The sequence below is a fragment of the Artemia sp. Qi Xiang Cuo genome, chromosome 1, assembly GCF_049724085.1.
Source record: "Artemia sp. Qi Xiang Cuo chromosome 1, ASM4972408v1, whole genome shotgun sequence".
Taxonomy (NCBI): Eukaryota; Metazoa; Arthropoda; class Branchiopoda; order Anostraca; family Artemiidae; genus Artemia; species Artemia sp. Qi Xiang Cuo.
This window is the reverse complement of record NC_142794.1, coordinates 57,280,769-57,352,857: the sequence shown is the minus strand read 5'-3', so window position 1 is coordinate 57,352,857 and position 72,089 is coordinate 57,280,769. Positions and strand designations below refer to the sequence as shown.

The 72,089-nt window shown below is 36.6% G+C and overlaps 1 protein-coding gene and 1 long non-coding RNA gene across 2 annotated transcripts in view; one reads left to right on the top strand and one right to left on the bottom strand.

Annotated features, from left to right (window-relative positions):
- The window catches only part of LOC148956513 (uncharacterized), a 45,048-nt gene extending 12,229 nt beyond the window's left edge, over positions 1-32,819 (top strand). The window contains exons 2-3 of the long non-coding RNA XR_016142351.1: positions 2,555-2,747; positions 32,683-32,819. This is a non-coding gene — a long non-coding RNA (uncharacterized LOC148956513). The remainder of the gene's footprint in view (positions 1-2,554; positions 2,748-32,682) is intronic.
- A 6,305-nt stretch (positions 32,820-39,124) lies between these two features.
- On the bottom strand, positions 39,125-63,738 carry Reck (Reversion-inducing-cysteine-rich protein with kazal motifs). Its single transcript, XM_089108434.1, has 6 exons — positions 63,355-63,738; positions 55,556-55,838; positions 53,189-53,381; positions 47,417-47,577; positions 43,874-44,004; positions 39,125-39,817 (listed from the first exon to the last, which is right to left on the bottom strand). Exons 1-6 carry the CDS (start codon positions 63,730-63,732, stop codon positions 39,209-39,211), a joined length of 1,755 nt encoding a protein of 584 aa, XP_088964560.1. The 5' UTR covers positions 63,733-63,738; the 3' UTR covers positions 39,125-39,208.
- Between the last annotated feature and the right edge of the window lie 8,351 nt (positions 63,739-72,089).

Here is a 72,089-nt window from a genome sequence, read left to right as displayed (position 1 = left end):
TTATAGACACTGAAAACGATACAACCACTACTGAAGCATGTATGAAGTAAGTATGCTTTGCGAATGTGTTCATAAAAGTGACTTATCTTCACTCACATGGACCTTTTTATTTCCAAAATTAAGGCTTTTAACGATTTCTTTCAAACTTCTGACCTATATAAATCGTTTTTTAAGGCCTGAAAACCCCAGGATGCCAATTTTCCCCAAAAACATGGAGCCGTTTTTGAAAAAAATACAGACATACATACATAAATGCACAATTATTGCTCGTTTAAAGACATAGTATATATGCGATCTAGATAGGTCACGAGTTTGAGAAAAAAATTTTTAGAGCCTTAATTTTAGAAACACTTTTCATTCAAATGATGTCCCATGCATATACGTATTTAAAGAACAACAGTGAAATGTGTCGCAGTATTGTAATGACGTCATGCACTAATATAAAAGGCAGCATATATGTCACCGCCATAAAGGACGTAGTATTAAAAGTCACATCATAATATTTCAATGATCACACATTTTATAAAACTCGTCGGTGTCTTGAATAATTCATCAGTCTTTTTATGGACAGTGTTCTAAACAATAATAAGAAAACTGAAGATCGAAAATACTTGTTGAAAATGATGTGTCGTTTGAACAAACTTCTGAAGGAGTTGTTACTGGGGTTCCATTCTTAGAACCTTTGATTATCGTATTTGAAGATTATAGCGATCATGATTGCGCTTGGAATTTCGACATGGATGAGATTATCAATGCTTGCCATGCCTCTGTTAGAAAAATAAAGGTTTGGCGACATGTATTTCATAATGACAAAAGACAAGCTGAGGCAAGTTAAAGGTCCAATCGAATAAAAAGAAGTAAATAAAGACGTTTAACATTTTATAGAAGCTCCAGGCAATGAAATAGCTGTAAATAGAGACATTGAAGTTTATAAGGAGGTTAATGAAGAACCTTATAATGCGTCATCTTCCGTTAAAAAAAAAAAAAAAAAAGGTTCTGCGATATGTTTTAATAATTATAAATTCGAGCCGAGGCAAAATTCAAATGTAAAATTTAATAAAAAGCAGTAAATAAAAACGTTCATCATTTTATGAACGCTTCATGCGATGACATAGCTATAAATATAGATATTGTACCTTATAAGGACGTTAACGAAGAACCTGATACTGCATCATATGCTGCTGAACTTTATAATAATGTTTAGTGAAAGAAAAGTAATAGCTAACGACGTTGGTAATTCTAAGGAAGTTGACACAGGATGTAATTATATAGACAAGTCTGAAGCAAGCTGGTAAAATCACATCTGGCGCCAAAAGACTTAGAGGCCGGGCCAACAGTAACTGAAACACTAAGAAAACGAAGTTGTAATATTACAAAGGGGCTATTTATAGTTTGAGGACTATTTCCTTAAACAAAGTACAAACAACATGACATGGTTTAAATCAAAACGGTTGAAAATGATACGTCATTTGAACAGTAAGAAGAAATTTTTGTCCAACAGCCTGGGCCATCAAATGTGACAAGACCTATCCATACAGCTAAAGTAAAGGGCATGCAAAAATGCTTAATGTAATGTTTAACGAAAAAAAGCACAAATATATAAATATGATAAGAAAAAACAAGCGAACGCGAGAATCGCAAATTCTAAAGTAAGAGCCATGGAATAAACGACAGCGAGAATCATATTGAATTGCAAATGAAAAATTTGCCCAGCAGTCTGTCGTAGAAGCTGGAAAAGACGTTTTTTGGTACATATGAAATGGCTATAAATATAGACATTGGAGTTTATTAGAATGTTAATGAAGAACCTTATATTGCATCAGTATAGGAAAAAATGTCTGAAGTAATGGTGAATGAGAAACGAAATCTACTGCTAGAAGACAAGTGACAGCGGTGTTCGCATCGAATCTTAAGTGAAATCTGAGGTTAGAAGAGAAGTAACGGTGGGAATCACAACGAATCTCAGGAGAATACAGATCAAACCAAGTATATGACTCAGCGAAGTTTTAACAGGAAGAAGAAATTGAATGCAGGCAAATAACATGCAAATCCAGATTATAAATCCTATAAAATATATAACTTTGTGAAATATTAACAGGAAGAAGGAATGAAGAATTTCTTAATTCAATTGAAATTGCTGATTTGACAGCTCATGACTTAAAACCAAGGAATAACGCGATGATTCAGCTAATGCGTAGTTAGAGAATTAAAGATGCACAAGCATGCCGCGTGTCGAGTGCCCTGGTCCGGGCGAAGCCGGGGCTCCGGCATTTTTTGAGGCCACCCGGTAGTTTTGAGACCAAAAAAGGGAGAGAAAGAAAAATTAAGTTTTAGAATTATGTGACAAGAAAATACAAATTTACTAAGTTCGTAAGCTGAGGACCAAGTGCACAGTTTATTTTTCTCTCAGATGTTTATTCAAACTGTGCAATTTTATTACGTTTTTGCAGAACTTCTAGAATTTAATGTCTAGACTATTTTTGGTATGCTTAATGTTTGCATGTCATAAATGGTATTTTCCTTAGTGTTCTTTAATATGCACTTTTCTTTACAGAAAAAGAACTTTATCATTGTGAAAATTGCGGGAAATTGCTTTCCAGTAGTGAATGCGTAATGTGTAATGATTGTTTTTTGCTAAATTCAAAAGTTGAGGGATCCAGTCAATCGAAAAGAACCACCAAATCAAAGAGGACTCATCATGTACGCCCCCAAATTGAAAAGTCGAAATCTGGTTTTATCTCCAACAGGTAAGACAAACTAGCTTTACACTTGTAGAAATACACCTTGAATACAAGTTTAAGGTGTGTTACTTCGCCTCAAAACATAACCTATGCTAAACGATCTCAACCTATGCTGATATTTCTAAAAATGTAGAATACACAAGCTAGGGCTACTTTGCCTTGCCTCAAAACTTAAGACCTAATATGTATCGACTTATGAGGTGGCGAGAACAATTTGATTTTCTGTCTATCACCGAGATCTTGCAGAAAGTTTTAACTAATTATTATGAAGCTACATCAATCTTTGTTATTTTGTAATGTTAATACTAATATTACCGGACTTTAAAGCCTACTTAACCCTCTGAAAATCCGGGCCCTTCTTCTCCTTGGCTTAAATTACGTGCCGTTTAAGCATCTTGCAGATTTAAGCATTTTTGTGCGAGGGATGAAGAAGGGATTTAGGTTTTTTAAGGAATTTCCAGAACTACTGCAGACTGGACCGGTGCATATCGTGCTAAGTCCAAGCTGTAAAATTTTGCAGCATCCCTATGGACCGACTCATTGCAAAAAAATAGCTAAGCCTGGCTCAATGCAAAATCAAAGCTTGTCTGACTTGGTGCAAAAAAACTAAATTCTGAACCTCCGCAAAAACAACGAAGTCTAAGTTTTAGAATTTAGCAACATTGCTGCAGACTAACTCATTAGAAATTAAAAGGTAAGCTCAACCTTGGAAATTTCACAATATGGATTGTCTGCCATGGGATAACAGAACATTTCTTTTCTATAATTGTTGATACATGTTGAGCTAGAAATTTTAAAAGTTCGAAGAATAAGAAGAAAACTCATATTTCCGTGTTTAGGAAATAACCGTGGACGGATTCAATATTTCACTGTTTTTATTGCAATTTTACTCTTTTCCTGAAATTTGAAATGCTGTTTAAGTCTTGATTTACGTATAAGTGTCCCATTTTATTGTCCAATAGACTTTTTTTTTTACAGATTAGTGTTTATAATTTTTGGATATGTTAACTATTTTGTTTACTTCAGTTAACAATCTTGTTTGTTCGGGCTTACAGAAAATTGTTAAGTCACAGTCTGTGTGTCATGACGACAGTTTACTACCGTGTTCAAAGGTGTTTAATTGTAAGTAGGGCTATGTATTCAGTCAAGATTACCCTCTGCTACATTAGTTTAGCTGAAATTTAGCGAAAAAAGTTGACTAATAAAGCTCAAGAGCCTCAAGTTTTTATAATTAGATATTTGTTGTCATTATGTATTCATTTACATAACAGAAAGATGACTACCGGCTGTGAAGTTTTATTTTGTAGGCTCTTCATCTAGATAAACCAAAAATACCGGACAGTAATCCGATTCAAACCTATGGAACTGGCTCTGCCAACCGAAATTTAACGAAAGTTCAAATGGCAATGCGCGATGTCAGTCAGTTATAAATAAATATATTATTAAATATAAATTCTGTTCCATATAAATGTATTAATGGATGTCTAAAGGGCAATATCTATTTGTGTAATCAGCTTGAATATTGTTTAAATGTGCCTATGATTTTATCGAGTCTTTTAAAATTACAAGGAAATGTCGCAAGAATATACCGAGAATGAAATGGCTTGTCTGAATCAGGTCTTAATTTGCTCTAAATGACACTTATCTGTTCAAATAATACGAAATTATCGGTTGTAATTTTAAATGCATTGAATAAACTGAACGTCGAGCTCATAACCCGAAAAATCATCGAAGACAATGTCCAAATAAAGTAAAAATGAATTCTAAAAAAAAAATAACATAGCGGTGAATTTCCGAAACTCCTAGTTACAGTTGTGGGTCATCAGACCTTGTTTAACGGGGACTATAGGCTATAAGGCTCTTATTAAATTAATTGTTTCGATTTTGGCTTTTGAATCACAAATGTATTAATCTCATCTAGTAATGAATCAATTTAAATATGTCTGAAGAATTCGTATTAGTTCAGGCCAAGTCTACACTAGACAGAAAGAGTATACCTTTTTGAAATCAGTGTCGTCTGTGAGACTGAAAACTAAACCTAGTCACGGATCCTCAATATGTCTTGGTCGTGTGCTGTACTATATATCCAAGGCTCAGTACTAAAGTCAATCAAACGCATTTTGCTTTTCATTTGTCAAAACTGTGTTTTAGACTATCAAAGTGATTAGTAAATATTGATTGGTAATGTCGCTAAATGGTTTGCAGGAATAAAATTTAGCCAGAATGCTGCTGAAGTTGTTGCAGTTTATAGAAAATACAGATTCCCATTAAGAGCTACATTCTAAACTTGTTTGACTTTGTTTTGATCTCTAATCAGCTTCTACCACAACAGGGCTACTGCTTGATGTAAATTTGGTCTTTAAATTCTTTAGGCTATCTGTCTTTAAAAATTATTGTAATATAAGTCACATTTTCGTTTGCAATCCAATGAGATTTCTGCTCTTTCTTGTTCCAGGCCTTTTTCTTCATCTGTTCAGAGTTATTTGTTTTTGTGTGATTTTGCACTTTTCGTAGATACTAAAAAAAAACAATTCCTCCATCGTATTTATCCTTCACAGACTTAAACACGCTAAACTAACACGCTCCTTCATTCCATTGAGATTTTACTTCTAACCGCACATTTTGTTGTGCAAAATTTTTGTTTGCTTTTCAATGTGATTTTTGCTGTTTCTTTTTCAATGGCTTTTCTTTTGCTGTTCGGAGTCATTTGTCATCTCTTGTAATTTTGCATGCGTCAAAGGTACGAAAAACGATGCGACCACCCGTCTGGAAAACGGTTTAAATTTTTGTCCTTTGAATGTATATTAATTAAAAAAAACTTTCCGAAAAAATCATTTTTTAAACTAAAAGTAAAGGCCATTTTAAACTTAAGCTCATCAGATACATATACCTTTTAAAATTCAAACTAAAAACGATCAGAAATTACTATTAATGAATAAATGGAGACCAAAATGACCAGAAATTAAATCAGCAGTCATAGCAAAAACATGCAACAAGTAATAGCATAAATGAATAAACAGATCTTAAAGAGAGTAATGCTTCGATTGAATATGAAAATCAAGCTTAAGACGAAAACAATATTTTCCTATTGAAGTACAAATAAAACATAAAACAAACAGAAATTAAATAAACAATCAATGCAAACAAACATACAATAGATATTAGTGTAAATTAATAAATAAATCTTAAAACGAGTGAAACCTAAATTGAATATGCAAATTAAGCTTGAAACAATACAAAATAACCACAGACAAGAATTTGGGAATGACCTCCTTCACTTACTGTAAAAGTCAAAAAGCTACGGCGTCATTGGCGCTTCACTGAAAGCCAATTTTGTGACAATTATTTTCTTTTGTACATATCTCTGAAAATAAACATTAAAAACATAGTAACATTTTGAACTGATAAGCTTTCAGCAATTAATATCATTATGCATCAAATATTCAGTTTAATTTATTAGCTCTTTTTAAAGTTGTTAAAGACGAATATACTTTCCCTACAAACAAGTGATTGGATACTGCCTCCTTTCGTATTTGTAAATATAAACCAAAAGCCTACTGCGTCATTGGCGCTTAACTGAAAACGGATTATATTACAAACACTTTCTTTTCCAGTTCTTACAGCATTGAAAAAAAATACAATTACAGCGAAATAAATTCTTGAATTGATGGGTCTTTCAAAAATTATTATCATTATACATCAAATGTTGAATTTGATGTTGTTAATACTTTCCAAGACTGTTCAAGACGCATATAGTTTTCAGTAAAGTGCCAATGACGCAGTAGGTTTTAGACTTTTACAGTGACTGTCCGAGGGCTACTTGCCCTCGGATATATTTTGACTCTTAAAAATTGAACTAGAATTTTCAATTTCCAATCAAATGAGCCTCCTCTGAAGTTTATACGAGCATCCCTTTCATAAGAACTAAATACGCTTCCAGGACAACACTTACAACGCCTATCCCCCGTGCCCTGGGGGGTGTTTTTGTTATCTAATTTTTGAACAATTTCCAAAACACTGGCTGACCCAAAATCTGTAGTGGACAGGTCTGGGGAAAAAAGCGTTGGGAGGGGGGCTAGTATGACTCTCTTGACTCTTAAAAAGTGAACTAGAAATTTCAATTTCCAATCAAATGAGCCCTCTATGAAGTTTATACGAGCATCCCTTTCATAAGAACCATACATGCCCTTAGAGTATAACTTAGAACGCCTTCCCCTGTGCCCTGAGGGGTTCTATTGACACCGGATTTTTTCTTATCGGAACTTTGAACTATTTTTAACAAGATGTCTATCTCAAATTTTTCATCAGATGGATTTTGAAAAAGAAGGCGTGGGGGGGGGGCGGGGGCTAGCTGCCCTCGGATCTCTTTTGAGTATTAAAAAGTGAGCTCGAAATTTCAATATACAATCAAATGAGCTCTCTCTGAAGTTTATACGAGCATCCCTTCATGCGAACAATATATGCCCCAGGGCATAACTTACAACGCCTGCCCCCAGGCCCTGGGGGGTTTTGACGACACCTGAGTTTTTGTTATCTGACTTTTGAGAAATTTTTAACTTAATGGCTATCTCAAAATTTTTATTGGATGCATTTGGGGAAAAAGGGGCGTGGGTGGCGGGGGGGGGGGCTAGTTGCCCTCCAGTCTCTTTTGACTCTAAAAAACTTAACTAGAACTTTCAATTTCCAACCAAATGAGCCATCTCTGAATTTTTTACGAGCATCCCTTCAATAAGAACCATATATTCCCCAAGGGCATAACTTATAACACCTGCCCTCGGGCCCTGGGGGGCTGTGTTGACCTCTGAGTTTTCTTTATATGGTAATTGAACTATTTAAAAAAAAGCTATCTCAAACTTCATATCGGACAGGCTTGAGTAAAAATGAACGTGAAGGGGGGGGGGGGCTACGCACCTTGCTATCACTTTTTAATATTTATAAGTTAACAAAGACTTTCAGTTTATAATAAAATGATCCCTTTTTGAAGTTAATACGAACATCTCTTCCATAAGACCCATACATGCCCCCAGGGCATAACTTACAACGCCTGCCCCCGGGCCCTGGTGGGTTGTGTCGACACCGGAATTGTTGCTATATGATCTTTGAACTATTTTTAACAAAATAGCTACTTTAAAATTTTTATTGGATGCATTTGGGAAAAAAGGGTGGGGGGGGGAGCTGGTTACCCTCCAATATCTTTTGACGCTTAAAAAGTGAACTAGAACTTTCAATTTCCAATCAAATGAGCACTCTCTGAAGTGTATACGAGCATCCCTTCAATAAGTACCATATATGCCCCCAGGGCATAACTTATAACCCTTGCCCCTGAAGACTGGGGGAGAGTCCTGCTCAAACATATAATTTCCAGAACTTTCAACTACGCTGAACAAAATGGCTGCATCAAAATTTTGATTGGATGTGTTTGGGGAAATGGTTGGCATTTGCCTTAGAATCAGAAGGAGTGTCAGTTGCCTTAGAATCACTTTCAACAATTAAAAAGGGAAATAGCCATTTAAATTTCCAATCGAATGAACCCTTTCTGAAGGTTTTACGGCAACGTTGTCTATAAAAAACCTTATATGGCCAAGGCATAACTTACAACCCTTGCCCTGAGGGCTGTGGGGGAGTTGCCATCCTCAAAGACCTAATTTCCAGAACTTAAAATTACGTTTAATAAAATGGCAATCTCAAAATTTTGATTGGATGTTTTTGGGGAAAAGGTGGGCGTGAGAGGGGGGTTAGTTGCCCTCAAATCACTTTTGACTATTTAAAAGGGCACTAGCTCTTGGAATTTGTAATCGAATGAACCTTTTTTGAACTTTCTACGCCAATGCCAGGGTATAACTTAAGACCCTTGCCTTGAGGGTTGTGGGGGAGTGTCCTCCTCAAAAACATATTTTCTATCAGGAAATAAACTACGCTGAACAAAATGGCTATCTCAAAATTTTGATTGGATGTGTTAGGGGAAATGATGGGCGTGGGGGGGGGCTAGTTGCCCTCCAATCACTTTCGACTATTAAAAATTGCACTAGCCCTTTGAATTTCCAATGGAATGAGCCTGTTTTGAAGTTTCTACAACAACGCCTTCTATAAAAACCTTATTTGCCCCCAGGGCATAACTTAAAAACCCTTGCCCTGAGGGTTGTGGGGGAGTGTCCTCCTCAAAAATTTATTTTCTATCTGGAAATCAACTACGCTGAACAAAATGGCTGTCTCAAAATTTTAATTGGATGTGTTTAGGGGAATGACGGGCGTTGGGGGGGAAGGGCTAGTTGTCCTTCAATTACTTTTGACCCTTAAAAAGGGCACTAGAACTCTCGATTTCCATTCGAATGAGCCCCCTTTGAAGTTTCTGCGACGACCCTTCCATATGAAGTGCCTCTGGGAAAAAAAAAATAATAATCAGAAATTTGAACTATTTAAAAAAAATGTGTATCTAAAAATTTTTATCTGATGCATTTAGGGCGTGGAGTAGGGGGAGGGCTAGTTGCCCTCCAATCTATTTTGACTCTTAAAAAGTGAACAAGAACATTCAATTTCCAATCAAATGAGTCCTCGCTAAAGTTAATACGAGTATCCCTTCCATAAGAAATAATATGAAGGATTCGGAGAATCCTTAAATTACAACCCTTGCCCTAAGGGCCGTGGGAGAGTTGTCATCCTCAAAGATCTACTTTCCAGAACTTAAAACTACGGTTAATTAAATGGCTGTCTCAAAATTTTGATTGGGTGTGTTTGGGGAAAAGTTGGGCGTGAGAGGGGGCTTAGTTACCCTCAAATCACTTTCGGCTATTGAAAAGGGCACTAGCCCTTTGAATTTCCAATCGAATGAGCCTTTTTTGAAGTTTCTATGATACCGCCTTCTATAAAAAATCTTATATGCCCCCAGGGTATAACTTTAAACCCTTGCCTTGAGGGTTGTGGGAGAGTGTCATCCTCAAAAACATGTTTTCTATGGGTAAATCAACTACGCTGAACAAAATGGCTATCTCAAAATTTTTATAGGATGTGTTTGGGGGAATGATGGGCGTGGGGGGGGGGGAAGGGGCTAGTTGCCCTTCAATCACTTTCGACTATTAAAAAGGGCACTAGCCCTTTGAATTTCCAATTGAATGAGTATTTTTTGAAGTTTCTACGACAACGCCTTCTTTAAAAACCTTATATGCCCCCAGGGCATAACTTAAAAACCCTTGACCTGAGAGTTTTGGGGGAGTGTCCTCCTCAAAAACATGTTTTCTGTGTAGAAATTAACTACGCTGAACAAAATGGCTATCTCAAAATTTTGATTGTATGTGTTTTGGGGAATAAGGGGCGTGGGGGGGTCTAGTTGCCCTCTAATCAATTTCGACTATTAAAAATTGCACTAGCCCTTTGAATTTCCAATGGAATGAGCCTGTTTTGAAGTTTCTACAACAACGCCTTCTATAAAAACCTTATTTGCCCCCAGGGCATAACTTAAAACCCTTGCCCTGAGGGGTGAGGGGGAGAGTCCTCCTCAAAAATGTATTTTCCATCTGGAAATAAACTACGCCGAACAAAATGGCTGTCTCAAAATTTTAATTGGAGGTGTTTAGGGGAATGACGGGCGTTGGGGGGGAAGGGCTAGTTGTCCTTCAATTACTTTTGACCCTTAAAAAGGGCACTAGAACTCTCGATTTCCATTCGAATGAGCCCCCTTTGAAGTTTCTGCGACGACCCTTCCATATGAAGTGCCTCTGGGGAAAAAAAATAATAATCAGAAATTTGAACTATTTTAACAAAATGTGTACCTCAAAATTTTTATCTAATGCATTTAGGGCGTGGAGTAGGGGGAGGGCTAGTTGCCCTCCAATCTATTTTGACTCTTAAAAAGTGAACAAGAACATTCAATTTCCAATCAAATGAGTCCTCGCTAAAGTTTATACGAGTATCCCTTTCATAAGAAATAATATGAAGGATTCGGAGAATCCTTAAATTACAACCCTTGCCCTAAGGGCCGTGGGAGAGTTGTCATCCTCAAAGATCTACTTTCCAGAACTTAAAACTACGTTTAATTAAATGGCTGTCTCAAAATTTTGATTGGGTGTGTTTGGGGAAAAGTTGGGCGTGAGAGGGGGCTTAGTTACCCTCAAATCACTTTCGGCTATTGAAAAGGGCACTAGCCGTTTGAATTTCCAATCGAATGAGCCTTTTTTGAAGTTTCTATGACACCGCCTTCTATAAAAATCTTATATGTCCCCAGGGTATAACTTTAAACCCTTGCCTTGAGGGTTGTGGGAGAGTGTCATCTTCAAAAACATATTTTCTATCTGAAAATCAATTATGCTGAACAAAATGGCTATCTCAAAATTTTGATTGGATGTGTTTGGGGGAATGATGGGTGTGGGGGGGGGAGGGGGCTAGTTGCCCTTCAATCACTTTTGACTATTAAAATGGGCACTAGCCCTTTGAATTTCCAATCGAATGAGCCTTTTTTGAAGTTTCTACAACAACGGCTTCTATAAAAACCTTATATGCCCCCAGGTTATAATTTAAAACCCTTGCCCTGAGGGTTGTGGGGGAGTATCCTCCTCAAAAAAATATTTTCTATGTGGAAATTAACTACGCTGAACAAAATGGATATCTCAAAATTTTGATTGGATGTGTTTGGGGGAATGATGGGCGTGGGGGAGGCTAGTTGCCCTCCAATCAATTTCGACTATTAAAAAGGGCACTAGCTTTTTGAATTTCTAATCGAATGAGGCTTTTTTGAAGTTTCCACGACAACGCCTTCTATAAAAACCTTATATGCCCCCAGGGCATAACTTACAACCCTTGTCCTGAGGTTTGTGGGGGATTGTCCTCCTCAAAAACCTATTTCCTATCTGGAAATCAACTACGCTGAGCAAAATGGCTATCTCAATATTTTGATTGGATGTGTTTGGGGAAATGATGGGCATGGGGGGGCTATTTGTCCTCCAATCAATTTCGACTATTGAAAAGGGCACTAGCCCTTTGAATTTCCAATCGAATGAGCCTGTTTTGAAGTTTCTACGACAACGCCTTCTGTAAAAACCTTATATGCCCCCAGGGCATAACTTAAAACCCTTGCCCTGGTTTTGGGGGAGTGTTCTCCTCTAAATATATTTTCTATCTGGAAATCAACTACGCTGAACAAAATGGCTACCTCAAAATTTTGAGTGGAGGTGTTTGGGGAATTGATGGGCGTGGGGGGGGGGGGGGGTAGTTGCCCGCCAAACTGTTTTGACTATTAAAAAGGGCACTAGAACTCTCAATTTCCAATCGAATGAGCCCCCTTTGAAGTTTCTACGACGACCCCTTCCATATGAAGTGCCTCTGGGAAAAAAATAATAATAATAAATAAATAATAAAACATTGGAGCCGTATGGCCTTTACTATAGGCAACGCTACAGCGTTGCCTCTGAAAAGGTTAATTACCGGCTTCGGTGGAGCCACCACGAAAGCTACTTTCTCTTTATGTTTGGAAACTTTTGGTTTGATTTTTTTTTGCGTAAATTAATCAGGCCTTTCCCCAACGATGAGCAATAAAAATCTGTGCTGAAAATATCGGAACTTTGAGAATTTAGATAACAAAAAAATCACTCTTTGCTGCGCTTTCTTTAAATTAATTAAAAAGATTCTTTTGAAAAACAATTATCCAAATAAAAATAAAGAGCCATATTAAACCAAAGACTAGCATAAATAAAATCCTATAATAATTCAAACCCAAAATGATAAGAAATTACTACAAAAAAAAGAAACCCAAAAAGAACAGAAGTTAAAAAAAATGGTATTAGAAAACATGGGGGATCCGGGGAAAACAAAAAAAGGGGGCTATAGAGCTGTATGCTAAACCCCCGTTCTTACAAATCCCCATTTAACTAAAGCCTCCTTTAATTCAGCCCTCATTTAAATCAAACCCTGAACGTAAGTCAAGCCCTAAAAATAAGTTTAAGCTAAAAATCTACTTCTCGCTTCATTTACGGTTTCTAACTTGTGTTACTCATCAGTGTAACCCCTAAATCCTCTAGATTGAATGAAACTTTCAGGATTGGGCCTATTGCCAAAAGCATGGCCCGATAAAGGGTTTATTTTGGTTTTATTGAAAACTATGAACTTTTTATTATGACTTGGATTACAACCGGTTCTCAGAGCTCTTTCAGTTTGACTTTTGAAGTTGTGTAAAAGCATTTAGGTGTGTCTGCGTCTTACTGTCTTTGTCATTCTGATGTCTGAATTTGCTATTACTAAATCTCAACGTGGTGGAAATGTTCTAACCTTGAATAGACATTAGTACATTTTCCATAAAAACTTTAAGAATGGCTCCATCTTTTCAAGATGTCGCAAGTATATTATATTTAAATGTTCAGCTACTGTCAAACAGTTCGTGGTAACGAACTGTAAGTAAGGAGCGACCCGGCTCAATGGTAACCGAAACTCTAGAAAACGGTATTTTGATACAAATAGATACATCAAAAGAATGAGATTTTAATGCTGATTTCAAATACGTAAGTTTCATCAAGTTTAGTCCTCCCATCAAAAGTAACGCGCCTGAGAAGATTTGGCTGATTTTCAAAAAAAAGGGGAAAGACCCCCTAAAAGTTATATAACCTTAACCCTACTGTAGAGGTTTCAAGCTCCTATCTACGAAAATGTGGAATTTTGCATTTTTTGCCAGAAGAAAGATCACGGGTGCGTGTTTATTTGTGGGTTTTTTTTCCCAGGGGTGATCGTATCGACCCAGTGGTCTTAGAATATCGTGGGAGGGATCATTGGAATGGAAATTAAAAGTTTTAGTGCCCTTTTTAAGTGACCAAAAAATGGAGGGCAACTAAGCCCCCTCCCACGCTCATTTTTTCCCAAACTCACCCGATCAAAATTTTTAGATAACCATTTTGTTCAGCATGTTTGAAAATATTATAAGTATGTGTTTTAGGATGACTTAATACCCCGAAGTTCCCGGGGGGGGGGGCTGAAAGTTATGAACTTTACCCAATGTTAACATATAGTATTGGTTATTGGGAAGTATACAGACGTTTTCAGGGGAGATTTTTTCTGGTAGTTGGGGGGGGGGGGTATTTGGGAGGATATTTCCATGAAGGAAGTTTTCATGGGGGAAGGGACATTGCTATGAAGGGGACGCCGGACTTCCAAGCATTATTTAAAAAAAGATCAGAAATTAAATATGAAAAAAAAACAGTTTTTCAGCTGCAAGAGCAGCAACATCAAAACTTTAAACGAACAGAAAATATTACATATATGACTGTGTTCACCCCCTAGTCAATACCTCGCTCTTTAAGCCAAAGATTTTTTAGTACTTTCATAAGAGCTATATATTCTAATTAACGGCCTTTGTGATTAAGGTGTCATTTTTAAAGAATTGGAACACAATTCGAACTTTAGCTTAAAGAGCAAGGTATTGATTAGGGAGCGAACCCCCTAATATACGTATATATAAAAATATATGAATATAGAAGTTCGTTACGTAAGTTAATTCGTAAGTTACGTATATTTATTACTAATAAAAACGTTCGTAAATAAAATTAAACAAGTTTCGAGAAAGCCATTTAACCAAATAAAAAAAAATTAATATGCAAATTTTGTTTTAATTATTCATGTATGGTGAGCCAAGATCAAAACCTGCATTTATTCAAAAACGTTCAAAAATTAAATAAAAAAAAAGTTTTTTGAACTGAAAGTAAGGAACGACGTTAAAACTTAAAACGAACAGAAATTATTCCTTATATGAAAGGGGCTGTCCCCTCCTTATAAGGAGGCGTCCTTATAAGGACGCCTCGCTCTTTACGCTAAAGTTCGACTTTCTCACAGCTCTATTTTTTTAAACAATAAAAAACTTTAGCGTATAGAGCGAGGCGTTAAGGAGGGGACAGCCCCTTTTATATAAGGAATAATTTCTGTTCGTTTTAAGTTTTAACGTCGTTCCTTACTTTCATTTAAAAAAAAACTTGTTTTCTTTTATTTAATAACAAGAAATGAACAAATTGTGACGCAACCACGTGACCACTTACACTCTGGTGATCCTTTAAACATACAAAGGAATCAGGTAGTAGCTGAAATTAAAGGTGCAGCCGCAGCAACAAGTGTTTCTACTAGAAATGTCCTTGGTGTACACTTGAGAAGTTTAAATGAAGCTGTAATCTCCAGACTACCAAAAAAAAAAACTCAATTTAATCAACTATTCGCAGGGAGAGGCGGAACAAAACATTTGAGCAAAGAGCCACTGTCGTGCGCTTTTTCGATTCCCCAAGAATATAAGGATTTAGTTCTCATTAACTCAGGAGAATATGATGACTAAAGAATTTTGGTTCTGGGAAACAAAAATATGGCGAAACTTCTTGAAAAATTGGAATTAATACTCTGTGACGGAACCTTTAAGTGCGTACCACGTGCATTCTTCCAACTTTACACTATACATGGAAAAAAAGGAGATGCTTGCCCCCCCCCTTGTCTATATTTCCTTCTAACTAACAAGACACAAGAAACCTACAGAAGGATGGTCGACTATTTAAAGCAAGTAGCTCTTCTAGCCAATCCGAGTAAAATATTGGTGGACTTTGAGGCAGCAGCAACTAATGCACTTACGCAAGGCTTTCCAAACGCTCAAATATCTGGATGCTTTTTCCATTTTTGCCAGAGCATACAAACAAAATTTTATGCCACAGGTTCAAAAAATTAATATGAAACTAATGTCCACTTTAACATGCTTGTGAAAAGTTTGTGTGCTATGGTATCCGTTCCAACTGATGAGATAGTAAACATATTTGAGTTATTATATGGACAGTTTCCGGATAGTGATGACTGCAAAGAGCTACTGTCTTATTTTGAGGAAACATACATAAGGGGAGTCAGATACATGGCCGTAGGAAAAGACCTAGATTCCCATCTGAGCTTTGGAATCATCCAAACGATGCACTAGTTTGTGAACCAAAAACAACCAATGCTACAGAAGGCTTTCATAATGCTTTAAACGCTATGTTCTCTTGCAATCACCCAGGTGTTTGGAAATTATTTGAAGGAATACAAAGTGACATCGGCATTCAAAGATTATTGGCTATTCAAGCGCAAACGGCATAGAAGGTATTTGAGGCAAATACAGAGTTATTGCTGAAAGTTCAGGGATATTCTACTGAAACTGACAAGCTCAAATATCTTCGGCAAATAGCCCATTTGCAAGTTTCGTAAATTCAGTATTAATTTCATATTAGCGTATGTTTGATGGGAAAAATTATGTGAAAAGTTTCATATGAGTGAATAATATGACTAAATTCATACTAGTAAACGGAAAAGTAGTTTATGTCATTTAAGTCGTTGTGTGATTCATACAATAAACACATAACTGAAATATTATGCTCCTCTTTTATTATTAAGGAATGTATACTACTAGCAATACTACTACTACTACTACCAACTTACTGCAGTGTCAGACTGCTTAAGGCTAACACAGCTACACACGCTCCTCCATCACAATCGACGGAGAGCTTCCCTTTTAAAACCCTTCCAAGAAGTTTTTATTTCCCTTAAATATTTCCTTATGACATCTGTCAACTTCATTAGCTGATAATCTGGTTTTCGTTTGGGGTACTTGTCCATTATTCAGAAAACCCCCAAGTTGATTCAATTTACAGATATACGGGTTGAAACAAGTGAGACGCTTGGGGGATAGATAGGATAGGGGAGGTCGGGGTTGACCCGGACGATTTTTTTCTTTCTCAAAAATCTCAATAACTAGCAGATATATCTAGGCGCTTCAAGCACCCCAATTTGTGTTCTGAAATTCCACACCTACGAGAAATTTTGCCAATTTTTATCTTCGCAGGTTTTTTCAGAAACGGTTTAAAAAACAAAACAAAAATCGCTCGAAACAACCCCAGAGGGTGGGGTTGTGCCGGACATGCCATGGGTTGCTTCGGACACCTTGTAATATAGTTATAAAACTTTCAATTATTATTAAAATTCTTTATACAAAACTTCTTTAGCGAATGTTAAACTTGGAAAAATCAAAGTTGAAGCCGAGAGCTTTTGCAGCTCTTTTTGTACCACCTGTCGAAACTGGACAAGGAATCTTCAAGGTAATGTCATCTTTTGAAACTGAAGCCTGGTCAACAGGATCAGGAAAGACGAATTTTGTCCCATTTTTTTTTTAGAAACGTCACCTCCACATCAGCATCAACGAGGCCTTCTACACGTCCAACATAAAAAATGTTTCCTTTTCTTACGACAAATTTCACGAGCACAAAGTCATTAGCGGCTAGGACATTTACATCAAATAGATCGTCCGGTTCAGTTTCTCCGAGATTTAGAGATTCATCAGAAGTATCATCCGTGAATAGACATTCCGGTAATTCATCTTCACTATATTCACCTCGTTCAGTGGCCCTTGGTTTTCTTGCTTTCTTTGGAAGGGTGGCGACAACTTTCTTCTGAGACCTTTTTCTATTTTTCACCATTTGTTCTAGTTCTTCCTTTTCTGGTGTTTCTGTAAGTATTCTAGTTTTTCCTCTTTGTTTTACTCCTCTACCCATGGTTGTTGTAGGGGGTACATGAGGAAACGGCCTTAGTTGCTCGGGAGTTACGGAAAAGACTACAGAAGGCCCTTGAGTTTCATCAGCACTTTGCTCTGGGTCGTGTGGGTCAGGCACAGCATGTTGAGATTGGCTGTCCAGCAATTGACGATCTGTAACTGAAGCAGCAGAAAAGTCAGCATGGCAGAGAGTGTTGCGGTCAAATGGCCACAGTCCGGGCTTTCTGAAGCCAGCCACAATGTTACTCATGCTGAACTTCTCGAGATAGGGAACACGACTGAGCTCTGCTACCTCATATATAGAGATACGCTGGCCTGGATGAAGGTTCAATTACTCACTAAAACTGTTTCTCAACGCTGCTTTGAATGGTCCATAGATTGCAATATCCAAAGGTTGCAAGCGGTGCAAGCAGTGAGGTGGGAAGGTAAGTAAGACTACTCCATTTTCTTTGCAGTAGTTGACTACTTTAATGTCGAGATGACTGTCATGATTCTCCAGTAAAAGTAAAGTTTTAGTTTCTTTGGATGATCTGGTATGCTTCACAAAATGTTTCATTGTCTCCAAGAAGGTCAGAATTAATCCAACCACTTGGATGAGCTAGTCCCAGAGCACCAGGGGGCCCATCTTTCAGCATCCGTTGTTAGAAATTAACCCTTGGAAAGACAAAAACCGGAGGTACGTGGTTACCTGTTGCACTAACAAAACAGACCATCGTTACATTTTGACCACGTTCTGCTGATATCGTCTGGGCTACTTGCTTCTGGTGCTCTCCCTGTGATTTAGATTTAGATCTGGTGCTCTCCCTGTGACTAGAGCTTGTGTAGCCCCTAGGGCTTGAGACACTGCTGCTGCGGAAGTCCCTACTTGGTCTTCTAATTGTGTTTCAACTATAGTGTTTGATAAGCTCTTTGAACGTTTAACATAATCTGTAATGTAGATTTCTTAACGCCAAACTCTTCGGCAGCTTTTCGGATTGAAACATTGTCGAGGATAACTGCTGCTGTAGCCCTTTTCATATCCACCACATTTGGTGGTGGATGGTCGCGCTTCCTTTGAAAATTTCTTGGCATCTGAAATGATAATAGGTTACTTGTCTGTGTTTTAATAGCGGTAAGTATTGAGCAGTCCCAGTTTCTGACCTAAGAATAAAGTAAACATAGCATTCGATGTCTTATTTATGCTTTTTCCGAATATGATAATCGCTTTTGTCACAAATTCAATTTTAGTCAAACAGTTCGTGGTAACGAACTGTAAGTAAGGAGCGACCCGGCTCAATGGTAACCGAAACTCTAGAAAACGGGATTTTGCTACCAATAGATATATCAAAAGAATCAGATTTCAATTTTGATTTCAAATATATAACTTTCATCAAGTTTAGTGCTACTCATGAAAAGTTACCCGCCTGAGAAAATTTGGCTGATTTTCAAAAAAAGGGGGAAAGACCCCCTAAATGTTATATAAAATTAATGAAAATCACACCATCATATTCCGCGTATCAGAAAACCCTACTGTAAAGGTTTCAAGCTCTTATCTACAAAAATGTGGAATTTTGCATTTTTTGCCAGAAGAAAGATCACGGATGCGTGTTTATTTGTTTGTTTATTTGTTTGTTGTTTTTTTTTTTTTTTCCCATGGGTTTTATTATAGACCCATTTGTAATAGAAAATCGTTGGAGGGCTCATTTGAAACGAAAATAAAATTTCAAGTTCACATTTTTATTTAACAAAAAAAATTGAGGGCAACAAGGCCCCCTCCCACGCTTATTTTTTTCCCAAAGTCACTCGATCAAAATTTTGAGATAGCCATTTTGTTCGGCATGGTCGAAAATATGATAAATATGTCTTTTAGGATGACTTAATCCCCCGAAGTTCCCAGAGGGAGGGCTAAAAGTTATGAACTTTACCCAATGTTAACATATAGTATTGGTTATTGGGCAGTATACAGAAGTTTTCAGGAGGTTTTTTTTCTGGTAAAGGGAGGGAAGGGAGGGTCGGGGGGTATGTTGGAGGATCTGTCTAGGAAGGAAGTTTTAATGGGGGTAGGGAAATTGCCATGAAGGGGGCGACGGACTTGTCAGTATTCTTTAATTTTTAATGGGACGTATACAACAATATTCAGGACGGATTAAATATGGAGGGGGGGGGGCTAGAGGAGGGGATTACTCTGGATAATATTTCCGTGGAGGATGTTTCTTTGGGGTAAGGGACATTTCTATGAAGGGGGCGCCGGATTTCCAAGCATTATTTACGAAACATTCAGAAATTAAATAAAAAAAAACAAATTTTTTCAACTGAAATGTAAGAAGGAATATTAGAACTTAAAACGAACAGAAATTATAACGTATATGAGGGGGTTCTCCCCCAAGTCAATACCTCGCTCTTTACGCTACAGTTTTTTTTCAGTGCTTTCAAAAGAGCTATCTATTCTAATTAAACGGTCTTTGTGATTCAGGGGTTTGTGAATTAAAATTTGTTTTAACTTTTAACGTAAAGAGCGTGGTATTAAATAAGGGGAGAACCCCCTCATATAAGTAATAACATATACGTAATACAAAAAAACAATAAAAAAACAAGCGATACGGCTCAATAGTAATCGAAAATTTTAAAAACAAAATTTTGATGTCAATAAATGTATCAAAAGAATGTGTTTATAATGCTGATCCTAAATATATAAATTTAATTAAGTTTAGTATTACTCATCAAAGGCTACGAGCCTGAGAAAATTTAATCGATTTTTTAAAGAGGGGGAAACATCCCCTACAAGTGAAAGAATTTTAATGAAAATCACACCGTCAGATTCAGCGTATCAGAAAACAATATTACATAGGTTTCAAGCTCATATCTGCAAAAATCTGCAACTTTGTATTTTTTGCCAGAAGAAAAATATACGAATATAGAAGTTAGAAGTTACGAATATAGAAGTTAGTTACGTAAGTTAATTTGTAAAGACATCCATTTAGCAAAAGAAAAGTAAAATTTTTATGCAAATAAAAGCTGCATTAACTAAAAAACGATCAGAAATTAAATTTAAAAAAAACAAGTTTTTTAAACTGAAAGGAAGGAGCGACATTAAAACTTAAAACGACCAGAAATTATTCCGTATATGAAAGGGGCTGTCCCCTCCTCAACGCCTCGCTCTTTACGCTAAAGTTTGACTCTGTCTCACAACTTTATTTTTTAAAATAATAACAAACTTTAGCGTAAAGAGCGAGGCGTTGAGGAGGGGACAGCCCCTTTCATATACGGAATAATTTCTGTTCGTTTTAAGTTTTAATGTCGCTCCTTACTTTCAGTTTAAAAAACTTGTTTTTTTTATTTAATCCCATTAAGGACCCACAAAGATGATACTTTTTGCTCGTGTTAAGACCGGTTTACCCGCAAATTGATTTGACGCTGACGAAATCAAGAATCAATAAACGCACGGGAAATGAATAATATGGGCTATATATTTGAGTAAGGTTAGAAAGGTTAGGTCATATTGAAAATGGAATTGTGACAAAAGCGAGCGTTATATTTGGAAAGAGCATAATAAAGGCTTCGAGTGATATGTTCACTTTATTCACAGGTCAGAAATGTGGATTGCTCCATATTTACCTCAACAGCAAAGCCATTGCTATATATCGTTGCGCTAAACACAAATGCGATATATCGGATGCTATAAATGGCCTTTGTATTTCCCTTTGGGCTTGTCTCTCCCCCCTTGGGTTAATTTGACATGAGTGGATTGTTTCGGACACTTTCAGAAAGTCGTCCGAACCAACCCGACTATGGCGTCCGAATCAACCCCACAGACCGTTTCTAAAAAATGGCTTCTAAAAAAAAAATAGTTAAGGTGAGTCCAATTTGTGGCTAGATTTAGCTAGTGACATGATAACGCTAAGTTCCTGCGAACACTCAAATATGTACTCACGTAAATAGCACAGCTACAACGCCTGGCGTATATTAGTGGAAATAAAAATAATACCTTAAAAATTGGTTCAAAGGGAATATCTTTGAAACGCGTGTTCGGGAACCTTTTAAAGTTTTGCTGAAAGTCGGCCACTCGTCAATACTTGATCTTGATTTTTGGCAAAATTTTTCGGGCGAAACTGGATTTTATTATAGCAGTGTCTGAACCAACCCGTGTCCGAAACAACCCTGACCTCCCCTATATATAGTTTGGGTAATATATTTTCATATTAGGGGTGTGGGGGTTAAATATAACGGTGGTACATGCAAAATGTAACCTAACTTAACCAAAATAACAACTCTATATATTAAATATTTAATTAAAACAAAACTACAACGTAGTTTTGGTAAATTTTTCGTTATTCATATTATTGACTTACAAATAAAGTAAACATACCACTCGATGCCTTTTTCAGGGCTGCCACCGAGGTCACTATTTCCCTAAAAGTCACTATTTTTGAAAACGTCCCTAAAAAGTCACTATTTTTTTGAAAAGTTCCTAAAAGTCACTTTTTTGAAGAGGAACCTTGAAAAGCACATCAGGCCTATGAGCTGCGTTCCCCTCATAATGCGCAGTGGTTGGCCATGTGCGAGATTATTTTGTTTTATTCTATGGCGCTTGGACTTTTTTTTCATTCCCTTTTCAAATAATGCTTGGACGTGCGAAAACCTGTAATAAAATGGTTTTGTCAGATACACATCTGACACACATGTAGACACATCTACACATATGTAGTGTAACAAAAACATGATTTGTGTTTCACCTGATCATTTCACAGTTGCAACCATACTATTCCTTGTCTTAAGAATGTCCAGGACACAGTTTTGGCTGTTTCAATGGCATGCTAACGAAGGCCATGGTAATATCCACTTTGTAGCACCGTCAGATATTAATGTTTTTTTTCGCAGATTTTGATGTTATTTAGTGTTGAAGGTTCTGGCAATGGGGAAGTGTAAGTTCAACTCCACTTGGTTAAAAAAAAGGTCGACGACTCGGGACGATGCAAGGGTGACTGGTGCGCATCCACAAAGAGTGATGAAGAGGTTTTTTGTAAAGTTTGTTGCAAAACATTAAGTTGTGTTAAAGGGTGGCAAGCGATACTACAACATTCCCAAGGAGCAAAGCACGTAGAAAATGTAAGAGCTTCTCTGAATCCCTTGCAGCTAATTCTTCAGCCAAGATCTGCTGCCTGTGAACATTCTACTCTTGCTTCCGGAAAGGATCACCAAGTTGAACTGCAAATGATCGCAAAGAGAGATGCGTCGCTAAAGGCAGTACTGATTTGGGCTCTAAAGAATATGGTATCAGATATGTCAGCAGCTTCGTGCGATGGTCTCAGTTATGCTTTTAGAGCAATGTTTGGAGGTCCTGCTGCTAAAAACTTCAATCTTGGGCGAACCAAGCTCGGTTATATAATAACAGATGCATTGTATCCCTATTTTAGAAAAAGGCTACTTGAAGACATTGGCTCTTCCTTTTTCACATTTCTATATGATGAAACGACAGACGCCGAAGGTGTGAAAGAACTGAACGTCATGATACGATATTGGTCTGAGTTGGCAGAAAAAAGTTTCCTGCTGTCATATGGAGAATTTCTCTGTTGGAAGAGCCACAGCAGAAGATCTGCTAGCACATTTGCAACATTCCTTGGCTAATGCTGATTTACCTTCTGCTAATCTTCTGATGTTGGGAAGCGACGGTCCAAATGTCCACAAGAAAGTGTGGCGACTTTTTAATGAAGAGGTTAAGTTGCGACGTAGTAACAGAGGCCTCATTGATGTAGGCACCTGTAATATTCATATGATTCGTAATGTTTTTTTGAAAGGCTTAAAAGTTCACGGACAGGCTGTTTCTGACCATGTAATTCGTGTGTACTACTTTTTTCACGGGTGGCCCCTACTTGCAGAGGAATACACGAAGATACAATGTTCCCTTGGGCTTCTGGTTCATCGTTTTGTGAAACATGTTACCTACCGGTGGCTTACTCTTGGAGAAGCAGCGAGGGGGCTCCTCGAGTATTGGGATGGACTTACTGAGTTCTTTTTTAAGTACATTCCGTCAAAACAGAAACAGCTAATGAAGTCCTGTGGATATACTGAAATCGTTTCGTTGCTAAAATCACCTGCAACGAAAGCTCTGGTTTTGTTCGTCGTCTCACTGGCTGACCTGTTTGCTGGCTTCACTAGAATGCTCCATCGGGAGAATCCTCTGGTCCATGTTGTATATGGAGAAATGAGCAGGCTTCTGCTTATCCTGCTGAGTAGGTGCTTGAAACCTGATGTTCTGGCAGATATTCACAGGAGACGGAGCGTCGTGGTCGCAGATTTAGACATGTTTGATAACTTTCTATCCTTAGAAAACGTAGAGTGTGGTCAAGGAGTTGAAGAATGCCTTGCAAATCTTTCAGAGTTAGAACGTGCTCAGTATCGTACCAAGCTCAAAGAAGCTTACGTTTCTGCGTCCAAACATATTTTGCAAAAGATGCCTCCACCTGGATCTGTCTTGAAATATAATCGTTGCCTTCGCAGTGAAAGTCGTAAGCTTCCCAGAAGTTCCTCCGACTTGTTGAAGATCTGTCAAGTGATGCCTTTCACTGTAAACTGTGACAGAGTCAAAGATGAGTGGGCGCTACTACAGCTTGAGCCTGAGCCGACAATTGCTACACATAGTGTTGAAGAATTTTTTTACCTGAAAGACGGTCAAGGTAACCCGAAGTATCCCCAGATCTCTGGGGTAGTAAAAGCCAGTTTGTCCCTGTCCCATGACAAATGCCAATGTCGAGAGACCCTTCTCAAAGTCAGGTCGTATTTTAACTGAGGATAAAACGTGCATGGGTTTGAAGATGCTAAATGCAAGGCAAGTGATTTGTAATGGTTTGAAGAGATGAGGAAACCGACTTGAATGTTTGCCAATTACGCGAGAGATGCTTGATCTTTGCCGGGCTTCAAGTCAGATTTACAAAGCCCATTTTGAAAATGAGCGTAGGAAAAAAGATGACATGGAAGCGCGTCGAAAGGAGAAACAAGAGATACTTGCCAAGCAGAAAGAAAACGAGCAGCTGATAGCAAGCGAAAAGAAGAAGATTGAAGCATTGGAAGAAAATCTCAAAGACATAAACTCACACTGAACAAAGAAAAGTTACTGATAAGCTAATCGAGAAAGCTAATTAAAAACTAAAGAAGGCGATAAAAGCGAAATACCTCATGGAAATTGGGATTGCCCAGGCAATGGTTGAAGCAACAACGAAAAGGCTAAGTGAAGAAAGAGAAACTGCCAAGAAAAACGAGTGCATACAGCAGAAAGTGTCGGAAAGGCAAGCAAGCTTGATTTCGTCGCTCCTCCCCAAGAAAAAGAAGTGATTTAAAGGCAGTGATTTTTTAAAGTCAGTACTGTGCAATATTCAGCTTTTGTTTTTGTGTTATCCTTGTATATGAATAAAGTTAATGTATCTGAGAATAAAAAAAAAGCTAATGATGATCATCTAGACCTAAATTCAGCGTCTAGTTTTCTGAAGCTAACTTGTAACGGTGCCAAAGCAGGCCATCTTGATCAGTCATTGTTATTTGTGGGTCCCTAAATATGGTCACTTTTTTTACTTTTGGTTACTATTTGGTCACTTTTTTTACTTCAAAAGTACCTAAAGTTACTATTTTTATGGTCAAGACTTGGTGGCAGCCCTGCATTTTTTATGCTCTTTCTAAATATAATAATCATTTTGTCGGAAATGAATTATACAACCCCCCCCCCCACCCCTATATATACCAATGCAGGGTATATATTTGCACATTAGGGGGTGGGGGGAAAGTTTAAACTTACCTCTCATTTATATCAGAACTAAAATTCACCCCCACGCCCTAATATGCAAATATATACCCTGAATTGGTATATATAATGTTGGGTGTAAAATGTATTTCTAACAAAAATTATTATTATATCTCCGAGTACAGACTGGTTATTGTCTGATCTTGCAGATCCAAATTCTTGGTGTTTTCTGACTAATGGACAAGAACCTCGTTTGGTCCTAGATGGTTGCCAAACAAGAACAATCTTTGGCTATCCTTCAACCGCAACATGTGTCCTAGCCCTCACGTACTTTCTATCATTATAGCCCTAGAAAGTGGGATTGAACCAAATTTTGTATAGCTCTAGAACAGCCCTACAACTTTTAACTTTATATTAAATTAGCTCCATTAAAAGCTTCAAGAATATTTCTAGCTATTAATTAAAGAAAACTCTATTAAAGAAACTATTAATTAAAGAAAAGTAAAGGCCATTTTAAACTTAAGCTCAGCAGATACAAATACCTGTTAAAATTCAAACTCAAAACGATCAGAAATTACTGTTAAAGAATAAGTGAAACCCAAAACGAACCGTAATTGAATAAACAATCATAGCAAAAAACATACAACAAGTAATAATATAAATGAATAAATAGATCTTAAAGCGAGTAATGCTTAAATTGAATATGAAAATCAAGCTTAAAACGAAAAAAAAAATATTTTCCTATTCTAAGTATAAATGAAACTTAAAGCTGATGTTTGAACTATTTTTAACAAAATGGTCACCTCAAATTTTTATCGGATGGGGTTTATCCATCCGATAAACCCAAAGGCATGGAGGGTGGGAGGAGCTAGTTGCCCTCCGATCTTTTTTCGCTCTGAGAAAATGAACTACAACTTTTAGTTTCCATTCAAATAAACCCTCTCTTAAGTTTATGCGAGCACCCCTTTCATAAGAACCATATATGCCCCCATGGTATAGCTTATAACCTTTGCCCTGAAGACTGTGGGGGGAGTGTCCTACTCAAACATATAATTTTCAGAACTTTCAGCTACGTTGAACAAAATGGCTATATCAAAATTTTGATTGGATGTGTTTGGGGAAATGATTGGGGTGGAAAGGGTATTAGTTTCCTTCCAATCACTTTCGACTATTAAAAAGGAACTATCCATTTACATTTCCAATCGAATGAGCCCTTTCTGAAATTTCTACGATAACGCTTTGTATAAAAACCTTATATGCCCCCAGGGCATAATTTACAACCCTTGCCCTGGAAGCTATGGGGGGCGGTGTTATCCTCAAAGACCTAATTTCCTGAATTTTCAACTACATTGAACAAAATGGCTATCTCAAAATTTTGATTGGATATGTTTGGGGAAAATGTGGGCGTGAGAGGGGAGTTAGTTGCCCTCCAATCATTTTCGACTATTAAAAAGGTTACTGGCCCTTTGAATTTCCTATTGAATGAGTCCGTTTTGAAGTTTCTACGACAAAGCTTTCTATAAAATTTATGTGCCTCCAGGGCATAACTTACAACCCTGGCTGTGGGGGAGTGTCCCTCTCAGAAACATAATGTCCATCTTGAAATCAACTACGCTGAACAAAATGGCTATCTCAAAATTTTGATTAGATGTGTTTGGGGAACTGGTGGGCGTGGATGGGATGTTAGTTGCCTTCCAATGACTTTTGACCCTTAAAAAGAGCGCTAGAACTATCGATTTCCAATTGAATGAGCTCGCTTTGAAGTTTCTACGACGACTCCTTCCATATGAAGTGCCTCTGGGAAAAAAATAATAACACTATTAATAATAAAACATTGGAGCCGTATGGCCTTTACCATAGGCAACGCTATAGTGTTGCCTCTGATATATAGGATATCGCACTACATGCCCATTAGCTGGAACCCACGCAAGAAGTGAAGTTTAGTTAATGCTAATACAATAAAACAAAATTGGATGAAAATATAATAGTTTAGAAACAAATTTTGGCCATATATTTGCATATTAGGGGGGGAGGTAAAGCATAGTATATATTAAATATACAACCTAACCTAGGTACCTTTTTTTTCCCTAGGCCCCAAAAACAAAAGTTTAAATATTGTAAACGCAGTGACAAACCTCGGTCTGCAATCCAATTCTCTTTTGTAAGAAACCCGTTTGACTAGTTTCTTAAGCTCTCTTCCCTATATAATATATCGCGTGGATTCCAGCTAATTGACAAGTATTGACATTGCTTATATACCCTTTCGAAAACCAGCGTGAATTTCACTCCTTTGACGACCAGATGCGATGGCAGTAATGAATACCGTCTTACGAGTAAGATCTTTCATATCAATATTCCACAAGTCAAGAAATCGTGAAGTTCTAAAATACCTTAGAACGAGGCCAAGATCCCAGGCAGGAATATCATGTTGTGTCCGCGGTGACTCGTGCCGAAAATTCTGTATCATTTTCGTCAAACAAGTATCTTTGCTGATATCTGTTCCTGTAGCTAGAGCTAGCGTTTCGCGTATTGCTGCTTTATAACCTTCTATCGTTGATGGTGCGAGGTTTCGACCCGTCTTTAGATATATCATGAATTCTGCAACTGCCTGAGTACTGGTTTCGAGAGGATTAATCTTCCTTTCACTACACCAACCCACGAACACTTGCCATTTTCCATTGTACAATTCAATGGTGACAGGGGCATCTGTGCCGATCGCAAGAGAATCTGGAACTGGTGAGAAATATACGTCGATCTTCCGGTTCAATCGAGTCGCGAATAGATCGACTTCTGGCAATCCGTACTCTTTTGAATGGGCTCTGAAGACACTCTCGTTGAGACTCCATTCCCTGGGCAGACCTTTTCCTTCTCGTGACAGTATGTCGGCTACTAGATTGAGTGACCCGGCGATATGTCTTGCCCTCAAATGAACGTTCAGGGCCATCGTAATCTCGAACAGCTTTATGGATTCCTCCTCTAGGGAGAAAGAACGGGTTCTGCCCTCTTTGTTTATGTAATTGACTACAGTCGAGTTGTCCGTCGCTACCATGACTACCTCGTTTCTTAGCTCCTCCGCAAAGGCTTTGCTTGTATTGGCTACGGCTCTCGTCTCGAGGCAATTTATATGAAGAGATTTCTCTTCTGGAGACCATGTCCCCAAAGTGTCTTGATGTGGGTCCTCTAGATAGCCACCCCGCCCTTAGGTTGAACTGTCGGTAAATATTGTTTTGGAAACAATAGGGGGCTTTAGAGGAAGGCCTTGACTCAGCCAATCTTTTTTCAGCCACGGTGAAAATGCCTCTTTCATCTCTGTCGTAATTAGGATGTTTAAACCTATGTTGTTCCAAGACCTGTCTCACGATCTGAGCATTATAACTGACATTTCCTTAGATTTAGTCTGTTGAAAGGAATTGCTCTTGAGCCCGCATTGATGAGTCCAATCAGCTTCATCAGTTGTCTTATTGAGGTATGCGATTTTTCCAGAGCTGCCTTGATTGCATGTATCAAGTTCTAAATGTTTTCCGAGGTTAGGTACACCCTCTTTACCTCCAGGTCTACCAGAAACCCGAAAAATATGATCCGTCACATAGGGTGCAATTCTGATTTCTCGCTCAGCATGAACCCAAGTCTGTGCAGGAGAATCATCTGATTTCTCGCTCAGCATGAACCCAAGTCTGTGCTGCAGAATCATAATGGTCTTTACATTGTTCTGTACTAATGACTTTTGGTAATTGTGCAGAATCTATTTGTTCATATAAGCATGCAATTGGATGGTTTGAATATGGCCATAGCTCACGATGGCACTTTGAACTGATAGATTTTGTTTTTGAAAGTGAACCCTAACCTCTTTCTCTGAGTTAGGTCTTTAAAGTGGGCGGAAAACATGAAATACTTTCCAGAGATAATAATTTCGGTTTATCCCTAATCTCCTGAGACAAGTCAGAAATTGAGCTCGAGACAGTATCTCTTCTCATAAACATCAATTTTAAGTATGCTCTAGAAAGAATATTTGAAAGATGCTGCTGACATCTATTATAAGAATCCAAGAACTTTATCAGTTTTTGGGATAGTGTCAGGAGAGACGTTCTCTGCCTTTAACATCTTTATGACAGTACCTAACGTGAGATCACTGTATGATAGCATGCTCACAGTCACTCGTGTGGAAGAATCTAAGGCCAAGAATGACTTTCTGTCAACTGATATGAGCTTTATGTCCTTTACTTATGCAGTTGATGGTAACAAAATGAACTTTGGGTTTATGTGTGGTGCCTGTTAAGCTTAAAATGCTCATGATATTTGTAAGCTCTCGCTCGGTCCGGGATGCCGAAAGGGTCAAAGATAGTATTACGTTTTGAAACGATATTTTCTTCAATATTGTAAGTATATACTGTTATCCAGTTGGCTTAGCATATTTGTAATTAGACGCTGGAAGTAAATTCAACTCTAATCACCAGAAAAACTTACCCCGTGCCAGAACAGACCTATAGGCCAGCGCTGTAGTCGTTACAATACTATGCAGTGACGGTACGTACGTCCAAGGTGTCGTGACCTTATATAATGGCGGTCTATATTCCCAAAGCATTATGACCTTATGTAATTAGGGTCTGTACTCCCAAGGCGTTATGACCTTATGTAATGGTGGCCTGTACACCCAATGTGTTATTACCTTATGTAATGCTGGTCTGTACGCCCAAGGCGTTATGACCTTATTTAATGACGGTCTGTACACCCAAGGTGATTTGACCTCATGCAATGACGGCATGTACACCCAAGGTGTTGTGACCTTATGTAATGACGGTTTGTACACCCAAGGTGTTATGAACTTATGTAATGGTAGCCTGTACACCCAATGGTGTTATAACCTTATGTAATTCGGGTCTGTACGCCCAAGGCGTTATGACCTTATGTAATGACGCCCTGCATACTGTAGGCGTTATGATATCATGTAATGGGTATTATACCATACCATAAATATTGGGTTTACCACACCCAAATGATTAAAATACAAATAATTACAAATAAGATACAAAAATTCACTTCTGTAATGTTTTGTTCCATGATTTTTGCGTACCACCAGGGTTGCCAGCTGCCAATATCTAAAAAGGGGTAAAAACTAAGGAAAAAATGGGAAATCTTACTCAAAGAGTGCAAGTCCGAAACAAAGAATTGCGCGCGCCTGTGAAGCCAAATGTGTCTCTTGACATTTGTAAGCTTTTTGCTCGGCCCGGTATGTCGAGAGGATCAAAGACAGTACCACGTTCTGAGAATGACTTATTCTTTGTTGTTGACTGCAGTTCTTCTGAGCGCTGCTTGATGAAGTTTTTCAGCATTGGGGAGAAAGCTAACGTGATAAGCTGTTTTCTATTGAATGGCTCAATCGCCAAAACCACCTCTACCGCCGAGCGAGGCTGTTGGACGGTGATGGTAGGCCTGGGGCAAATGGTGTCACCCAGTACTTCGTATACAAGGTCCAGTGACTCTGCCAAACAGATCTTGTCGTCTGTTCTGGGATCGGTGTCTACCATCGACTGCTCGTCATCAAAATGCAAAGAATCATTGTCCTCATTCTCAGAATTGCCATTACCTGTATCTTCTCGGTCTCTCGAGGCCATTGTTGAGGGGCCCTCACCCCTGTTAGTGTTGGAGGTGTGGTCACGCTCGGAAAAGGATCTTCTATCATTTTGTAAACAAACAATCTGTGACTTCATATTTTTCATTTCATCCTGTAGTGATTATTTAAACAATTACGACATTATAAATCAAGTTTTACCTAACATAGGGATACCATAAAGATCTTATAGTAGAGGCTCCACTGTGCCGGGTAAAGAAAGTAAAGCCTCAAAACCCGTTAAGGCAGGTGGTATTCTTCTGATGAGCCCTAATGAAAGGTTACTGCTATGGAAATATGTCGCTAGATTTAAGATGCTTTTGCTTGTACATTTACAACGACTTACATTTCTTGATGACGACCTTGCATGGATTTGGACATTTCTATTTGGTTGATGGTTCGGTTATCCTCTTTGGTCCTAGGTAGTTGGATAGATGAGTAAGGTCAAAACCTCGTTCAAGTGCACATTTATCTCAATTGCTGGATTAGGACGACAGTCTTTTTCTTCTTCTTCTCTCTCTCTCTCATTTTTTTTCTTGCCAAGTAACCTCTAAAACATTATATAATTTTATCCAACTATAAAATCTTTATAATTAGATGCTGGGACTAATCTGAAATGCAATCTCCAGACCAACTTATCCCTTGCCAGAAGCCCTATACGCCGTAGGCGTTATAACCTTGTGTAATGGCGGTCTGTAGTCCCTAGGGGATATGAAATTCTGTAATAATGGGATAAACGCCCTAGGTGTTGTGACTTTATGTAATGACGGTCTGTATACCCTAGGGGTTTAGACATTCTCCAATGACAGGATAAACACCATAGGCGTTATGACTTTATGTACTATCGGTCTGTACGCCCTAGGCGTTATGACCTTATGTAACGACGACCGATACACCCTAGGCGTTGTGACATTCTGTATTGACGGTTTATATGGCCAAGCCGCTATGATCTCGTGTAACTTGTAAAGTATAAACTAATCAAAGGTATTATCCACACTAAAACATCGGATTTACCACAACTAAATCATTAAAATATAAATAATTATATGGGCTACTAAACACCAGGCTAATACGTGAACAAAACTATAAACTCATTTTCCTTTCTACTAAATAAAAATTTTGTATATGTTAAACCAAAGAAACTACCTTGGATAGTGTCTTATCCGTTTAACCCCGTGTACCACAAAACAGAAACTGATCTAAATTCGGCCATGTGAGAAGAATTGGATCGTTGCGAAAAAGTTTTTCGGAGGATTTGTGGCGTCTTAACCCCGTTCTTTGTATTGCAAAACCGGGGAAGCTTTTGTTTATAGATGTACCAACGTATGAAGTAATGGCGACGCCAAACAAAGCTTTTTCATGAATACTTTTGACAGGCGTTTATATCTTGAATTTAAGAAACAAACAATTTCAACAAGGTTGAACATGTAAAAATTCTAACTTGTGTTTTACCCAATGATATTGCCTAATATTTTCAGAGAACTGAAAATCTGAGTTCAGTGGTTCAGTTACACGAGGGTTCAGTTGTACAGTTGTTCCCTTTGCACAATTTTTCAGTTACACAGAGGTTCAGTTGACCGGGGGTCCAGTTACATGGGGGTTTAGTTACATCGGGGCTCAGTTAAATGGGGTTGAGTTGAACGGGGGTTTAGTTATACGAGTTTTTAGTTAAATGAGGATCAGTTGCCCGGTGGTTCAGTTACATGAGGGTTCGGTTCCACAGGGGTTCGGTTATAGGGGCGTTCAGTTGCACTGTAGTTCAGTTACACGGTAGTTCAATTACACGGTGGTTCAGTTACACGTACACCACTAAAAACGATAGGACCACTCCTAGGGGAAAGTCAATGTAATTTTTGCTCCTGAAAGATATATAAATGTGACGTCACTTGCATGATTTTCCCCTCAAAACTAAGACTCTAAACGAATTTTTCAAACTTATTATATATATAATTGATTTCAGTAGGCTATTTTTTCTAAAAGCAAGCATTCACTTAAAATGTTGAAATGACTTCTTTGTTTTTGAAGATTGAAACGCTTCAAGTGTTTAATCTTTTCGTTTTCGCTTGACTAGAATTATTTTGCCGTAATTTTTTTTTTTTTTCAGTGCAGCTCACGTCTGTCACATTTGTGGATGTGAATATCTTAGCAAGAAACTTTTTGAAATCCACATCAAGGATCATGATGACGAGCATTAGAACCAATCTCAGCTAAATTAGTGTAAGAATAAATTCTAAACTGCGATTAGTCTGTATTGATATTAGTTAGCATATGAAAATGAAAGAATTGGGTATTGCAGTACCGATTGCTGCATATTAGGTTGATATTGTATCTCCTTGCAATGTTAATTTAATCCGTCGCAATGTAATTCAGTTTGGAATTAACTAATTTCATTGTATTGATTTCAACTTACTAATTTAAGTTGCATTAATTAAGCAATTCTTATCAAACTCTTTGCAAAGTTTACGAGAATCCTCCCAATAATATTTAGTGCCTTTATCAATTTTTAAGAACAGAATTCAATAGCTTTGTTTGATGACATTGGGTCTAAAGGGTTTAAGCTTTTGTATTTTAGTAATTCAGTCTAAAAAAAACTATGTCAATATTCATAGTGAGGAAGATTAGTTTAAATTTCAGCGCAAAAATAGTCGGAAGCACTTCTAAAATTAAACCATTTAAAGTAAAATAGTCATGGAAAGCTGCAAAAGAATACGAAACATATATCTGGAAGAATATGCTTCTGTTTCAGGATATTACTTTTATTTGAATCTGTTGTCCTGTTTTTAAAAGTATTTATCGTAATAAAACCCTGATTTGTGTAAAACCAATGATAATTTCTGCAGTTAGCTGTCTCTAGAGTTTAGTACTCTGGCCACGATTGTTTTCTTTTTGCAATCTTGTTAGTTTCTCTTCCTTTTCATCTTTTTCATTTTTTTTTTTATTTTGCTATGGAAAAGCTTATATTTAACATACTTTTTTTTTAGTACGACACAAAACAATGAGAATTGTCCTTGGTTGTGGTTATATACATTAGTTTGTATTCATAAGGTATAACTTTGGAAATTAAACATGCTGAAATATGTATTGCAATAATGTGTTTCTTATATTTACACAAAGTAAAGTTTCTCGTGGGTTTCTTCGGGTCTATTTCAAATGTTTTCAAAAGCTTCTTGTCAAATTTGTCTTCTATCTCATAAAATCTAAGAACTTTGTGCTTAGCCTTTTCTTGGCCCTTATTTCATATTATTGAATTTATTTTAGAAGTCAATCCTAAAATTGAGGGTATTTCTACCCAAAACCCGGTAATACATCTTTCCTTTATATGGTCACACGTGAAAAACTTTGTATTTTCTGATTGTTTTTTAAATTAGATACACATAAAATTTGTGAGCATTTTCATGCATATGAATTTTAAGAAAAAAAATGCTTTCAGGGCTACAAAAACGTTCTAATAAGGTAATTGCAGAAGTTTAACCTAGATTTCGAAATTTAGATTTATTTTTCCTTAAAACTAGAGCTAACAATGGAAAATGATGATTTGAAAGTAGCAATAAAGAAACTTTGATTTTCTGTATATTATGTACTACTTCTATGCATATGTAAATAATTTTCATATACAATAACTAGATCCCGGCGCCGCGCCGATGAGGGAAAACCGGCGGCGGCGGGGCCAAAAACAGCGCGCCACGCCGCGCCGCCGGTAAGACATCGGCGGCGCGCCGCCGGTAATATGTCGGCGGCGTGCCGCCGGTAAGATGTCGGCGGCGCGCCACCTGTGCGATCAATGTTGACCACAAATATTAATGTTTTCATCAGTCTTTCTCAAATCACAGCTTAAATTTACAACACATTCGAGCCTATTCATGAGTTTAAAATTCCACAAGTCGCTGGCTGGAAACTGGTCTTCTTCGTTATTCATCAAGAGAAGTAGAAATCTGGTAGAAACGAAATGGCTGTGGCGTTTCAGAACCCTTGCATAATACAAGTAGTTGAAGTATCTATTAGCTATGCATTCTTAATATAAATAATTTTCAAAATTAGTAGTTTTTTTTCATCGAGCATTACTGCATATAAAACTTCAAATACCGCATCAGAAAATTCGTCAGTCATCTGGGTTAAAACTTTGAATATAACTTTGAACTTGGAAGCTTAAATTTTTCATAATGCCCTTTGCCTATATCTGTTTTGTCACCTTTAAAACAGTTGAAATGGGCGACTTTGATATTGATTGTTTGTTTGTTTTTTTTTTGCTCTTTTGGATTCCTAAGAAGCCTTTTTGTATTAAAAACTGGTTTTAAATAACAATTTAAAACAAAATGCATTTTAAAGTTTTTTGTGGCTTTTTTATAGAATATATGTCATGTAGGCTAAGGCTGAACTGCTGCTTTTTTATTGCTTTTGGCTGCTCTTTTGGGTATTATTCATTTTTTCTTTTGGGGATTCATTCCAAATTATAAACTGATAAATGCCTAATATCAGTCAAATTATAAACTGCGTCTAAAAGGAGTAAATTTATCAAATTGAAAAATACATGATGGACACTTCACATGAGAACACGTCAATTACAATGACACAAAAAACACTTAATAGTTTATTCGCTATGAAGAAAAATGAAGTGCTAGCTATTTTCTTAGGTAAAAAATGAAAAGCTCATCCGTTTCAAGTGTAATTAAATGAAATAATAAGCAGACTGAAGTAGCTCCAGGAAGATGTTGAAATTTTCATCCTAGTTAGTCACTTTTAATCCAAGCAAAATGTTAGGACACTTAGTATCAGTTATTGAGTTTAAGCTTTGATTTCCAAATGCTCACAAGAATTACCAAATTTAAGACAGTCGCAACAATAAGTCACCTGTGGTCAAAATACTCAAAGACTCCTCTTCGATCCCCACCCAGGCTCAAAGCTTCTGCTATGGTCATTTCCATGGAAATCTCCAAAGAGTTTCTTTTTAAAATAGCTTTCAAGCGTAGTTAGGGGTGTTTAGACTTTTTTGCTTTTCTTCAAAACTTTAAAAAAGTGTTATAATATTCCAAATGTTACATTTTTGCATATTTTGGTAATCATTTGTGGGGTGATCGAATTTTCTAAACCACCGTAGATAGGTAAGAACGTTGCAACATCTAGTACCCTGAGATCATAAGACTGTCAAAAACTCCTCCTTGAACCTCCCAAATTTAAAGCTTTTATTATGACCTGGCCTTTTAATGTAACTTGGGCACTGGACCAAGTGCGCCATTGTTACTCGAGCGCAACGTTAGGCGGGGATGTCGATATCGCTTTCGTCAAACCAATTCGTTTTAGTGCGAATCTGCCTGGTACTTATGAATGAATGTTTTCAAAGTAAACCTGTTTCATCAATCAGAAAAAAAAACGGGTTGTACGCATATGTCCCTTTCCCTTTGGACGATAAAACCATGCAAGTGCTGTATCAAGTATAACTCACGAAAATCTTGTTAATTTTGTCAACTTTTCACTTTTTTGGCATCCCTGCTTTCAATAAAAAAAAATCAAGGTACTATCACTTAAATATAATAACTCCTTATGCCCCCCCTTCTGGATACCATCTTGATAGGATACCGTCTCTGCTTTAAATAAAAAAATAATAATTAACTTATTGGCCCCCTTGCTTTAAAAAACATCGAGGTATTATCATTTAAATATGATAGCTCAATACCCCCCTCCCCCCTCTGGATACCACCTTGATAGGATGCCATCTCTTCTTTAAATTCAAAAAAATCAACTTTTTGGGATCCCTGCTTTCAATAAATAAAATTTCGAGCTATTATCATTTAAATGTAATACCTCCCTACCCCCCCCCCCGCTCTGGATACCACCTTGATAGGATACCGTCTTAGCTTTCATTAGAAAAATAATTTACTTAATTATTAACTAGGTCACTATATGGTTCAAACAAACACGCAAAATAACGTTGAACAGCTTAGTGTTCCTTGAAAAATAATTGAGAGTATGAGTAAAGGGGTACAAAGACAACAACAAAAATGTCGAAATTATTCAGATATACCTCAAATTATTGGAAAACTGAGTGATAGATTCGCCATGGCATTCTATAAGATCCAAAGAATCTCACACAGAGCACGCACAAAAACCAAATAAGGCCAGTAGCCTATGAGAAATCGCAAAATACCCAAGACAATGAAGTCCTAATGGGGGGCCCTGGGTCTATCAAAATACTTTAATGGTTTCCCAGGGAATTTGATATTATTTTCTTCTGTCTCCACTTTAAATGAAAAAAATTATTAGCTTTTTGCATCTCTGCTTTCAATAAAAAAAAATGAGGTATTATCATTTAAAAATGATAGCCCCCTATCCCCCCCCCCCTATAGGCAAAAATTTACAATTTATTTATATATCATATTTTTGGGGTAACTTCCGGTTCAATCTTTAATTCTCCAACCTTGTACATAGCTTAGTCTATAGCTAAACTTTGTCTCAATCGAAGGTTTTTTTTGGGGGGGGGGGGTAAAAATGTTCCAGAAAGAATATTGTGTTTTATATCAGGTGTTAAATAATTGAGTATTAAACATTAAGAAAATCTTATCTAAAAAAAACAGCAGAAAAAAAAAAAATCTGCAAACTTACAATTCAGCTGTAGAAACAATCTGTCGGCTGTCAATTTCAAAATCCAACAAAAGGCTGAAGCTGTATAGTAGTGAATGCGTTCTATAATTCTATTCAACTTGAAAATAAAATTCTTGACTACGAATGATGTAAGAAATAGCGATTGAGAAACTGCATTCGAAATGATTTAAACTCGTTACATAAAGACGATACTTTTTTTGTCAACATATGAAGAACTGTGTATATTGCAATATTTGCAATAGTATATTGCATCTATCTGGTTTTTATGCAAAGTAACAAGAGACAAAAATTAATGAACCAGAGAGCAGTTAAGAATTATGGTATGCAAAGTAATATTTGGCAGGGAAAGTTACTGGTGATAAATCGCTAGGGGTGGCACCATGATTGCTTGATTTTCGGGGATTCGGGGAACCAAATTTTTTTTCGGGGTGACGCATAGATTTTCGAGAAAATACCCGAGAACTCGGGGATAGTGCAAGCCCTGCTTGATTTCTAATCAGGAAAATCGAAATACTAAACCACACGAGAAGGAAAAGCTCTGACTTTGCGGTTGACGCAATAAAGAATTGCCGCAAAAATAATTTAAAGTTGACCGAACGCCGCCGCCTCTGCCGGTGGCGGCGTGCCTGCGGTGCGCCGGCGGCGTCACGACACTTCGGCGCCGTTCGACCGGGCCTCTCGTCGGCGGCGTTCGGTCGATCCGCCGATGCGGCGCCGGGGTCTAACAATAACCTTTTTGTTATATGTTATATCTGTACCTCCAAAGTGCGGAAAAATCGTCAAAAATTGGTTTGGACCATTTGGAAGTACTCTTTGGAATTGTTAATATAATTTTGAAAATATTTAGAGGGACATGGAGTCGATTTAGTAGGACATGTTTTCTGTTAGCATAAAATAGCTCGGAACAAAAGAGCTACTAAAATTTTCATCATCGCTCCAATCGTCCTTACTGTGGGTATTTTATTTTCTAAAGTGTCTGAGGGAATAGGCTCCTTGGAGGGTCCTTAAAGGGAATTTTCATATCTCCCCTTCCTGGGAGTATGACCATGAGTAATCTTTTCCTAAGACATTAGTTTAAGAGTTATTCCAGTCTCCTTGTCAATAAAATTACACGGCATTAGCTATAAATATGTTGACCTAACTCTTTTTTGGGGTAGGTGATCATTTTTATTAATTCAGCAAATTGGGAAACAATTCATAATACTTGAAGTAAAGCGCAAATAGAACCGTTTAAAAATGACGATTCTGTCTGTACAGTTGTGCTCCTTTATTTTGTATTTACATTTATGAACCGATGTTCCATGCTGTCGCATTATATATATATATATATATATATATATATATCTTGACAATTTTAAAACTCCGTTTTGAACATATCAGACTAATTTCAACCATAGAAAGGACCGTACAAACATATTTTGTTTAAGGAAGTTTTTTTTAAGAACAGGGTAAACCGTAATTCCTGGAAGAGTTGGTTATTAGCTCATCTGGTGAATGAGCTCAAAGAATAAGTACTATTAGAAATAGTGGATAAGGTATCACCACACCCACTGAAAATAAACTATAGATAAAGTTCTAAGGTTTTTTCTTTTGTAGACCTTTTTTAACAGGCCTTTGTTAAGTCTTTTATCCTGAAAGGTTTTTTTCTACAAAATGGACCTATTAAATTATTCCATTGCACTAGAAATGTAATTGCTGTATTTCAGTTGTTAAATTTGGCTATTTGTTTTAAATAATCTAGAATAAAGTTCATACCTTGTAGACACCAGCAAGAGGGGGGAGGGGGCTCTAAAATTACAATAAATTTACCTTGCCATCTGCACCTCAGTTCTAGTAAGACTCGCCTAGAATTCGAGATGTTTTGTATCGGATTTTATATAACTTTACCACTACTAGTATTCGTCAAATTGTATTTCATTAGATTATGCAACCATTGGAGTTTTGTCTAAAGATAATAACACATCAAGTAAAAAATGGTTTATTAGAAAGACTTGGATAACGATTTGATAGGCTCATTTATTCTACAAGATCCCCTACTGTCTTAATATAATTAAAAGTAAAATAAACACAAATATATAGTTATTGGATGGAAGGAGCATAGTAGTAGCACTTAAAGAATTACTTTCAAAGCTTCTGTCTGCAGCGACAACTGTACTCAGTATAGCATCAATTTGCACTCTTGGGCTTTTATAGAAGATTTGTTTGTAAATTCTTGCAAGTTCTATATTGCACACATCCTGGTACCTGTCCTCCGAAAAAATATACACAATTACATCCCCTTCATAATGTAAATACCCACCCACTAAACATTCACTGACGGTTTTGAAAGACCGTAAGGCAGCCAGTAAATAGGAAACAGACAACAATTCTTGAGATTCAGTGGCCATCACTATTTTATACATTTGTTTACTACTTGGTAGCAAGCGAATAAAACTTAAACACTTGGGGCAGCAGGTCCCAGGAAGTTTTGAAGAGACACATCCTTTAGGAACTGGGGGGCATTGAACAGTTGAGCACATTTTTCCGACATGGATGCAGTGCCCTGTATAGTCTACGAGGATACCATGTGCTTTTGCTTCACATTCTGAACTGTAAGTGTTGCTGTCGACTCCGCAAACTGCCTTTGAGATAAGGCAAGTACTCTAGAATATAGGGGAAAAAATTATTAGGGCTATTTAATGGTCATTGGCAAATATCTACCAATATCAGCGATCACGTCCTTATTCATGGGCCTGAATATTCCTAATCTACAACGTATCATTCTATTGCGTGTTGTCAGAATAAAAATATCGAGGATTCTAATTAATAAATGACTTTGATTTGGATCTATTTCAATCAATTCATAGTAAAATCGAGATTTACCGTGCTTCTTGATTTTGTCACGTTTTAAACGTAGCAGTTTCATCCTGAAAAAAATTAGATAGACCACGTAAATGATTTATTTTTTTAGCAGCCAAAACATTTAAGGCGTTAAGTTATCAGTATTGAATTACTTGTTTCAGTTTTAACAAAATAAAAAGGAAAAACTAGAAATCAAATCTAATTTTTGTATGTTTGTTTTTCATGGTCCGCAAATTATCAACTATCTATCTTTTGGATTGAATAAAGACTTTGTGGAATTAATACCACCAAATCGCCGACGAAATTTCAAGAGTATTGTAATTTTTTAGGTAAAAAAAAACTGCCTTCAATTATTTTCTAGGTTTTCGAACAAACGCAGTTTAGTGTCATTTATAGCTTTTTCAGTTTCATTAGTCTGTCCGTTTTAGTTCTATTTATATGTTCATTTAAAGATTTGCTGCAAAAGCCTGATGATTGATCCTGTGTGATTTATGCAATTATTTAAAAGTGATGCACGCCTTTTCCTACTTCTATCTCTCGGAAATTTTAGGAACGTCAAGCGATTAAACCATTTTAAAGTAACTCTCATTCTTAGTAGTAAAGTGTTATTTCGAAAACTAATTTATGTGAACTTAGGAAAATAGCCTGAAACCCCTCAAATATGGCGTCGGGTCGGAAAAAAGTACACCATTAGAGTCACCATTTCAAAAAAGTCTCTAGAGGAAACTTAAAGCCTCATGGCTTGAACGAGAAGAAAAATCACTTTTTGCGTGGGTAGAACTGTTGTCCCCTTTTTGTCAATTTATTTGTCCTTCGTCACTGCTAGCGGGGTACTGGAACATCATAGAGAGCTGTTACGGGTTCATCCGAAAGAAAATTGTTATATCTACATGCTTTTTTAAGAACAAAACATAATGTTTCAAATCGAATATTATTTTTAACAAAAGTTCCATCTTCATATGCAAGATCGGGTGCGTCAATAAAAAAAGAAACATGTTTTCTAAACTTTTCAGGAGACTTAAAAAAGAAAAAATTGTCGAGCGGCAGAGCTTGAGTGGCATAATTATGTTTATTTTGTATATCTGGAACGGTGATAGATAAAAAATTTCTGACTCTTCCAATCGATTCCACATGCTGATTCTATCCAGGCAATATGTATAACTCAATGTTATGTTAGTTCAACAATTATGTTTCCACGAGTTGTCAGAAGATCGTTAATAATAGTATTGACGTTGGAAATAGGTCTTAGATGATCTCGAGACGACCACAAGCTGAAATACATGTAACATCTCTACTGTTATAAAGTCTGGAAGAGGCCGTGGGGTTTTGGGCCCGGAGCCTTGCAATTGTTTATATTAAAATCTCTTCGTGACCCTGGTTTGGATAAGGTGTAGCACGTCCACTGTGAAAGAATTTATCAATAATTTTTTTTTTTATTGTTTCCTTGTATAATTTGGGGCCCCGGCCCAGGGGGCTGAATTATTTAGATATAAAAAAAATTGTAATTTTAGTCCATTATGTGTAATTAGTAACTTAAGAAGTACCAGTTTTCACGGAATTCAAACATCTGGCGTGAAATGTGAACTGGCCGTATTTTTGATTTCGGACAGTCTTCATAATCATTTAAAACCTATCTTTAAATGATCCTCAGCTGTCAGGAGAAGAAAAAATGCAACTTCTTTATGTTTAATGGATTTGTGTGATAGTTTGTGATAGTGAATTGCAAGTAAAGAGTGACCCGACCAATAGTAATCGATACCCTACAAAATTTATTTTGATTACACAACACACAACGTCTTTTTCTTTTGCCTCACATGCTTGCTTTTATTTTTTTATTTTTTTATTTTTTTTTTTTTAATTCGTTTTCCTTCAGAGGTGATCATATCAAACCAGTGGTCACAGAATTTCCAGTGGTACCCACTTGAACAGTATTTCAGGTTCTAGTGCACTAACAAAAGGCGGAAGTGATCGGTGGCCGGTCAGGTCCCCTCTCGTGCTATTTTTTGCCCTTGGGTCCAATCACAGCCAGGCAGTGCGTCGCAACAAACCTTGATGGTTGCTATTTAATCAGAGAGGTTGGGGGGAAAAAATGTCTAAAAGAGTATAACAATCTCTGCAGCCATGGGACAAGGGTTCGAAGTTATAAAGGGTTTTTTTTTTTTCACGAAAGCGTTCAAAATAAAATAAGGAAAGGTAAGCTTGTTATACATTGTTGAGCTCAGGATCTTACGGAAATTTAGACAAGAGTATTTTAGGTTTTTCGAAAGACATTTCAGGGGAACTAGCCTGTATTCTGCAAGTGACTAATTCCAAATGAAAAAGCTCATCAGTGAATTAGAATAGATTAGAAACGTAAGAACGTTATACCTTGTCGGAGTTTGGATCGCACATAAGTTTTATTCCAACAACTTTAGGATCCCTAGGACCTTCCTTTCTTATTCAAATGAGCAGTGAATATAATTTCCATAGGCTAGATTCATGGTTAATGGTAAACTTAAGCAGAAATGTGATTATATTGTAACCTTTTAAGCTTAGAATTGAGAGCAGATGTACGTCCTGCAAGATTGAAAGAGTCCCGTAACAGTAAACATGATGTGAGACTGAACGTCGAAATATTACTTCTAATAAGTAATATTGAATAAAAAAAAACTTGTTTTGCATCAAATAAAAAAAAAGGTGGATAGGCCTGTGTAAAGTCTTGTTGAAATTAAGTGGGCGTTCAGACGCTGGATTCTGTCTCAGACTCTGTCCGAGTTTCCCGCTCAGAATGTTTGTAAGCTGAAAATAGGAACTTTCGAGCAAAGTTTTCAGAACTGAAAACACCTATTTAGGTGACAATTATAATTGTGAATTTTCTATTTCTGTAAATACTTTGGACTTTCGACCATTCTGAGCAGGAAACTTGGACAGAGTCTGAGACAGAATCCAGCGTCTGAGCGCCCACTAAGGTTACGCCAGGAACCAATAAAGCGTGATCTTTGGATCCCAAGGATCGACCTCATTTTCCTCATTGACGATCAATGGTTCAATTAATTAATTAATCAAAGAATTTATTGTGAAGAAAAGTAAGTGAAGAGAGACCTGTGCCAATTTTAACCGACACGCAGGAAGCAATGGTTTCATATTCTTATAGAAGAAAAGTCCTATTTTTCCCAAGAAGTGTTCATGGTTATTTGTTTATATTTGTGTCCGAGGGTTGACCTCACTGAACTATTGGTCGTAAATCCATTAGGGGAGGGATCATTCGAATGTAAGTTTGAGATCTCATGGTGCTTTTGCCTTTAAACATTAATGAAGCTCCTGAAAATTATAAGTTTTCATAAATTGTCCATCCATTTAAAGTAACGGTTATTTAAAGTTTTTAATGTTGTCCATAGGCTATTTTGGTGGCTATTTCTGTATATTTTTTGGGACGGGCGTGGTTGTGCACCTAAAGACTTTATTTTTCCAAAAAAAGCCCTTTATAATTTTGTTATATTTTTCTAGCTATTTTCAGAAGAATAATTTTAGAACAGTTTGTCCTAAATAAATGATGAGAATGTAAGTGCCTAGGAGCCTTTCTCACGATTTCTTATCTCATTTTAGCCCTCAACTCTTACAAGAAGATGTAATTTTAGGGTTTTATATTAAATATTATTATGGAAATCAACAGATTCGTGAAACATACATACTTGTCAGCTTTTAGTTAAGGGAGAATTTAATTTCAAAGCTTATTTTATTTAAAATTGCACACTTTTGATTTTAAAAGCAAAAGATCTAATTTTTTGTTCATCTTCGGGAAAATATGTCAATGAGATATCGGCTTGTCCATGGGTTTTGTCTAAGCCCTATCTTATATAAATCTTGATTGTTCATACCTGACATGATCCCCAGTTTGAAAACGGGACGTTGGCTTGGACGAGCTTACAAATTGTTTGATGTGTTCTTCCATAAATGTCGCACACTTGACCCAAATTATTGAACGAACATGCTTCTGTTTGCTTAGGCACTGAAAAATATTTGTTTCTTTTTAGTTTATACTAGATTTCTTTTTTTGTCTTTTTCTTTGTCTTTTGGATTTTAAATCACACCTAACAAGCCAGATCCTTTACAAGTTATTTATGAAAAAGACTTTCCAGAAAAAAAGTTTTTCAATCAAATGTAACGAGTCACACCAAACCAAAGACGAGCAGAAATGAGGTCATAAAATAATTGAAACTTAAATCGAGTAGAAATGAGTATCTATGAATCGCTGTAAATAAATAATAGATTGTAACATTGAATGTAAATAATTGATAGTAGGATCGCGGCTCAGTAACGTTTGGCTACTACAGTCTTGGTTTTCAATAAATCCTCTCTCTCTCTCTTTATAAAAGCTCCGCCGATATACTTGTACTTCTTCGTTCATTGGACCACTGATGGCAGATCAAATGAGAACCCTGGAACACGTATTTTCATAGAAACTTTCTCAAAATGCCTTTGAAACTAACTCGAGACTTCGAAACCCACTTTTAATTTCTAAAAACATCTTATAATAACACTGTACTACTAAATATCGATTTTTATATATGTATCGGAATAAATTAATTTAAAATTTAGTGGTACAAAGATGAAGCCAAGTTTCGCGTTCAAGAGAAATCTGACTTGTCTAGCCGTGAAAAAAAATCTAATGTCGCTTATGTTTATACGTTCTCCGGAGCACTTGCATCTCGGTCCGGCTTTGTATAATGGTTGAGATAGGGAAGGATCCTATTGTATATTATTTATATACAGTGCTATGAATAAACAAGACCCACAACGAACAGAAATTACAATGAATCATCAAATAAAGCTTGAAAAGAATAGAAATTACCACAAAAGGAGTAGCAATAACGTCTCCTAAGACTCTAAAGGCCAGAGAATTATTTCCATTTCACTGTTGTTTTTTCATATTTTTTGTTTGTTTTTTTTGATTTTTTTTAATGTCTTACTTATATCATTAATAAATCAAAATTTCTGACACTTCCAGGAATGAATATCATTCTTTTTTGAACTATCAGCCTACTTTCATTTGTACTTTTCAGCAAAATTGGTGGTTATGATGATTTTATTTCTTTTTCCGTTGTAGCTGTTGGTGCTTTCACAAATAAAAAAATAGTGTTCAAAAGATATATCATTTTTAATTAAATACAAATAACATTCAAGCCGTTTTAAAGTTTTGAGAGGGAGGGAAAATTTAGTACCACTGTTATTTGACAATAGTAATAATAATAATTTTTTTGTTCCCTCTCTGCATAGAAGAAAAAAGAAAATGCAAGCTAAAGGATTAAGCAATAGAAAAAAACACACTCTACAGAAGAAGAAAAAAAATACAATTTTGACTTGCGCACAAAGCATTAAGAGTATCCACTTGGCACCAGTGACAATAAACACAGCCATGAAATCATATTTATACACACTGAAGTTACACATATGGACCCAGATCTGCTTGCCAGTTTTGAAAGTCATTGCTTACATTAGTAGATAGTTCTTCTCTTTGGGCATTGCACCCACTACTTTTTGTGAACGACGGCTTTATGACTTTTTGAAAAATTTCTTTACTTAAACTATTGCTTGTTTATTTGAAGTGAGGAGTTCTATCCATTTTAAATATTCTGTGTTCTGACTTGGAAATTGAGTCCCTGTCATTTGGATTAGATAAATAATAAAAAAGAAACGCTCCTTAAAAATTCTCCCGATGGTAAAAGCTTCTGATGTAAGCCTAGCGGACGCGTTCTTGATTGCAAAGCGTGAATTGATTTAAAATACTATACATTTTGGTGCCAGACCGATTCCATCAGAAGAATTTACTCGTACTTCTTAGTTCCTGCCTTTATCCCTGTGCACTTCCGTCGTAGAAGAACTCTTCTACAGATGCCTCTAATTTCATATCCCCAAAATATTGTCTTAACCCTTTTATCTTACGCTGCTTTGACAACTCGACCGCCCAAAATGAAAAAAAAAGAATTTAACGAAATAAAAATATAAAAATAAATACTTTAGGATATTATACAGTACATATTCTACACTTATTTTGGAATGCAGGTAGAAAATTAAAAAATTCCTTCTTCCCCTTGTCATATTTTCTCTTTGGGTACTCAATTTTACATGGGGGGGAAATTTCCTGAGAGTTGATCGTCTGTGGGAGAAATTTTCTGGTGGGAGGAATTGTCCACAGGAGAGGGGCTGTTTTCAGGGGGAATTTTCCGAGAAGTAATTTTTTAGGGGGGGGGGGTGAGTTAGCCTAGAAATCAGAGAAATTTATATGTTGATAATTTAATTTGTCATTTTTTTTTTTTTTTATTTATTTATTTTTTTTTTTTTTGCAAAAGAAATTCTAACTTCCCAGGATCTAGATTCTGAATGCACCCTTGTGTATTGCTATACCTTAATTGTTTTTATTTTTCTAATTCAACAGCTCTACCTATTTATTAAAGTTGCACATATTTCGTGGGAAAACTTAAGGGAGGTAGGATATTAACCCTATGTTAAACCCCTATTTTAAAAAAAACGTATAATGACTTCTCGCCTAACTTCATCGCCTAAGTTAGATAAAGATATTTGTAAGGTTTATTCTTATATTTAAGAAAAAAACCGAAACAAATATTACCTCAAGAAAAAAACAAAATAAACAAAATCATTCCTTCGAAGATTATGTAATATATATATGACAAAACCAGCTCTAATACACTAACTGATGATATTATATTTGTAGAATTCTAGAAACTAACACCTCACTAAAAACTGAGCTTGCTTGTATTTTGTAGTTAAATATGATTTAACTAAAACCGTACACTAATAATCCGTACACTAATAATGTAAAATTATTATCAAATAAATAATCTAAAATAAAAAAAATATTTTATTACAATTGGTAAGCTTCGGCTCTTTTATAGTTTTGGTGGTCTTCCGTAATAATGAAGCCTCTAAAAAATTCAGCCAGTAGCATGGTTATAAAAGTGTCATTTTTTGTTCTTTTTACACTTTTTGGGATCTCTAACATTTTTCACAGTCGGGGCCAAATTTCGGCACTTCATACCTAAATGATACTTTTTATGAATTTTTTTTGCCTTTTCAATATAAGTACTTGAAAACACGTTTCTGACTGGTTACATATGACATATGTGTCATGCCGGCTTTCTTTGCCTCCCTCCATGAGCTTGGATCTTTGGCTCTTGTCAATCTCGGGCTTGGGCCCCTGCGCAAGGGCCTTGGACCCTTACCTTTCAACTTGACTATTGAGGAAGTATCAAAGGTTTGTAGCTTCTCGATTGACCAGCATTGGCACTCTGAAACTCACATTCTTTTAAAAGTTTTTCCAAAGAAAGAACTAAATACTTTTTGAAAGATTTAATTAAGACTGGATTCTCTAACGAAAGACAAGAAACATGCCTGCCGCTTACCGCAAATCGCCTGGGGACAGTCGTATTTGTCTTGCCACATTTTGTAGGCTAAACAGACTATGTTAACTGGTATTTTAACCTCATCCATTTGACAGTTGGTGGAATTTTCATCTCCCTTTATTGAGCATTTGCCAGGCTTCGTATTTACTTGCATATTACATCTAAAATTATTGAGTTAGTTGTTTTAAATTGAAAATGGAAAACGATCTAGCTGCTGTTTATTCACCAGCTGTTCACAAAGACGCTTTAAACAGCTAGGGGAGGGGTCCAACTTACCATCTTTAGTCAAAATTTTCCCTTGAAGTCTGCAAATCAATTGGAATCCAACCATACACAATAGATAAGAAGAATATATATTTTAAATGAAAATGGCCTATTTAATATAACAAACTATTGGTTAGAAAATTTATTAGGTTGATTTTATACAGTTCTTTACTAGAAATGGTTAAGCAGCCGACGAATCACAAAACTAGGAGCTAAATTTTACTTTCAGCATTATCAGATACAGAAATTATATCAAGCACAGAGTAACCCTGTTTATCGGAGTACAGCACAAATATCAGAAGAAACGCACTAGTATCAAATTAGTAAAGATTGAGACATTTCACAAATATTTTTTCCAGCCACCTCGTAAAGAAGAAATGTTTGCAGCAACTTGGGACGAGGAAAATATCCATGCAAGTTCGAACCAAAGCATTCAACTCAAAAATCAGCGCAGTCACAAATATACTTCTTAACCATGAAGTAACAACGTGAAAAAAGCGGCAGTACAGAATTACCCAGTAGAAGTAATAGCAAATAATTGCCCTTTTTGTAGTAAAAATATTTGAGTAGGATAACTTGATTTTTTTTCGACTAATGTATGCTTTAAAAATGCTTGTACAGTCAACTAAATTATCTCCTCGATACCCTTTGAGGATCCCGTTCTCTATCAGTGAAAGTCTTCTGTCCAGACAGATTTAATAAATTCGTTCATCCCTGAAAGAAACTTAAGCCAACAACGCTAGTGCCCACAGAATGCAAACCTCTGACAACCTCCAAGTGTAAAATTACATAAAAGCGCTTAAACATGGCTATCGAAATTATGAAAACTTCGAGTACGACCTCTAACTATTATTAAATAATAAAAAAACAAGTTTTCTTAACTGAAAGTAAGGAGTGACATTAAAACTTAAAACGAACATTAATTGTTCCGTGTTTGAAAGGGGCGGTCCCTTCCTCAACGCCTCACTCTTTACGCTTAAGTTTTTTTTATTATTTTAAAAATAAAGTTGTGAGACAGAGTCAGACTTTAGCGTAAAGAGCGAGGCGTTATATTTTGTTCTAATCACAAACCCCTGAATCACAAAGGCCGGTTAGTTAGAATAGAAAGCTCTTTTGAAAGTACTAAAAAAAACTTTAGCGTAAAGAGCGTGGTATTGACTAGGGGGCGAACTCCCTCGTATACGTATAATTGCTGTTGGTTTTAAATTTTAATGTTGCTCCTTACTTTCAGTTGAAAAAACTTGTTTTTTTTATTTAATTTCTGATCGTTTTTTAAATAATGCTGGGAAATCCGGCACCCCCTTCATAGAAATGTCCTTTCCCAAGGAAACATCCTCCATGGAAAGATCCTCCCCCGTAACCTCCTCCGACACCCCCCCCCCCCGGCCAGAAAAAAATCCCTGCTGCAATCATCTGTATACTTTCTATTAACCAATATTATGCATAAACACTGGAGAAAATTAATAACTTGCGTCCCTTCCTCCGGGACTTGTGGGGCATTAAATCATTCAGAAAGACCTATTTTCAAAATGTTCGGCTATGCTGAACAAAATGGCTATCTAAAAATTTTGATTGGGTGAGTTTGGGAGAAAAATGAGTGTTGGAGGGGGCCAAGTTGCCCTCCAATTTTTTTGGTCACTTTAAAAGGGAACTAGAACTTTTAATTTCCGTTCGAATGAGTCCTCTCACGATATTTTAGGACTATTGAATTAATACGATCACCCTTGGGGAAAAAAACAAACAAATAAACATCCATCCGTGATCTTTCTTCTGGCGAAAAATACGAAATTCCGTATTTTTGCAGATAAGAGCTTGAAACTTCTAAAGTAGGGTTCTCTGATACGCTGAATCTGATGGCGTGATTTCACTAACATAATATGACTTTATGGGGTTGTTCCCCTTTTTTCGAAAATAAGGCAAATTTTCTCAGGCGCGTAACTTTTGATGGGTGAGATTAAACTTGATAAAACTTATATATTTGAAATCAGCATAAAAATCTTATTCTTTTGATGTATGTATTAGCATCAAAACTCTGTTTTTTAGAGTTTCGGTTACTATTGAGCCGGTTCGCTCCTTATTTACAGTTCTTTACCACGAACTGTTTGATTAAAGAAACTGATGCGACCTTAATGAAGGGCAAATGAGACCGAGCAAATCTAATTGTAATTAAATTAGGATCGGATCTCCAGGTTGTACGCGATAAAATCCACATTTCTGCTACCATCTCATGATGAGATAAAGGGCAGTTTGAGAAAATTTAAAGATTTTTTTTAAGATAGGGTATATTACCATTCCTGATCCATTTTGTGCTTTGTCATTATATGCTTCAGATGATTCGCTTTATAGATGGCAAGGGGTGCGTCAATCGGATTTTAATAAGCCTGTTGGCTGAGAAATGACAGCCCTTGTCTTTGCTTCATTTTTCTTTTCTTTTTTTCTTTTCTTTTTTTATTTAAGACGAGACGAATATTACTTAAAGCTAAATGTTGCAAGTTAAAAAAGTACTTTGTCTGAGTGGGTGCTGTACTTCCTCACAGGTGTTATAATACTATCAGAAGATGTATAAAAAAAGAGTTAAACATATGAACAGGAAATTACAGCCAATTTTGGGAAATATTTGGTGCTTATGGTGGAATATCTGGCTATGAATCCTTATTATACCATCAGTTAAATCGATAAAGAACCGGAGACTGACTACAGCACTACCAAGAAAGCGGCTCGAATGCTTGAAGCTGCAACAATAGTTGAAATGATAAATTATAAAAGTATTTTATGTGTTACAAAAGAGCGGTTTGAATTCTAGACTTGGTAAATACATTAGATTAACGTACAAGAAATTGGCAGGGGAAGCGTTCTGCCAAATAGGTTGGCTAGGTTGACCAGAACTCTACTCAGTCTCCTGGACTGCATTCAAGTCTCTCAGACTGTATTCAAGTTGCCTGGGCTGAACTCAAGTCCCCTGGACTGTACCCAGTCTCCTGGATTGTAAATCACGGAGAGAAATGTAGCCATTTTTTTGTAACTTAAATTTATTTTTGTTAAAACAGGTTCTTTCATATTCAGTTTACTAAAATTATCTTTTTCTAACAAGTCAAGACAAAGTGTACAAAGGAGGGTAAAGTAGGAAGTTTGTCTCTTCATCCTGTTTTGTGCTCTGAACTAAATTTGCCCATTAGACTTCATTTAAATTAATTTTTTTTTCATTCTTTTTTTTGCATAATGTTTGTGTTGTTTTTTCACTTTTCTTTAGGTGTTAATAGTTTCACTTGCTATCATATAATTTAGTTTTTATTTAAGTTTTTTTTCTTCATTCCTGCTGTTACAGACTTCTGAATGTGAAGCCGAAATATTCGGGCTTTTATGAATACTGCATTGATTTTCCCTTGCTTTTTAAAAATTGTACCTTTCTTTTAAAGCATTCACTTCATATTAATCGTATACGGAAAGGTGTAGTCTAAGAAATTGTTTGCTTAAAAAAAAAAAAAAAAAAAATCTGCAGCAATGCAGGGGGTGGTAGAGAGAAGAATCAAGACAAGGCAGGCATATAACACGGGTACCCATTTCAGTACGCATATTTTTACATTTATTTCCATTGTTTTTGCATAAAAAGCACAATTGAACCTTTTCAGAATCGCTGTATTTTATACGTTCAGTAAATCTGTTTCGAAACAAAAGAGTTCAAGATTCCAAATTTCCTAATGTGAGCAATTTGATATGAATGCATGGGGAGGGATGAAACTGCCTACATAAGCCAAACGAGATAATCCTTCAAAAATAGAAAAATAATGGATTCAGAATTACTTTTTTTTTTCAACTTCGAACCCTTCTCCCAGGTAAAATCTTCAATCTTCATGTGTGAGATATATTTAAACAAGAGACAGATGTTATGCGGTTTTTGGATTATAGCAAAGAGTATCTGCAGTAATATGATTCTAAAAACTCAGGGATAGACATTTAGTGGCCTACTATTTTTTTTTCTTACAAAAAACCTATCTATGAAGACAAAATATACCTGCATAGACAAAGTTTTAAGAGAAAAACAGTGTGCTTTTAGAAAAGGTAGAGGATGTGTCGACCACATTTTCGCTCTTAGGTTAATAATTGAAAATGTCTTATCCATGTATGGTATACCAGACAAATACATTAAAGGAATTAGTGCTATGTACGAGAACAACACTGCTGCGGTTAAGGTAGGAAATGAGGTTAGTAGTTGGCTTCTTATTAAATCAGGAGTTAAACACGGTTGTGTTCTGTCCCCCTTTATATGGATCATTTCGATGGACTTGGTCCTAAAAAGCATAGGAAAGGCAATGGGAGACCACGGAATCAAATGGGGAGGAAAACTCTCCTGGACTTAGATTATGCTTATGACTTAAGCACCCTAGATGAAAGTGTGAGCAAAATGAATGAACTTTTAGTGGTTTTGCAAGTAAGGGTGCTAGAATAGGTTTGAAAATTAATGTTAAGCAGACTAAGTCACTAAGGCTAGGATTAAGTGAAGATGAAAAGGTGACGTTGGGTAACTAAAAGATTGATCAGGTGGACAAGTTCACTTACCTTGGTAGTATCATTAGTAAAGACGGCGGGAGCAGTGAAGATATTAAAAGTAGAATTGCCAAAGCTCAGTGTGTTTTTTCACAGTTAAAGAAAATTGGAAGAATATGAGGATAAGTCTGCAAACCAATACTAGAATATTGGAAGCTACAGTGATGACAGTGATCAAATATGACTCTGAAGAATGGGCGCTCCGAAAAGCGGATGAAAATTTGCTAGATGTTTTCCAAAGTAATTGCCTACGAATTGTTCTGGAGACCTGAAAAATGCGCGCTCCGAAAAGCGGATGAAGATTTGCTAGATGTTTTCCAGAGAATTTGCCTACGAACTGTTTTGGGTACCCAACTGACTGACCGTATTTCAAACAGTAGGCTGTGCGAAAAGTGTTGTTCAATCCTGCTGTCCAGGGCTATGATGAAAGAAAGGCTGACATGGCTAGGGCACGTTCTGCGGATGAAGGATGGCAGATTGCCGAAGATTATCCTTTTCGGTAAACCTTCTAGGGCTAAACGGAAAGCAGGTTGTCCTCGTTTGAGATGGGAGGATGTCATAAAGAGCAATTTAAAGGAAATGGAAACTTCCTGGAAGGGTGTAAAGAGGGAGGCTTTGAATAGATAGGGATGGAGAAGGAGCGTGCGTAGCTGTGCTAGCCTCAGGCAGCTTGGTGCTGCAGTGAGTTGTTAGCAGCAGTAGTAGTAGAAGACAGAATGCGATAAAGGCCATAGGATAATATGGAATCCAATGGGAAAGCAAAAATCTCCTGGATTTATATTATGCAGATGGTTTTGTGTGTGCCAGACAGAAATTTCGGTAAAATGAATGAATTTTTGCAGGTTTTCGAAAACTCAGGGTGCAAGAATAGGTTGAAAATTAATTTTAAGAAGATGAAGTTTGTTAGACAAGGAATAAATGAAAACAAACAGGCGGTATTGGTTAATATTAAAAAAAGCTCACCGTGCAATGCATTGGTTTGGATAAGTTTTTCCATTTTTTCCACAAACTGGGGCATAGATCTCAGGGCATTTGCAAGGTAAAGCTGAGTAACCTTTAATTGTAATATCACGACTGCATTTTCTCTTGGTGCAAGTTAGTTCACCTCCACTGCAGCCACAAACATTACAGTCGTATCTGAATTGCAAACCATGTTCTAAAAAGTAGATAATCAAGATAACTCAGTTTTGTGATCATTTAACTAAAAGCAAGCATCATGAGCAAGCTTTAACTGTAATATACAATATCTGTTATTTACAAAAATGAAAAGACGGAACAAAAAAATTTAATTAAAAAAACCTAAAAATAGCTGAGAGAGAGAGCAACAGATTTTTGTAAAACTTACGAAAAGATTGATGCAAATTAACTTTTGAGTTATATTTGTAATTTGTCACTCTTATAGCAGAGCAAGAAGCTGCAGAACAGCATCTCTGCGTAAGAATTATTTGTTTGTGTCTACGAACAAGGCAAAAATTATAGAAGCTTGAAAAAAACTGAGCCTCGTATTCAGAATGTGGGAAAATTTAACCAAAACGTGCCTATGTACAAATAACGAAAACATCTTTTGACACTAAGCGCCCATGTTAGAAATTTGTTGTAAAATTGTCGTTAGTTAATTCACATTAATGGTAATAGATGATCCCAAACAAAAATATGAATCTGAGAATTAATTCAACACGAATATTAAACTTGATCTACCAATTTTTTTTATGAAATAAAGAGTGACCGTTATTAATGGAATACCATACTAAAAAATTGAATTTTGAATACAATATGCAAACTAAAAGAATTATTTTTTATACATTGATCCAGATATGTAAACTTCGTTGATTTTTATTAGCGCAAAAATATTTCCGGAATTTTAAAAACAAGTAAAACGTTCCAAAAGGTCTTGGAATCCATTAAAATTACCTTATGAAATTAGAAATGTTTCAGAACCCTAGAGCAGATGTTTCAAGCTCTAACTGTTTAAGACAAAATTCGTGTTTCGATAAGTAATGAAACGGATGTGTGTTTTTTTATTCCAAAGGTAATCAATAAAATTGTAGTACTTTATCGACAGAAACCCCATTTGACAGAAACAAAATATAACGCTCTTTTTAAATAAAAATGAAATTATAACAATAATAAAAAGCCGCGCAAAGTAACTTTTTGTTAGTAGTTGTGTCTAAGAAGTAACAAGTAAAGTTTACTAAAAGTTAAGTTTGTTACTTAAGTATCTGAAGAACCAAGGCTAAAATCCTATCCAGTAGATTTTCTCATTTAGTCAATTGGATGAGTTTTGTTGAAATACTCGTTATACAGTTTTCAATTTTTGGATGCCCCACTGCTGCTGAAATAGCAGGCACACCGCTGAAAAGACATACAGTCCACGCAAAATGAATAGATATTATACACCATCTATCCAGTACAGTAGCAGTTATACAGCATTGCATGGTCATAGGTTTTAGTTCATTTGTATAATCGGTATTTGTGCATTATAGGGTACACACGAAAGAAGTCAAGTTTGGTTAATGCTAATGAAGTAAAATAAAATAGGATGAATATATAACAGTTTAGAAAGAAATTTAGGCTACATATTTGCACATTAGGGGGGGGGGTAAAGTATAGCATATATTAAATACTTAACGTAACCTAGGTGCCCCCCCCCCCCATCTAAATCTCAAAAAACAACAGTTTAAATATTGTAAACGCAATAACAAATCACGCTTTGCCTTCCATTTATCTAGCAAATACCCGTTTCTCTGGTTTCCTTGTAAGTCTATAGCAGTGTATACCATATAATGCACAAGTACTGTATAATCTTATCCCATTCCAATCTAAGGAGTCTGGCTCTTCATTGTTCCCCTTCTGGGCTATATAGTAAAACTATTCTAGAGATTTCAAATTTCTTATGTGCACGGTAAATAAATAAATTTTTGAACTAAATTCAACTAGACCTGGACTAAAGTGTCAACTCCTTTTTTAAGTCAGACATAATCCTTAGTTGCTATTACTTACGAATAATCATTTGTCTTTGCACAGATCATTATTATTTCTGCCACAAAAGTGCGGGCATAAAAATTTGTCAGTGTTTGCTAGAAATTTGCTTGTCAGGCAGATAAAATGACTTGTGTTTGGGTTTTCTTATCAGAATGGCCTTTCAATTTTAAGTTTTATTTATAAGAATAATGCCCTTAATAGATAGAGCGGAGTTTTTACACTACAAGGGAATTCAGTTTATGGATATATGATCCTCTTCAGCACCTATTGACTGAAAGTGAAATTTATAAATAAAACAATCCTAAGCTAAAATTACCGCTAGAATTGCTAAAAAAAAAATTGTCTTACCAACTTCCCGATCTCCGACCATGCACGGTTTTGGTTTTGTTGGAGATAGTTTATTACAACTACCAAAGGAGCCATTTTCACCACATTTGCATATTTCAGAGCAGTGTTGGCCTTGGCAGGGGACAAAGATCCAAGTGCCAGCAGATACCTTGTGCGTTTGTGCACGACTAATCGAACATCCTGATCCACAAGAATATGACCAATCATCTAAATTATTACTTTCTGCTATGCAAATTTCATTACTTCCAGTGCAGTGTTTTGAGTTTGAACAAGGTTTTTTCACCTTGAATGGGTAAAAAAAAGAAAAATTTTATCTTCCGCAATTAATATTTCAGTAGCGTGATACAAAACTTCTGGGCCACATTTCAAGGGAAATTTAAGCAATGACGCATAAATACTTTTTGGATCAGTTGGTGCGAACATATTTGCTTTTACTCTGAATACAGTCACAATTCTAATTTGAAACTTCAGAAGCTAAAAAAAAAGTTAAATATGAACAGTTTTTCAATGGTGAAATTAGAACAAAATCAACCTTTCACATTTTTCACTCTAAACCATATCCACTGCATTCTTTTTAATAGAAAAACTAATTCATAAATAATGGAGAATAACAAAACAAAATAAAGCATTGAATGTCTGAAAGTGTAAATACTGTTTAAGTCACGGGACATTATTTCCAAGATTTAGGAATTAACTAAGATATATTTATCGAAATTAGCCCATGCGCTAGATTTTAATGAATCCAATTTTTCAGGATATTAATTAGAAAAAAATATGAAAAAGACATTTTCAAAAAAAAGTAGAGCCACATTGAAACTTAAGACGAACATATATAAAGTCCTATAATAATTCAAACTTAAAACGACCAGAGATTACAATCAAACAATAAATGACGCCAAAACCCAACAGAAACTAAAATAGATAATTGCATCAAACAAAATATACCAGATACTGATATGGACGAATAATTAAATCCTAAAACTAGTAAAAATTAAAATGAATACTTAACTCAAACATAAACAAACAGAAATTGCTACAAACAGGAGCTTGGTTACTCCCTCTTCTAATTGCAAACCCCCCTTCTATTTTGTGTTATTTGGGTTTTATGGAAAACATTATGTATTTTCAACACTGTACTTCAATTTTTCAAAAGATCAATTAAAAATAAATTCCTGTGATAATAGAGATAACAGGAGAGAATTAATGAAAACAACTGATTATCTAATAGAAGATACATAGCTGTTCGTGGAATTTCATTAAATTAAGAATTTAAGAGGGAGTATTTTTTTTTTCTGTGTTATAACTAAAAAAAATGTTTAAATATATATTGTTTTCAGTAAAGCGCAAATAACACAATATAATTTAGAAGGTTTACAGTTAGGGGAAGGGTAGTAGCCAAATGTTTCGTTGTTGTTGGTCTGTTCATTTTAAATTGAATTGTGTATTCATCTTAATTTTTAACCGTTTTGGGACCTAACTAGTCGTCTGTATCTGTTATTTTTAGGTTTTATATGAATATTTATGTTTCGTTTTGAGTTTCGTTTATTCTTTGGTTTTAATATCTGGCCATTTTCGGTTTGGTGCATTTCTGCTCGCCTTTTTTTCTTTTTTTTTTTTAATTCCCACCTCCTCTCCTCTCGGTGACTTTCAAATTTTCTTTAACAATATCTCATAATTTATTTAATGTCACCTACTCTTTTCTTAAAAAAAAACTGCTCGCCTTAAGTTTTAATATGGCTATTTTGTTTTATTTGAAAAACTCCTTCCTCCGGAATTTTTTTAAATTTATTTCTGTTCGTATTTGATAGCCAAAGTTTTATTATTGGTCGTTAAAGTGAATATTTCTTAAGTTTCTCAGATTTTTGGCCTAAGAATTAAAATATTGGATAATAATTTACATTCTTAGGTTGCATAAGGTGGTGTGAGCGTTGGCTTTGATTGCGTTCAATACTCTGTAAATTACATTCAATTTGAAATCAGGTTTGGAACGGTTCTTGAACTAAGATTTTGGTTCAACAGCAATTTATAGATAATTTACCTTAAATTCTCATGGGAAAATTTTGCAAATATTGCACATTAATGGAAATGGAATAAGAAAATGAATCATGGCTGCATCATCTTAGTGTTTACATTTATTGTAGTTAAAATAATTACTGTATAAATCTTTTTTATTTGAAATCAGGGTTGAGAACGGCTCTTGAACTGATTTTGAATTAATAGAAATTTCTTCGTAATATCAAACAGTTCGTGGTAACGAACTGTAAGTAATGATCGACCCGGCTCAATAGTAACCGAAACTCTAAAAACCGGAATTTTGATACCCGTAGATACAGAAATAGTATTAAATTTTAATGATGATTTCAAATATGTAAGTTTCATTAGGGTTAGTTATACCCATCAAAAGTTACGCGCCTGACAAAATTTGCCCTATTTACGAAAAAAAGGGGAAAACATCCCCAAAATTTCATAGAACTTTAATGAACATCACACCATCGGATTCAGCGTATCAGAAAACCCTATTGCGGAAGTTTCAAGCTCCTATCTGCAAAAATGTGGAATTTTGTATTTTTTGTCAGAAGAAAGATCACGGATGCGTGTTCATTTGTTGGTTCTTTTTTTTTTTTTTTTCTTTGTTTGATTTTATTTTCCCAGGGGTGATCGTATCGATCCATTAGTCCTAGAATGTCGTAAGAGGGCTCATTTGAACGGAAATTAGAAATTCTAGTGCCCTTTTTAATTGACCGAAAAAATTGGAGGGCAATTTAGCCCCCTCCCACACCCATTTTTTTCTCAAAGTCACCCTATTAAAATTTTAAGATAGCCATTTTGTTCACCATAGTCAAATATCTAATAAATATGTCTTTGAGGATGATTTAATCCCCAACAGTTCCCAGGGGAAGGGCTGGAAGTTATGAACTTTGCCCATTGTTTACATATAGTATCGGTTAATGGGAAGTATAAAGACGTTTCAGGAGGGATTTTTTTCTAATGGAGAGGGTGTCGTAGGAGGGGGTTATGGGGGAGGATTTTTCCATGGAGGATGTTTCCTTGGGGGAAGGGACATTTCTATGAAGGGGGCGCTGGATTTCCCAGCATTATTAAAAAAAACGATCAGAAATTAAATAAAAAAACTAGTTTTTTCAACTGAAAGTAAGGAGCAATATTAAAACATAAGACAAACATAAATTATTACGTATATGAGGGGATTCACCCCCTAGTCAATACCTCGCCCTTTTCGCTAAAGTTTTTTTAGAACTTTCAAAAGAGCTATCTATTCTAATTAACCAGCCTTTGTGATTCAGGGGTTTGTAATTCGAACAAATTTCGAACTTTAGCGTAAAGAGCAAGGTATCGACTAGGGGGCAAACTCCCTAATATACGTAATAAAACATACGAATATAGATGTTCGTTACGTAAGTTAATTCGTAAGTTACGTCAGAACAAAATTTCGAGAAAGCCATTTAGCCAAAAACAGTAAAATTAATATGGAAATTTTGTTTTACTTTTTCATGTACGATGAGCAAAATTCAAAGCTGCATTAATTAAAAAAGTTCAGAAATTATATAAAAAAATGTTTTTTTTAACTGAAATTAAGGAGCGACATTAAAACCTAAAACGAACAGAAATTATTCCGTATATGAAAGGGGCTGTCCCCTCCTCAATACCTCGCTCTTTACGCTAAAGTTTGAATCTGTCACACAACTTTATTTATTAAAACAATAAAAAAACTTTAGCGTAAAGAGCGAGGTATTAAGGAGGGGACAACCCCTTTCATATACGAAATAATTTCTGTTTGTTTTAAGTTTTAATGTCGCTCCTTACTTTCAGTTTAAAAAACTGGTTTTTTTATTTAATAATCGAAAGAATCCTCCTGGAAGAATGTTCAAAAGATATTGTCTGAGCCTGGGAGAATGTTCAAAAGATACACATAAATAAAAACGGAATATGAAAAACAAATATATATCAGACGCATCATTCAGCTCTCTCTGTGGCTGGCTCTTTAAACTCTTTTATTTTTTACTTTGAAGTAAGCATTTGCTTGATGTGATTGGAAACAATATCTCTGCGAAAACCTTCATGTACGTGATTTATTTTGAATGAATTATTCATCCCTCTAAACATTTCTAAAAGCTCAGAAAAAAAAATTCCCTAGCCGTGCTTCACATATTTCATATACACCCTTTTTAAAATCTGGACGTACTAGGTCCTTTTTGTAAATTTCAAAATCCCCCTCAACATTCTCTGAAACTACTACTATCACTAATAACTAACTGCAGTACCAAATCCCTCCATGTCAACAAAGCTACGCACGCTATTCTTCCATCCGATCTATTCAAAATCTCCCTCTTTACAACCTCCCAGTTCCAATCTCCCTAAATCTACAACCCAAGTTCCAATTTCCCTTAAATTTTTCCTCGCGATATCCTCCCACCCCCTTTGGGGAAAACATGCTATTCGTTGGGCCCTAGACGATTGGCCGACAAGGACAATCTGTCATCTTTCATCTGCAGAACGTGCCCTTGCCATCCAATCTTTTCTTTCATTATAGCCCAAAAAGTGGGATTGAATCACAGTTTTCGAACAGCCTACTGTTTAAGATATGGTCAGTCAATTGGGTACCCAAAACAATCCGTAGGCAATTTCTTTAGAAGACACCCAGCAGATCCTCTTCTGGTTTTCGGAGTGCCCATGCAACCTCACAACCACTGTGTTTAAAAAACTCATTTGCCACACTATCAGCATCTTTTTTAATCCTTTTAATACTGTCGCTAATTCTTCCTCACAAAATAAATCTTTTTTCACATCCAAAGTCTCACAAACTTTTTCATTCTTTTATATATCTTTTCCAGTCACTCTGTCATGGTTTAGCAAATTCTCAAAATGTTCTGCCTATCTCTCTTTAACTCTTTCCTTATCACTAATTTTGGCCCCGTTTCTATCTTTAACTGGGACAAGTCGAGATTGACTATTCCTTTTCAATTTGTTACCATGCCTGTACAATATTTTTCTATTACGCCGTCTGACTACATTTTCTAGATCATTGGTGGTTTTGTCCATGGCCTCCACTTCACATCTCCTTAAATAACATTTTAAGGCTTTGTCCACTTGCTTTACATTCCTCTTTTTTTATATGATGCATCAGTCAAATAATTCTTGTGCATGCCACTCCTCCTCTCTATGAAACACAAAGCATTTTTACTAATATTCCTAGCTGCGTTTCTATATTTCTTCCCTAAGACACCATTAGCAACTTCACAAATTTCTAAAATTATTCCATCCATCTTTTATGCCGTTAAATTTTAAACTCTCTATTTAGTATTCAACTGTTCCTGGAAAGTTTCTCTCAAATTTTCGTCTTGGAGTCTACCAACATCATAAAATCCCGGGAGGCAGTTACCCTTCTCAAATTTCAGCTTTAAATTAACCCTAGACACTACTAGATGGGTGATCTTTATTTTAACATCAATAAGAGTACTCCTATATACCCTAGTATTGTAATGATCCTGCCAGTCTTCGGTTTACAATAACATGATCAATAAGGATAGCTTTATTACCATCATTTGAATAGCCTGTTAACTTATAGGCCATTTATGACCAAATACTGTATTGGTTAAAAGCAGATTGTTATGCCTACAAAATTGCAGGAGTATGAGACCATTACTGTTTTCTTTTGCTGGGCCAAATTTACCTCTGCTAGGATACTATCTATACCTATTTTTACCGACATGGGCATTCAAATTCCCTTATAAATATACGAATGTTTTCTACCTGGGACCCTGTCTATTTGTTCCTGCAGCTGTAAGTAAAATTTATTTGAGTCACCATTGCCTCCATAATCGGTTCTACAGGGCATATAGTACTATGAGTGATACCTTCGCTTTTTAGTCATAAAATGAGCGACTACTATTATATTATTGATTCTTTCCCAACTAAACAAAACTTAGCATCTTCCTTATTTATCATGAGCCCTGCTCCCTGCCTATGCACCCTATCCTTCCTGCCTGAGTCAATTAATTCTTTATCACCTAATTTTATGTTTCCTACTCCTACAATATGAGCTTCCGAGACTCCAAATAAACCCAGTTCGAAACGTCTGAATTATCTTTCAAAATGCCAATACGACGGGTTGTTTTAAAGTCATTACAGTCCAAGTTTCCTTTTTCATATTTTTTTAAATATTGAAATTACTATGGCCTCAGGAAAAGCAATGGTCCCAGAATCTGTGCAAGACGGGGATAAAAAAAATTTCTTCTCAGGTCTACACGAAGTGCTGAAGCTGGCTCAGCACCGGACATCACATCGTTTCTTTTGATTAGATACAACATCCCCATCGCCATTTCGGCCTATCATGCATATAGATCGGGTTTTCAGCTGGGGTAGGTTGCCAGCAAGCACATCGAGTGTTGGCGAATGTTCTTACTGAGGCGACTAAAAATGGATTTGAGTTACATTTATGCGCCTTGGATCTCTCCAAGGTCTTTGACACAGTTACCCATTCCCAAGCTCTTTTTTCCCTTTTTAACATTTCGGTTATTTTTCTTCTTAGACATTGGTATTCCAATTTTTTTGCGGATTAAAACGGACATGAGTGTTTCCGAAAGCAAAATTCCAGTGCGGCGTGGGGTCCGGCAGGGTGCCTTCCGTTCTCCTTTTATTTTTATATTTTGTATATCATCTGTTATTTCTTCTATCCCACCCACTTGCATTCTTAATTCCGTTAACATCTCTTATCTTACTTCTGCAGATGATATCCTTTTGATCAGTAGGACTAAAAAGGGGCTTTCCCTGTCTGTCTCAGCAATATCATCTAAACTTCATACCATTGGACTTTCTCTTAATCTTTCAAAGTGTGAATATCTCTCATTTGATAGTAATAATATGACCCCTCTAGTTTGCGGATCTTTTTCTGTCCCGTCGGTTCCTTCTTTACGGTGGCAGGGTATCAATGTTAGTAAAACACTAAAACCTTTCCGAAAGCTCATCGTCGCTGATTGCAAGAAGGAAATTCAGTTAAGTTATTCTAAATTGTTGCAAATCGAGGTAGATACAATAGAAAGTCTCTTGCTAAATTATATTCGGTTTTTACAGATCATTCGGTTTTGTTTCTGTCTGGAATTTACCTTTTTTTTTCACCAAAAAGCCATCAGATCACTTCATTCATATTATTTCCGGTTTTCCTGTTTTCTATTGTATCTGCCTCCATTGTATAGAAATTGGAATCTTATATCTGTTTATAAAACATATATCTGGTGTAAAAACAATAAAATCAATGTCCTGGTTTCATAAGATATTTAATTCAAGATGAAGTTCTGTGGGAATGACAATTATATGGGAGCACTACTCGAATTTGAAACTTGCGAGTGCTCTTGGCGATTTTTAAACAAATACAGCTAATCTACAATTAGATTTAGGCCACATTGCAAGGCCTGCATGCTTAGTTAAGCACTATTTACCTAATCTGTTCATTGTTTTTATTGGCTTAAATTTTCATACAGCAAAACCAAAAAGGAAGAATTTGACTTTTCGTTCGTTTCGCTCCCTTAAGTTTAACAGAGGAGATTTTAAAACCAATCTGGTTTTATTCTCTCGAGAAGTAAGACATAACTATGAATGTTGTGCAAAAATGTGACACAGATATAAACCAGTGAAATTAATTCACATTTGTTGCCATGAAATTATTCGAAAGTGATCACTTATCTTTTATTAAGCTCGTATCATTCATTTTATCTCAAAAAATCTGTCTTGGTCTTTTTGAAAATGGCCGTTTATGTAAACGCAAAAGAAGGTGTAGAGTTTACCTTATGAAATTCTTCTTGCAGTTTTTGCTCGGGATCCAGATATTCCTTTAGCGAAATGCATTCACTCTCACTTTTGACGGCAAAAATATTGCACATGTAACCTGCCATGTCAGCTCGATCAGAATCTTCTAGGCAATCAAACAGCAGATCATAGCACTCTCTCCAACATATACGTGGCATAATTAACTGATCTTGATTTTTTCCGCATGGTTTTATATGATGGTAGCAGGAAAAAGCTTGCCACAACTCCGGATGACACTTAGTAACATTCACTGGAAGTCTATGGTCTAAGAACTTAATGCCGGATTTTCCAGATACCCAGGATGCGTAGTCAATCTGAGCTGCGTTATCTGATGTGGTTTTGCATGACCTGAACATATCTGCTGATCTAAGTGAAAACGGATGGATTATTATTTCTGGGAACATATAATGCTGATTTTTTTTTTTTTAAATGTCATCTTTTTTTCTCTACCTGAAAAATTTCCTTATCTAGCTGCACTTGCTCATAAGCACTGAACAACTAGTTATTAATCTAATAGAAAAATATTTTTATCTATAAAACCTTATTATAAGATAACCCGAGAATAAAAAATTTAAGTTTCCTTTAAGTTTCATAAAATTCATTTAGTTTAATTGTGATTTATGGGGGAAATGTGACTTTACATAAATTAAGGGAGAAATCATAGGGTGGATAGGTTAGGTCCCAGGATGTCCTGGAAGCATAGTTTAAGTATATGCCCTATACCCTTTTTAAGGCAATGTGATAGATCTAGTCTTTTTTGTTTGCACATGAGTACAATTGCTCTGTTAGACCACAGACTGGTGTTCTGGTGTAATTGATTCTCGTAGAGTCCATGAACATTTTGATTGCAATTTTGGTTGTTAAGAATAGAAGTCAATCTTTTCAAAGCTCACTCCTTATCCTATCCCGTGAAGTAAATATTTTCTTTGTATGTTTTCTTGTGACCTCCTCCCACGCTTTTCCAGATCTATCTAATGCCCCTTTGCCCCTGGAGGATTTTACTTTTCCACTAGAAGGAAGTCCTGTTTTTGAAGGTTTTTATTATCCTTAAGACGTGGCCTAAATTTCTTTACCTTTTTTTCACTATAGCTTTATCGATTTGAATCAGACCACATTTCTGTACAGCTTGTTATTCGATGAAACGTCCTTACAGACAATTTTTCTGTAAAACATCTAGCTTATCTTCCTCGGCCTCTTGAAGTATGTACGCGTTAGACTTATAACTTACCACTTTTTCTACCATACCTTCTAGCAATCAATCAATCAATCAATCAATATCTTTACCCAAAAGAGCACACAAGGGTCCAAAATGGGGTAAAAAAAGAGAAAGAATACACACATAGAAAAGACCGCACTGTTGCGAATAACATAACATAGCCTAAAAATAATACAAATAGCCTAACATAAAAACAGTAAAATACGAAAGAATAATAAATAATCTATTAACACATAGAAGGATGAAGGCTGTTTGACTTATTCAGCTTGGATAAAAAGCGAACCTGAGACTGCTCAGTAACTATTAGGGGTCGACTAGCGGCTAGAGGCCAAGAATAGAATTTTCTTTCTAAACCACAGGAGTATACATAAGACAAACTTCACGAAGCAAATATATACAGCCGAGATAATTTCCTTTGTGAGTGCTGAGGCGTGAGGCATGTTAAAAGTGTCGCACACATGGGCAAGAATGCTGGCTTTACAACGGACTAACATTACTAACAGTTTTCTACATTTCTTGCTTAGACATATGATGATAAGCGTTCCCGTTGATTTTCGCGCAATCTCCAAGTGGGAAAGCAAGATGCTTAATGTTGGTAGATATCTGAATATTCTGGTTTTCTAGGTTTATCAACTTTGCATTACATATGGGCTTGCAAAGAGGAACAACCTTGATCTTCTAATCATTAAACTTCAGCCTAATTTAGGTATATTTCCTACTAAGCACGGAACATTTATTCTCAACGGACGACACTGTTCTGCTAAAATTTCAAAATGTGACTAATTGCTTATGGAAAGGTCCAGTCAACTAAAAATAAAATTGACTTTATTTGGGGGGTGGGGCCAACCCCAATGTTATTGTAAGAGGGGGACGAAGTTACCCCACTCTGGTGGATTCCCTTCCAAACTCCGAGTTGGGATTTACAAATAACATAATCATCACGGCGGGTACTTTCACAGCAACTCGTAGCCTAGCATATATTTTTAACGCATACACAATTAAGTGATCAACACATCACTTATGCGGGATATACAATGACACAGAATGAATATCAGGGTAAAAAAAATGAGATACACCATGAGCTGCAAGAAGAAGAAACTCACCACTACTCTCTATATCAATAAGAAAACTAACAAGTAGATTAAACACGTGCTCCCAAATATAGCCTTTCTTAAATCCAAACAGGATATCTGGAGTTACCAAGCCTTATTTATGACCTTCATAACTAATAACTCCAGCAACCTACAAAGAACAGAAAAAACTGTGATAGGTATGTAAGAGTAGCCCTGCTGGGTATGTTCATCTCAATCTTGATTAGACGACTTTAGTTGAGTGGTTGTATCGTTTTTAGTATCTATGATACAGCCAAAATTACAGAAGAAACATAGCTAAGCATAAAATATCAAGTGTAATGAGTCATTTTGCGAAAGAGGTTTATTGTTTTTAGTGTCCAGGATGCAGGCAATTGGCATCCTGGGATTTTATGTCCTGCAAAAAGGATGTACATAGATCACGAGTTTGAGAAAATTCGTTTGCAGCTTTTTAGCAGTCATTCAGCGCTCGTCGCGTGAACATCACGTGTGCTCTGCGCGTGTTAAATTAATTTTCGTGAAGCTGCTAGACTGCAGTGTCTGACCTTGGAACGAAATTGGCGAATGAATTTTCGACGTGATCCAGATTAACGCAATGAAAACTTTGCTAGTCTTGAATCTAGTTTTAAACTTTGTCTGTCGATGCATGACAAAGGGTATTAAAACGGATATGTTCGTTAACAAAGGAGTAGAGTTTTTCGATCATGGCAGTATTACCTTAGACCTTAGACCTTAGATCCTCCTGCGCCACCAGGGGTGCTAGAGCATCACTGAATAGTCGCCAATCGGGTCTGAGATGAGCCGATGCGTATACATCTTCCCAATCTGGTTGGACAGAGGCATTCAGGCGGCATATGTCACTGTTGTAGGTTCGCCTCAATGTGTTTCGAGGTCTCCCTCGCTTCCGGCTTCCAACTGGTGGCCACTCAACTGTAGACTTTGGCATCCGATTGTTTTCCATTCTTAAAACGTGTCCGAGATACCTCCATCTACGGGATCTGATGGTGTCGGTTATTAGTGGTTGATTGGTGATTCTCCGAATGGTATCGTTTGAGACCTTTTCCGACCAATGTATATTCAGAATGCTCCTGAGGCAATTGTTTTCAAAAGTAAGAATCTTCTTCTCTTGAATGTTTAAGTGCGAAGTTTCAGCCAGTATTATGGAAGCCAAAAAACTGCTGTGGACTTACTATGAGGGTAAATTCGGATATGACGAACGATTAGCGAATGCAAAAAAGACTGTGATTACTTGACGGATATTACGAAAGCGAAATGGCACTGTCATAAGGACGGATAAGAGCTTCCAACTTTCGTTATTCTCGAACCGAAGTCTGTTTCCACGTGTGGTGACGAAATTGTAGTCTGTATTACTACCAAAATGAACGAAATGACGATAAAAATTGACAGTGAGCTGCAACAGTTTTCTCGCAAGTTAGATACTCTGAACAATGGTTTGAAAGTTATTGCCGATTCCAAGAATCAGCATACAGCCTCTTCATCAGTATCTAAATCGCCAAATGTGGAAAAACCACTGTTCTCGGTTGTCGTGAAGAATATGCCTCCTTATTTAGACGATCCAGGAAAGCGTATGGACTTTATAACAAGCTTGGTACAGGGTGATTCAACATTAGCGGATGCAGTGCTCAGGCGGAGAAATAAGGAATGGCAACTGTCAATCTCTTCGAAGCAGGTAGCAGAAAAAGTCTTGGCTGCCTTCAAAAGTACCCATAAAATTGACAATCGACTTGTTAATTCCCAGTTCATCGGGATAGAAATACGTGTCTCCAGCAACATGGCGGAGGACCTTCTGAAAAGTATGACAAAAGACTGTGAAAAAGCAATCAAGTGCGGCAATTCGCAAGCGTTTAAAATGTATTGCCCCTCTAAAAGTGCAAAAATTGGTTTTGAACGATTCCGACTAGAAGAATTCTGCTTTTTGCCTCGAAGGTGTTATCGGTGCCATCGTGTGGGGCACATAGTGGTGGACTGTAAGGAAGCTGAAAGTTGTAGCCACTGTAGAGAAACTGGCCACACAAGCTCACCTGAGAACCCTTGTGAAAATCCTACTTGGTGGCCGAATTGCAATTCGACTAGGCACGCTCCCAAAATGTGTAGTATTCTGTCTTGGAGTATAAATGGGAAAGCACCTGACAAAACAGTTCTGCTTGATACTATGAGCCTAACAAATGAAATAATTTGTGTACAAGAGCATCTGCTTTCCGAGGACAATACTAACCTGCTCAAGTTCTCAAGTTCACTCCAGTGTTTTATTCGGCCAGCTGAACATGTGAAATCCAGAGGTCGGCCATCTGGTGGTTTAGCCACTTTGGTGAGAAAGTCTCTTCAGGCTGAACTTTTACCATCAAGTAAACACTTCCTCGCTGTTAAAGTTCGCGATACTGTGATAATAAACGTCTATCTTCCTACTATTTATAGATCTAGCCTCTCGGACAGCAAGTTCACGGCTGCCTCTACTCAGCTAAGCCGTTTCGTGACGGCTCAAATTTCTGGGAATACGAAAGTTCTATTAATAAGGGACTTCAACTGTGACCTGCTTAATACCGAATCTGAAAGGACTCAAATCGTTATAGGTTCCCTTTCTGATCAGTTAAATGTCGTTGATAGGGATAACGGTTATACATTTATCAGTGTTGCCAACACCGTCTCAAATCTTGACCATGTGTTAACGAACATCCCGGTGAGTGACGAAGTAAAAGTTGCAGCTGACGGTTCATACTCTGACCATTTGCCTTTGTCATTGTCAATAACACTAGACTGTTCAAAATTGTCGGGTCCGTGTAAATCCCAATGGAGAGTATACGGTGACTGGAAACAAGTGTCGAATGATCTCTTTGCGGCTACTTGTGGCAAAATCCTGAGTAAAATAAAAGTTCCCTTCCATCTGTTGCAGAAAAATGCAAACTCATATTGCAGTGAAAGTGAAATACGTCTACCACGATTTCTCAGTGTCACCGATCTTAATTTACCAGTCCGTTAAAAAGCTGAAAAAGGTATACTCGAAAGGCTGTGATAGTATTTGTGCTCTACATCTTTCTTTGGGAGGTTATGTTCTTTGCCATCCCATTGCCCTTCTATTTCACATGATTTTGACAGAAGGTATAGTCCCGAGTTGCTTTAATGTGGGTGTTATCCCAATATTAAAGAAGGAGAAGCCAGCCGAACAGCCTTCTTCGTATCGGCCAATAACGATATCTTCAGTATTTTGCAAACTATTCGAGATTGTTGTGTTTAATGAGATTTATAATAAGAGTGAGATGCCTCCACACCAGATTGGTTTTCGAAAAGGCCTCGGGTGCACCCCTGTACTTTATCTTCTTGCTAACATAGTACTTGATGCTCATCTCTCGCGAGAAACTTTGATCTTAGGTCAGTATGATGTTAGGAGAGCTTTTGGCTCTGGGATTCATGCCCAGATTTTGGTAGAGCTGTGTAAGCGAGGCGTGCGTTCTTCTATTGTAAGGTCACTACGTGATACGCATAGGAACCTCAAGCTTCATGTTCGTTTGCAAGATGGTGAGCTTAGCAAGGAGGTTTCCGTACATAAGGGAAATAAGCAAGGGACTATAACGTCTCCTACTTTGTATAATAATAGTGTTAATAATGCACAACAGGTTATCTCTCCGAGTTATATTTTCAAGCATATTGGCCTGTCCCTTCTGGGTTTTGCAGATGATCTTTTGAATCTCTCTCGGTTGCTTTCTTCATTAGAAAATAATTTCTCGCGTCTTGAAAAAAGTTATGCGGATATTGGTTTGCAGTTTAATGTAGAAAAGTCTGCTATCTTGTTTTTTAATTCCCCTGAAGATAATGCTACGGTTATGCTTGGTGGAATTACCGTTATACCGTCTAGTCATCTTACATACCTTGGTCTGCCGATTGGTCGTAATCACGAGAAACCCAGTCTTTGCTTATTAAACACCTTTCTAAAAAAAAGTGCGCATTGCCTATGCGGGTGTTGTCACTAGCCGTCACAATTCAAGCCGTAAATATCTGGCTCGTCTCTTATAATGCAGTAGCTTTGCTTCATGTCTTGTACCTGTCTCCTTTTTGGAAGCTCCTAAGTGCACGAAACAAGAAAGACAAAAGATCGGTATTTTTCAAGTATGCCCGATATCTGCTTCAAGTGCCGCCTTTTGTTAGAAACCGCCATATTGTTGCGAAATATGAATTGCTGAGCCTCTGAGTACCGTGGAGGAGGTAATTCAGAACTACGTAAAAAACTAGAGCTGCTGGACCACGAGTGGTCCACCTTCTCAAATAGTTATGTTATTATGTAGTTCTTTCTGTTTGCGTTTGCTTTTCTTGTCAGTTTTGCTTTTCCTCTCTTTTCTTGTTTGTGCTCCGTCTTTTCCTGTTGATTTTAAGACACGTTATTACTGAAATTTATTCATTCTTTCATTTAATTTTGACAAAAATCATATGATTAATGTCATATTTATGAACACAGTTCAAGAGAATAAATTACATTATTCCCCCTCCCCAGGAGTGAATGCATCGTTCTTATACCTATGACTCATGAAACATTGCAAAAGGAACATAGCTAAGTATAAAATATAATGTGTAATTATTCTATTTACGAAGGTCGTTTTAGGAAGTTTCATAATGCCTAGAGAACAAAATAACAGCCTAGATAATCAAATGTGACAAGACGAATCCGAGCAGCTAAAGTAAAGGGTATTGAAAATAATGTCTAAAGTAATAATAAACTAAAATGAAGAACAAATAAATACTCAGTTAGAATACTTGCGAAAGGGACATTTACATCTAGTCAAAAACAAAAGTGAAGAACAAAGAAATATTCAGTTCGAAGTTACGCGGCATCAAGAATTTAAACGAATTAAAAAGAAAGGTTAAGAACAAAGAAATATGTGCTTTCAAGACATGCGATGACAAGGAGTAGAACGAAATAAAATGAGAGAAAAACGAACTAAAAATGAAAGTGAAGAACAAAGAAATATGCGACTAAAGGATATGCCACAGCGAGAACAAAGAAATATGCGACTAGAAGATAAGCAGTAAGAATTACGAGCGATAGCGAGAAAGCAAGTATCAGAACGTGCCAAAGATTTAAGTGAAGAACAAAGAATTGTGCTGTTAGAAAACAAGCGCCATCATAATTATTGACGCCAAGAAAATGCGGCGCGAAAACCAGCACAAACCTACAAATATGCCACATATTACGCAACTATTAATTACAAATCATTGGGACCCTTCAACCAGGCATTTACGCAGAGGGGGGGAGGAACACCCCCCCCCGAAATATCACGATTTGTTTTTTTATTTTCCCATATTTTCAGGTACTTCTAAAAAAAGGGATAGTGGCTAATTGCTGATCTAGACATAATGTGTTAACCGTTTTTGATGATTTTTCAGCCTGTAATTACCCGATTGGCTCACCAACATAGTACCTGTCCAACCATTTCCTCTCCAACTTCTCACCCTCTGTCAAGGAATCTTTGAGCTAACTTTTAGTCTTTGAACATCATTCGTGGGTGGTCCTTCTCTAGGGGATGAAGCGGTCGTTCTTGCAATTAAACCCAGGCCTTTTCAGTTGACAGTCTAAAACCAAGTATCGCTAAAGATAGGACAAGTGTGAGGAGGTCGAAAAACAGTGTTCTCCAACTTTGAGGTAAAACACGACGAATTAGTGAGGTTGACTCGGAAAAAAGTGGCAATAGTGATCAGCTGAACATTGCCGTTACGACTGAACCTTTGACTTCAGCTCAAGAATGAATATCAAATACTGAAGTAGTAGCAGGCAAACGTGATGAAGTAAACACTGACGTTGGGCTTGACATTGGAACGTTTTTTGTAAGAAGAGGTTCACTTTTTCAATGAAACAAAGTACAATTTTCTGAAAAGGCATTTTAAACCAAACAAGGACTGTCCTTTCGCAGTTCAAGTCACAGGGTTAAAAACAAGGAAGTTTCAAGTTAGCTTGATGGATAAATACGTTTGGCTAGTATTATCTTCAGCGAAAAAAGGTGTTTCTGCAAATATTGTGCTTTGTTTGCTTTGTGATCAAGCCGAAAGATGGTCACCAAAAATCAGGGCAGCTTGTCATGGAGCCTGACGTGAATTGGAAAAATGCCCTGGAAGTCATCTCTAAACATCAGTCAAATTCCTACAATAGAAACGCTTTTGTTTGGGGGAAAGTGTTTTGGCAACAGTGAGCAGGCAAAAGTCTTCTATAGTGGGTCTTGAATACTTAGGAAAGAAATTAAATAGAAATAAACGGAGAACGGCTTCGTCTCATCAAAGAGACAATACTGTTATGTGTACGGCAAGGACTTGCACTGCTTGGGGACGAGGATTTGGGGAAAATGACCTTTGTAGAGCCTGTATAAACGACGGAAATCTTAGGACCTTGCTACGCTATCGGATG

Coding starts and splice junctions, on each gene's coding strand:
- Reck (XM_089108434.1), bottom strand. CDS start 63,732: ATGTTCAGGTCATGCAAAACCACATCAGATAACGCAGCTCAGATTGAC. Junction 53,382..55,555: donor GGTCGGAGATCGGGAAGTTG/GTAAGACAATTT, acceptor TCTACTTTTTAG/AACATGGTTTGCAATTCAGA. Junction 39,818..43,873: donor CAAACTGGGGATCATGTCAG/GTATGAACAATC, acceptor CCTATATTCTAG/AGTACTTGCCTTATCTCAAA.